Source organism: Ascaphus truei, chromosome 1, assembly GCF_040206685.1.
Source record: "Ascaphus truei isolate aAscTru1 chromosome 1, aAscTru1.hap1, whole genome shotgun sequence".
NCBI classification, from domain to species: domain Eukaryota; kingdom Metazoa; phylum Chordata; class Amphibia; order Anura; family Ascaphidae; genus Ascaphus; species Ascaphus truei.
Window position 1 is genome coordinate 472,210,696 of NC_134483.1, and position 72,089 is coordinate 472,282,784.

Sequence of the window (72,089 nt, forward strand, 5' to 3'; positions counted from 1 at the left end):
ACACAATTCATTTCTAAGTTTTGGCGAGCATTTTCTCAGAGACTTGGCATATCCCTCCTCTTCTCCTCGGGTTATCACCCACAGACCAACGGCCAGATGGAGAGAATGAACCAGACCTTGGAGCAGTATCTTAGATGTTTCGTGTCGGAGTCTCAAGTCAACTGGGTAGATCTATTACTTTGGGCGGAGTTCGCGATTAATTTGCTGAGGAATGAATCCACGCAAGAGTCGCCATTCTTCATTAATTATGGTTTCCACCCTACCAGTCTTCCCCTCTCTTCCATTCCATCTAGTGTACCGGCAGCAGATATCCAAGTCTCTAATTTACAAGACTCCTGGAAGAGGATCCAAAAAGCCTTGCAAGGGGCCGTCCAAAAACAGAAGGCCCAAGCGGATCGGCGACTTCAGGTGGCACCGGAGTATAAACCTGGGGACAGAGTCTCGCTTTCCTCTAAAAATATCAAGCTTAAAACTCCTTCTCAGAAGCTGGCACCCAGATTCTTGGGTCCCTTCAAGGTCCTCAAACGGATCAATCCGGTAGCATATCGGCTTTTGCTACCTCCCACCATGAGGATACCCACAGTGTTCCACGTTTCCCTCCTGAAACCCTTCTTCCAGAATGTACATTTTCCAGACCGTCCTCATAGACCCAACCCAGTCGTGATACAGTGGTAACAAGAATTTGAAGTTCAGTCCATTCTCGATTCATGACTTTCCAGGGGCAAACTTCAATTCCTCGTTCATTGGAAGGGATATGGTCCGGAGGAACGTTCTTGGGTACCTTGTCATCACATTCACGCCCCAGCTCTACTTAAGCAATTTCATCGGAAATTTCCTCATAAACCTTGGGAGGATCATCCAGAGTCCGATCCTCAAGGGGGGAGGGATACTGTAAGGGATCAGGGGACATGCGCCTTACAGCGGGTCCCAGTCACCCCGGCTCCCAGTACTGCCGCTCGTCCCAGGCCCCCTCCCCGCCAGCTCCTTACCCACTCCGGTCGGGTGCCACTCCGCTCCTCTGCGGCACACGCCGCCTCCGCCCACATGCTGCAGGGGCGCACGCGGGAGTGTTACAAGGCGCGCGCGCACCCGTCCTCTTCTACACTCCTCCTGCAAACTTGGCTCCACCTCTCATCAGCTGGAGGCTATTCCCACTAGGGAACACCACACCAGGCATCTAAACCTATCCCTGGGACCGCTCAGTCAAGCCCCCGCTCCGCCTCTTGCTCCTATTGGTTCTCCAACATTTATAGTTCCTGTCTGCCCTCTCCTTCCTCGCTCTGCATAGTTTTCCTGTGGCTCTTGTAGTACGGAGGTCTATGCCTGGCTCTCTTTTGTGTTGCAGCTCTCGCTCCAGTCCCTGCCCTCGTTTGATACCCTTGGATTTGATCTCGGCTCTCGTTAGACTTTGTGTACCTCGCTACTCCCTGGACTCGGCTTTGGACCTCACTATGCTGCTCTCCTGTCCTTGACCTACGGCTTTCGGATCTCTACCTTCGGACCTCTGGCGCCCCGGACACGGCAAGTATCAAGCTAACCCTTTCTCACCAGACCCGGCAACGCATCATACCACACTCCGGGCACGCCCTCACTGTTGTGGGTGCGTGTTATACCCTTACCCACCTCAGTACTGGGGACTGGCCAGGTCTGCGGGCAGTCAAGCGTTACATAGTGGGACAATAAGATAATGGTAATCAAACAAATTATTCTCCAGCACTCAATGAGACTAACTACCTATGAGTTAGCTACCTACCTATGACTACTTAATGAGATTAACTATAAGGATAAAATAATAAAAAAGACATGTTACTCATCAATATGAATCTACATATACTTAAGTAATAATCCCCAAAGAACAGGGAATTACTGGCCAATAATGCCCCACCTGGAAGAGTTGACGGCTCAAGTCAAAGCTGAGGGACTTTAACCCAGCCAGGGTATTATTGGGCAGTAATGCCTTGTTCTGAAGGGATTATTACTATTATAGGCTAAATGTAGTTTTTTTCAAAAATAATAGACACTTTTGTATAGTTTTATACATTTCTTTATTTAAATAACATTGTAAATACAGTACATTAAGAAACCTCTACAGTATATACACTCACACTGCAGCTATCTAGATCTATAGATATAGGCCCACACACACCTGTCCCCTACTCTATAAATATACACAAACTCGCAGTCTCCCTCTGTACACACAAACTCTGCAGCTCTACACACACACACACACGCACACACACACACACTGCAGCTCTACACACATGCACACACAAACTCTGCTGCTATACACACACACACACAACCAAACTCTGCTGCAACACACACAAACTCTGCTGACACACACAAACTCTGCTGCTACACACAAAAACTGTGCAGTTATACACACACAAACTAAAGCTACACACACAAACACAAACTCTGCTGCTACACACACACACAAACAAACTCTTCAGACAAATACATATTCTGCTGCTACACACACACACACACACACACAAACTCTACAGCAACAAACACAAACTCAAACACATACTCTGCAGACAGTCACACAAACTCTCCCTCCTCACTGTGTCCTGTGCAGAGCCCTCTGCACGAAGGGCGGGGGAGGAGTCACTGCCTGGCTACTGTCTCCTGTCCAAATCACCTCCCTTGTCTGAGAGCTACTCTGAAAAGTGAAAGCTGATTGGCTGGAATTAAAAACTTGGCAAGGTGCCAAAAACTCCGGGCCATTACTGAATGAATAATGCTTGGAATTTTAACCAATCAGAGAACAGGGATTTCAATAATGCCCGGAATTTAACAGCTTTAGCCTATAATGTACAGTAATAGGTCATATGTACATTTAGAAAATGTAATCATACAAAAATATATGTATACAAAGATAATAAAAATGTTGACCTACAGTAGACAGAGGTTACCAATATCCCAATTATTGAACATTTTATAGATTTAACACTATAGGTAAAAATTACAGAGTGGGATGGGGAAACATACAGTATAACAAACATTTTAGGGGAGGAAGGGGGGTGGAATGAGGAGAGAGTGTGAGGAGCGAGCAAAGACACCCAATAACATATTTCTATTGATCACACTACAAACCACCGCTTTCTAACAGTGTTTGCATAGTCCTCTACACAGCTACAGAATACAGTACAGAGGCAAAAGCATATCTTATTGCACAGCTTAATGTTAATAAAAATGTGGCTGAAAAGTGTGAATTCTCTCTGAGTTTAGGGGAGCAATGAGTGATGGTCAAGACCTGGAACAGCAGAGTAGGACAGTCTAGGTTTCCAGAAACTATGGAACTTTTCACAGGAGTGTAAGTCATTAATCGTGCATGTCACTTTATCAATCTGGCAGATATGCCAAATTGTATTGCAAATTGTAGCCCTAATCGAAATCTCGATTTGTTTCCATAGGGTAGCTATTCATATTATAGTTGCTGTTGCTATGTTTAATAGCAGTTTATTTTCTGTCTTTGATAAATCTTTATGGGGCCAAACAGCCACGGGTCAAGAAGGATGTTGTCACAGGAGACCGGAACTTTTAACACATTTATACCTTTCTGGTATCATTCACAAGGCAAAACAAAAAAGTGAAAAAAAATTAGGTTTATTCGGGTAAACCCGCGTAAACACAAATTAAATGCAAAATACAGACAGAATACACACTTACTGGGAGGTGAAAACTAGCCTCAAAAAGGTGCAGCAAAGGCTTACCCTATCCGCTCCATGTCCAGGAACACACAGTACTCTTTTCCTAGAGCAAGTAACATTGTTCCTCAGAACTTGTCCTCAGCTAGGCTAGCCTTCCCTGGCACCTCAATGCCTAGTGCTTTGATATTGCGAGCAAAACATCTGGGAAAGCCTGCCGGCTCTTCACTGGACCAAGTCCCAAGATTGCCTGTAAGTCTAGAAGACTGAGAGAGAGAGAGCTCTCTGATTGGGCAGTCACTTACATAGACCTCGGTGTCCTATGTCTAACATGAACAGGGACTAGTGGCCAATCAGAGAGTGGGGACTTTTACCACCAGCAATCAGAACGGGGCTCATATGGCTGCTAATGCTAATGTCATAGGAGGGGGTGTGCCAAGCTGGCTTGAAAAAACGGGTTGGCGAGAAATATGAATTAACCAATGGGAAAGCACCTACAAGCAGCATATTCCCCCAGCAAACCCATTGCCGGCTCCACAAGGTCAGTTAATCACAAAGGGGCCCTAGCGGGGTGCCCCCTGTTCTATGGAACTGGAACTTAGCCTTTCCCTGCTCACCAAATGGTTCTCTCACCTCTGGACATCCTTCCACCTTTGAAATTCAATGTCTATGCAGACATCCTGGCACATGCTGCCAGCATAGACACTAATCCATACTGTATCAATCATTAATACCTACAGTATAAAACATTATTAAACATAATTTAATAAAGTATAACCTTAGGGGAACCTTATATCTGCAAGGGAAATGGTACTGAGCATACCTGAGACATACAAGCAATGGGGGAGCGTGGGATTAGAAAAACATTTGACAATAAAAAACAATAAAATACAATAAAATTAATGTGGTTACAACAATATTGCTGGGGGTTGGTGAAATATTAAATACACTTACACGGCCATGTGCAAGCGGACACGGTAATGTGGTTTCTTTAAGCAATTCCAGTCACTCCCAACAACAGGTAATGGTGGTTTAGAGGGTTTTGAAATAAATATATAAATATATCTGTACTCACACGGCCATGTGTGAGTCCTTGCAGGAAATTGGTAACTTTGGGGTTAAATTAACCCATCTGCATCTCCCCCCAGTGTAGACTCTTCTTTGTTTGCAACCAACGTGGGATTCTAACTCCAGTCTTGGGCATCAGATGGGGACTCTCCCCAGTGGTGGTAGTAGGGGGGGGAGTAGGTAGAGAAAGTGAGGCACGTTGTCAGTGGGGTTTAAAACACATTTATTAGTTTTAAAAGCAATTGGTACAACAAGACTCACATACATACATAGTGGTTGGACCCCTGGCCTCCTCGTGCAGTCCAGGATACAGTTTAAGCAGCCGTTATTGCCAATCACGCGTCCGTGATGCAGGAGGAAAAAAAAAAAAACTTTTTCTCCTTATCTGCAATGGCTGCCTGGTTGATCCGGCTACGGGAGCCACGTTGAGCCAAATTCAGCAGGAACTTTAGAGCTACGCGTTTCGTCGAATCATCGACTTCCTCAGGCTCATACGAGGCTCATATGAGCCTGAGGAAGTCGATGATTCGCCGAAACGCGTAGCTCTAAAGTTCCTGCTGAATTTGGCCCAACGTGGCTCCCGTAGCCGGATCAACCAGGCAGCCATTGCAGATAAGGAGAAAAAGTTTTGTTTTTTTTCCTCCTGCATCACGGACGCGTGATTGGCAATAACGGCTGCTTAAACTGTATCCTGGACTGCACGAGGAGGCCAGGGGTCCAACCACTATGTATGTATGTGAGTCTTTTGTACCAATTGCTTTTAAAACTAATAAATGTGTTTTAAACCCCACTGACAACGTGCCTCACTTTCTCTACCTACTCCCCCCCCTACTACCACCACTGGGGAGAGTCCCCATCTGATGCCCAAGACTGGAGTTAGAATCCCACGTTGGTTGCAAACAAAGAAGAGTCTACACTGGGGGGAGATGCAGATGGGTTAATTTAACCCCAAAGTTACCAATTTCCTGCAAGGACTCACACATGGCCGTGTGAGTACAGATATATTTATATATTTATTTCAAAACCCTCTAAACCACCATTACCTGTTGTTGGGAGTGACTGGAATTGCTTAAAGAAACCACATTACCGTGTCCGCTTGCACATGGCCGTGTAAGTGTATTTAATATTTTCACCAACCCCCAGCAATATTGTTGTAACCACATTAATTTTATTGTATTTTATTGTTTTTTATTGTCAAATGTTTTTCTAATCCCACGCTCCCCCATTGCTTGTATGTCTCTATATCTTTAAAAGGGTTCCGGATTAACCCTTCCCTGGGGTTGCAGCAGAGGGGAACTCCATGCTGGCTCAAAGCATCTGTCATAGAGCCGTGGTCTAACTTACTGCCACATTGTAAGCACACCTCATATATTAAGCTTAAGGTAAGCGCCAGGTTTTTTCCTATTGTCTCACTGAGCATACCTGGGCTCAAAAACCAGGATTCTGGGGGACACCGGAGAGCCCCGGTGTAATTCACCTCGCAGACCCGCAAATTATGCCTGCACATCTGGGAGAATTACTGGACCACTGGTAACTTTGTCCCCCGAACTCCTGCAAACAAAAAGAATACATTTTGACCCAAATATCCCACCTAAAAAATACACTCCCAAAGATTAATGTCTCTAGGACACTGGAATCACAAAAAGCCTCAAAACAGGTCACTTTTTTACTCTGCTTTAAAATTGGGCTGGAAATACAACATGGTCGCAGAGCACAGATTCCCCATAGACTTACATTGGACTTCCTTAGCCCACCCCGTCCTTATGTACAGACGGGTACCTGCAAATTATACACTATTTGAGGGTAACATAACAGTACTACCGGCTACCCCAGTCAGCAACACTTAATTCACTTTTTAATCCTAGTTGCTCCCTAATATCCACCCTTAATCTCCTGCTCCCAAAGTCCTGTCCTGCAGCTATTTCCTAATGGGGATCCTAACTATACCTGGCATAGCTATCTTACATTCCTGCAGGGGACCGTAAAATGTGAACAGAAATATAGGGAAAGCGCACAACTAGACCCAAGAGCTGACACTTCAGCCCTTGACATACAGATTATGGGGCAGCCAGCCGGACGTGACCTTTTATGATGAAGGCCGGCTACCCCCTACCATCACAACTACCCCCTCAAGATGAAGGCTCCAGGACAGTTATCTTTTCCGGTGGCTTGCTGAGCCTGAAATCCTTGAGGCTCCAGGCATGAAACAGAATCTTTGTCCCCCGAACTCCTGCAAACAAAAGGAATACATTTCGTCCCAAATATCACACCTAAAACTTACACTCCCAAAGATTCATGTCTCTAGGACACTGGGAAAATGAAAATCCTCAAAACAGGTTACTTTTTTACTCTGACAGAAAAAAACGAATGAAGGTTCAAGGAGGGCAAACGACCATAAAATAGTAACAAATATATAGTATGATTAGCGGAGCAAAAGCCGGGTTGAGAGGTTTATCAGTGCAACTATAGTATATGCGGAGATAATGAGAGGCAGGAAGAGACATATATAAGGGATTGCTAAATATACAATTGAGAGAATTATCCTGGATTAGCTAGTAAATGCCACACACGGATAAAGCTCGCTAGATGCAACCCTTTAGTCCCCGGTATACCCGGTGTGGACTAAGGTGTGCAAGGGGGGCATGCTCAACCAATCACAGTCAGCTGCTGTGGCTCACAGATAAAGAGGCGCCAGCCTTTATTCTAAAACCTTTGCCAGGAGTACCGCTCTCAATACCGGGTCATGACGCGCTATGTTTTCAAACCGTATTGCAATTGACTCGGGATTCTTTCGGGCGCAGAAAATTGCATTTTAGCGTTGTCTGCAATACAGTCAAGAAACTCAAGTGGGCGATCGTGAGCTATTGTCTTAAAAGTCTAATAGCAATTCAACCTACAGTCGTACAGTTCTGCAAGTCTCTGTGTGTGTGTGTACAGTAATTGTAATTTGAAGATATTTGAAGCAGAGATTAACGTTACGAGTTCATATTGTATACAGTAGTCTTAGGCTCCTTAGCCATACACATAAAAAATATGAGGACACATACTGTACTGTATACAGGATAATAAAGGGAAAAGAAGTACAATATTACAAAAATATAACGTTGCGTCTTCTTTCGAATATAAAATATTTTTTCAACTCATGCGGATTGGAACCTTGCTGAAACGCACACTGTATGCATGTCATCACATTTCTATATGTATTATTTATTCATCAATACTTTTGCTAGGCTTGCTCTTCATTTCATACTGTTTTTATTTTATGCGCATGCGTGTACGTCTAATTGGAACCTTGTTGAAACGCATATGCGTTATCAAATGTATGTGCATGCGTGTATGTCTCATTGGAACCTTGTTGAAACTAATCACTTGTCTGTGTGCATAATGTATTGATATTTTAAAAAAAGAATAAAATACGGCAGCTTGAACTGCAGGTAGTGTAATACAGGTAGTGTAATACAAGTAGTGTAATATGTAAAATCGGGCTCAGGCTGGAAGTTTTGCAGGTATCCTGGCGGGGACAGATAGCAAGGGTTACCAGTAACCAGGTTTTCACTGACGGTAGGACCGCTATTGTAAGCCGCTGCTGGCGCCGGTGCAGGCGCTGTTACATTGCTGGCCTGGGATTGACGAATCTTATTTTGATTAAATCTGACCTTTCTCCTTTTGAAGTCTCCATGATCAAAGATACTGGAAAAATCTGGCATCACACACCAAAATCCTCCTCTAACTCCGTGTGCAGGGGCAATACGAAGAAAACACGGATCGCTACTTAACGTTTTCCTTATTGCACGCATCCACCCATGAGCATCAGGTGAAAATTTATAAAAGTCATACTTTGCGATGAAATATTCATAGATTTCAGCAACTGTGGCCATTTTATCATCTGCTGCATTAATTGAAGAACATATTAAAAATGCATAAGTGCAGTCAGGTCTTTTGCACACGTACTGCTGTGTACTCATTGCATCGGTCGGCAATTGTGTAAAAAAGACACAGATCATTGAGTTTTTATTATGAAACGCCTACATTGATACAGTAACTTCTTCAGTGCCAAGGTCAATTCACAATGGACCACTGTGGTAGACTTGTTTTTTTTTTAAACACCTGGAAGTCGACACATTACTGTAGCACAAGTAGTGTACACATTAGAATTCTTTACAATTCATGAGTATCTGCCACCTGGCGGATACGCGAAGAATTTCCCCCAATTAAATCTGAAACCATTATAATTAAACAGATCAACCGCAGATCAACCGCGGATCAACCGTGGGTGCTGGGCGGTGCGAATGCAGCATGAACACGGGGGATGCAAAATTTATAGTGCGTGGAATACAGGAGATGCAACAACAATGGCTCTGAGAAGTTTTAGAATAAAGGCTGGCGCAGCAGTACCATAAGATATCCCTTTAACATTAATTAAATAAACCTTGAAAATGTAAACTTTCACACTATGGATTCATAGTTTTATTCTTGTATCTTCTTAATTCCAGTTTTGCTGACTGCATTTGTGTAGTATTATACACAATCATGTGTTTTGACACTTTGCATTTGTCTTTCTATCTGTTCCGGATAATGATGTAATTACATAAGACTACTTAAGCACAACTAATACTGGACATTAGACACTCAGCCCTGACAAAGCTCCTGGCAAAATGTGTGTTGAATGATGTCATCAACAGACACCATATTTGTGGAGACCACCACAAATGGATGATCGTTATCTTCCTTCCGGCGTGTCGGCAGCAAAAAAAACACACCAAGAACCAGCATAGCCGGCATATTTATATTCTGCCCATCAATTGATTTTCAGGTTTAAAATGCTGCCAGCTGACACGGATTGTGGCAGGCTTTCTTGCTTTAACTACAAAGTGTCTATTTAACATTGTGCAATGTTTTTCATATTGAGTTAGACTTAAAACTTGGATATCATATACACATGATTTGCTGACCTTACTTTATATGCATGGTCAGATTTCCTATTCTTATACAGGTGCACCGACGAGTATTCTAAAACTTGCCTTAAACTTGCCTTGGAAAATCTGGGGCTATCACCAAGAAGATCCAGGTACAAGCTGGGTACAGGCTGCAAACATTTCAGTGACATTTCTGCAGAGATTTATGGTCCATCGGATTAACACAGCAGGGGTCTCTGGCAATCCCATTCCGTTTGAATAGGACAGTTAATCCGATGGGCTATTAGTCTGTCTGCAGAAATGTCCCTGAAATGTTGCAGCATGTACCCAGCATGTACCTGGGTCTTGTTGGTGATTGCCCCAGATTTGTTTTAGAATACTCGTCGGCACTACGGTATATATGCATGTGTTTTACTTTGATTGTGTTTGCTAGTTCAGGGGTGAGCAAACTTTTTATGCCGAGCTCCCCTTTTCATCCATGAAATTTCTCGGGCCCCCGCTGCCTGATGTAGTCAAAATCACATGACGTCAGTGCACGTGAGCTGGTTCAGCCAATGAGGATGAACCAGCTTTGTAACGCCCCCACCACGCATCTGCAAAACAAGTATTTATGTAAGGATGTGCTCACCACAAACGAGACGGGACCGCGGTGCTGAGGTGGGATAGGAAATAACACCACCCACAGCCACGAGGGCACGTCTTGATTGAAGAGTGGTCTGGGATTCCGGATCGGGGTAGGAGAGGTACGGTAGGTAGAGAGGCCGTTAGCCAAGTCCGGGGTTAGAGAGAGGGACGTTGTCGTTTACCGTAAGCCAGGATCGGGATGCCAGAGGTGCGGAGAGTCGTGTAGCCATATGCCGAGTTCGGGATGCCAGAGGTACAGGAAGACGTAGCGGAAGCCGGTTCAGTTCACGAGGAAGTCTGCGAATTAGAATAAGGAGGCAGAGAGAGGTGAGAACAACTGGTTCTATGCTCAGCCAACGAGTCAGTGACTCTGCAAGGTATATATAAGAGAGAGGATCCAATAGCAGCGCAGCAAGGTGGAGGTGTGTGGAAAGGCCAGGTTACAGCAGGTATAGGTCCAGAAGGAGTCCCAGGGGAGGAGCCATAAAGCCCAGCAGCCTGACTGTATTTGGTGATGGCCATCAAAAGAGGTGTTGTGCCTTTAAGAGGCGGGAGCGCCTCCGTGTGGCCACGCCTCCGTGCATCAGTGCCATCGGCTGCGTGCGCGGACCCACGCCCTGCTCCGAGAGCAGAAGAGAGAGGAAGACGTGCGCGCGCGCGCATAGGAGGAACAGCTGTCGGCGGCTTGCCTCCGGAGTCCATGTGCGCCGCGGGAGACCCAGACGGAGCTGCAGGTAAGTGAGGAGCACGCCGTGCGCGGCGTGACTCCAGAATCCTCACAGTACCCCCCCCCTTCAGGGGCGACCTCCGGGCGACCATGATAAGGCTTGGAGGGATTCTTGTGATGAAAAGCCTGTAGAAGACGAGGTGCGTGAAGATCCCGGTGAGGAATCCATGAACGTTCCTCTGGTCCGAACCCCTTCCAGTGAACCAAGTATTGTACTCCTCCTCTGGAAATTCTAGAATCCAGGACAAACTGCACCTCGTATTCCTGTTGACCTTGAATCATAATCGGACGTGGAGAAGAAGTATCTTTGGAAAAGCGAGGACTCCGAAACACTGGTTTAAGTAAGGACACATGGAAGACCGAAGGTATCTTCATAGAAGGTGGAAGACGTAGCTCGTAAGCCACAGGATTAATCCTCCTAACTATGGTAAAGGGACCGAGGAACTTGGGAGCGAGCTTCATGGTAGGAACCTTCAAACGGATATTCCTGGACGAGAGCCATACCCTGTCTCCTGGGGCGAACTCCGGCACTTGGCGTCGAAGTCGATCAGCCTGGAGTTTCTGTCTCCCTGTAGCCACCCTTAAGTTCTCCTGAATCTTGGACCATAAGACCTTCAGGCGAGCGACGTGCTTGTCCACTGCTGGCACCCCTGAGGAGAGAGAAGAGAAAGGTGACCGAGACGGATGAAATCCAAAATTTATAAAAAATGGAGATTCTTGGGTAGAATCATTGCGAAGAGAGTTCAGAGCAAACTCGGCCCATGGAAGCAGATCCACCCAGTCCTCCTGTGTATCAGTTATAAAACATCGAAGGTATTGTTCCAGGTTTTGGTTGGCCCTCTCCGTCTGCCCATTGGTCTGTGGATGGTACCCAGAAGAGAACTGAAGCGAAATCCCCAACTTCTGGGAAAAGGCACGCCAAAACCTCGACACGAATTGAGACCCACGATCCGAGACAATGGTAGAAGGTACTCCGTGAAGACGAAAAATCTCCTGAATGAAGACATCTGCCAGCCTGGAGGAATTCGGTAGACCCCTCAAAGGAACAAGGTGCGACTGTTTGGAAAAACGATCGATGACCACCAGAATCGTATTTTTTCCTTTGGATTCTGGAAGCTCTACAATAAAGTCCATAGAAATATGGTTCCAGGGACGGTCTGGAATGGGTAAAGGTAGCAGAAGCCCAGCAGGTCTGACCCGAGGTACCTTGTTGCGAGCGCAAATACTACACGCTTTTACAAACTCCTCCACATCTTTAGCCCTCTCTGGCCACCAGAAGGTACGTTGAACCAGGTCGTTGGTCTTCCGTATCCCTGGGTGTCCTGCTGATTTAGAGGAATGACACCACTCGAGAACCTTCTTGCGGTGTTGAGGTGCCGTGTAGAGTCTTCCCTCCGGAACCTTGAGTCCCTCAGGAGTCCGTGACTGTTCGGATTGAATCTTGCCCATGATATCAAACGAATTAGCGGACAGGATACAACTAGAAGGAATAATAGACTCAAGTTGCTCTTCAGACCTGTCCTCCGCCAGGAACTGTCGCGATAGGGCGTCCGCTTTTAGATTCTTGGAGCCAGGAATGAAGGAGATGAGAAAATTAAATCGTGAAAAAAACAAAGCCCAGCGGGCTTGTCGAGCGTTCAAACGCCGTGCCCCTTCTAGGTAGAGGAGATTCTTATGATCCGTCAGAATGGTAATGGGTGTCTCCGTACCCTCTAAGAAATGTCTCCACTCCTCTAAAGCCAACTTGATCGCCAAAAGCTCTCTATTCCCGACATCGTAATTCCGTTCAGCGGACGAAAATCTCTTCGAGAAAAACGCACATGGGTGCAGTCTGGCTAAGGGAGATGTTCTCTGGGACAGAACAGCCCCAGCCCCAATGTCCGATGCATCCACCTCCAAGGTAAATGGGAGTTTAGGATCTGGGTGGGTGAGGATGGGAGCAGACACAAAAGCCCTTTTTAGCAGATCAAACGCCCTAATGGCGGTCTCCGACCAAGATGAAGGATCTGCACCCTTCTTGGTGAGGGCAGTTATGGGAGATACGGTGGACGAAAAATTGCGGATGAAACGTCGATAATAGTTTGCAAAACCTAAAAAGCGTTGCACGGCTCTAAGAGTAGTCGGACGAGGCCAGTCCAGAATAGCCTTAAGTTTTTCTGGATCCATATTGAAACCGGAGTCCGAGATGACGTAACCCAAAAATGCCACTGATTTGAGGTGGAACTGACATTTCTCCAGCTTCGCAAAAAGATGGTTCTCCCGAAGACGTAACAGTACTTGTTGAACATGTTTGATGTGTTCTTGAGTGGATTTAGAAAAAATGAGGATGTCATCCAAGTAAACAATAAGAAATGAGTTCAGAATGTCCCGAAAAATCTCGTTGACAAAATCCTGGAAAACTGCTGGTGCGTTGCACAAACCGAACGGCATAACCAGATATTCGTAGTGGCCGTCATGGGTGTTAAAAGCAGTCTTCCACTCGTCCCCCTCTCGTATCCTTACTAAATTGTAGGCACCTCTTAGATCCAGCTTAGAAAAGATAGTTGCTCCCTGGAGACGGTCGAAGAGTTCCGGAATCAAAGGCAGAGGGTAGCGATTTTTACGAGTGATATTATTCAAACCCCGGTAGTCTATGCATGGACGGAGAGAACCGTCCTTTTTCTTGACAAAGAAGAAGCCTGCTCCGACCGGTGAAGACGATTTCCTGATGAAACCCCTCTCTAAGTTCTCAGCAATGTAAGTGTTCATGGCCCTTGTCTCTGGGAGAGAGAGAGGATAGGATCTTGCCCTGGGAAGAGGTGCGCCCGGAAGTAGGTCAATAGGACAATCAAAAGAACGGTGCGGAGGTAGAACCTCGGAACGTGCCTTGTCGAATACATCACGGAATTCCCAGTACACAGAGGGTAAGGAGTTAATCTTCTCAGATAGGGTAGACAATCCACCAATCCTCTGGAAAATCTGGGTACATGTCTTGGCACAAGAAGGAGCCCACTGGATGGGTTCCTGATCCGTCCAGTCGATGCGAGGATTATGAAGTTGAAGCCAAGGAAGACCCAAAATCAGCTCAGCAGAAGGAGTGTGGATTACATCGAGGGTAATGATCTCCGTATGGACGTTGACGAACTGCAGTAGAAGAGGCACCGTCTGTAGCGTGATAAATGCTGGTTTAAGCAGTCGACCGTCAATGGCCTCCAGTCCTACCGGCGTCCTCCGGTTGATCAAAGGGATATTGTTCAGTCTAGCAAAATGCTCATCAATGAAATTACCTGCAGAACCGGAGTCAATGAACGCTCGTGCCTGAGTGTGAAACCCCTCTCCAGAAAGTGTAATGGGCAAGATTATCCTGGTGGGAAGGATGCTCTGGACAATGGGAGAAAGTGTCAATATTCCCAACGAAACTCTCCGGGATCTCATTGGGAGCTGGCGTTTCCCGGTTTGTGAGGACACTGGGGTACAGCGTGACCGGAATTGCCACAGTACATGCAAAGACCGGCCTTGCGCCGACGCTGTTTCTCAGCAGGAGACAGCCTGTTGCCTCCCAACTGCATGGGTTCTGGAATGTCCCCGGAAGGAGGTAACGGAGCCACGAAGGAGGGAGCAAGAGTTCTTGAAACCCGTTGACGGTAATGAGAACGCTCGTATCTCCGCTCCAGCAGACGCTGATCCACACGAATGGACAGAGCGATCAACTCCTCCAGGTTAGTGGGACGATCTCGCGCGGCAAGCTCATCCTTTAGGGTTTCAGACAGACCTTGCCAGAATGCAGAAGATAGGGCCTCATTATTCCAACCTGTCTCAGCAGCAAGAGTGCGAAATTCCACTGCATACACGGCAACCGAACGATCTCCCTGGGTTATGTGGTGAAGAGCAGAAGCTGCCGTTAACCTCCGTGCGGGAGTATCGAAGACTCTTCGGAATTCCTCGACGAAGAGATCGATGTCCTGTGTGATAGCACCCTGTTGTTCCCAAATGGGGGAGGCCCACGCCAGTGCCTGGTCGGTGAGAAGGGAGTAGATGTAGCCAACCCTGGAGACAGAAGACACAAAGCGAGAGGGAGAGAGACGAAATTGGACGAGACATTGGTTAATGAAACCCCGGCATCCTTGGGGATCCCCCGCATAGTGTCTGGGAGGTGGAATTCGAGGTTCCGGGGCAGACGGAGGTGTCGGAGCAGGACTAGCCGGTACAGGAGCTGCCACGGGTGAAGGTTGCTGAGTGAGGGCTCGAACCTGAAGAGTAAGGGCATGGACGCTTTGCTGCAACGTATCCGTCCGTTTATCTGCTTGGTCTAAATAAGTCTCTAGTCTGGAGAACAGAGCAGTATGGGCGTTTAAAGTGCGCTCCACCTCAGCGGGGTCCATGTTTGTTGGGCTGAGCATAATGTAAGGATGTGCTCACCACAAACGAGACGGGACCGCGGTGCTGAGGTGGGATAGGAAATAACACCACCCACAGCCACGAGGGCACGTCTTGATTGAAGAGTGGTCTGGGATTCCGGATCGGGGTAGGAGAGGTACGGTAGGTAGAGAGGCCGTTAGCCAAGTCCGGGGTTAGAGAGAGGGACGTTGTCGTTTACCGTAAGCCAGGATCGGGATGCCAGAGGTGCGGAGAGTCATGTAGCCGTATGCCGAGTTCGGGATGCCAGAGGTACAGGAAGACGTAGCGGAAGCCGGTTCAGTTCACGAGGAAGTCTGCGAATTAGAATAAGGAGGCAGAGAGAGGTGAGAACAACTGGTTCTATGCTCAGCCAACGAGTCAGTGACTCTGCAAGGTATATATAAGAGAGAGGATCCAATAGCAGCGCAGCAAGGTGGAGGTGTGTGGAAAGGCCAGGTTACAGCAGGTATAGGTCCAGAAGGAGTCCCAGGGGAGGAGCCATAAAGCCCAGCAGCCTGACTGTATTTGGTGATGGCCATCAAAAGAGGTGTTGTGCCTTTAAGAGGCGGGAGCACCTCCGTGTGGCCGCGCCTCCGTGCATCAGTGCCATCGGCTGCGTGCGCGGACCCACGCCCTGCTCCGAGAGCAGAAGAGAGAGGAAGACGTGCGCGCGCGCGCATAGGAGGAACAGCTGTCGGCGGCTTGCCTCCGGAGTCCATGTGCGCCGCGGGAGACCCAGACGGAGCTGCAGGTAAGTGAGGAGCACGCCGTGCGCGGCGTGACTCCAGAATCCTCACAATTTATAACACAAATTACATCACTTAAAAATAAATATTATGATATTTGTCTAATAGCGTCCCCATTTCTGCTGTATTATTAATCTCTCTCTTCCTGCCACATTAGAACCTATCAGGACCTCTCTCCCCTCTTCCAGTCTCACACTCCTCTCCCAGTCTCTCCATCTCCCTGTATTTCTCACTCCCCCTCCAGTCCCTCTCTATCCCTCCCCTCAGTGTCTTCCCCCACTCTCTTTCCCTCCCCCTGTGTATCTCTCTCTTTCTCCCTCCCCCTAGTGTCTCTCTCCCTCCCCCCAGTGTCTCTCACTCTCCTTCCAGCCATTGTCTCTCCCTCCAGCCATTGTCTCTCCCTCCCCCCAGTGTCTCTCTCACACTCACCCACCCCCCCATGTCCCAGTCTCACTCACACACGCTGATGCAGGAAGCAAGAAGGAGATGCTGCTGTGTAGCTGTGTAGCACAGCGCCACCTAATGGCCAAAAGAGAAATTGCAGCCACAGATGGCTTTTTTTCTTTGCTCCTGGCAAAATCGCCGCTGCTTCCTGCGCCCCCCCTAAACAATCTTGCGCCCCCCCCAGTGGGCTGTGCTAGTTTATGGTGTATCTTAGTCAGGTGTATATTTTCTTCTTTCTTGCTTAACAACTTCTACTGTTGACTTTATGCAGGTATATAACCTCTTTAAATTCATCCTGAGGGGGTCCAGGTGACTCCCCCTTATTATTAATGGTCTCCATACATTCCATGTATATATATGGGTATATGATATTATTTGTGCTATCCATTGAGTGTTCTCTTTGTTAACGGTTTTCTCTTTTGAATTGGTTTTATTATTGTGTATTTAGTTGTGTATAAATACAATTCTTTTTGATACTTTGAGCATACCCTTGAGTGCCCTTGTTGTTTGTGGGAGCCTTTCTGCCTAGTCTATTAGGTTTCTTTGTTTGAAAATATAACAACATACAGGGCGCGCGCAGGAGGATCTTACACAGCGCGTGCCTCCGGTAGTAATTTATTCACTCCTCCGGCCTTCAAGCCACACCCCCCATGTACAGCTGCAGGCCTGCTCCTGCTCTCACACTCCACAGCTGATCACAGGCAAGGATCACAGCCTGCACCAGTCACAAGGTGCTCCACGGCACACCCTGCTCTTCCTCCCTCACTGATTGGTCCCTCCACGTATATTACCTCTGTTCTCCCTGGGAATCATTGCTCTGCATAGCTTCTGCTAGTTGGGCTAGTATTCGTGTGTGTTCTTGTTCTTCGTATTCTTCAGGTTTGACCCGGCTTGGCTTTCTACTCCTCCTCTGGCTCTGGACCCCGGCTTACTCCTCACGACGCAGTCTCTCTCCGCCCTTTGATCTCGGCTCGCTCCTGTACCTCCCGGACCTCTAGCACCCTCGACCCCCGGCTACGGCAATCACCACGATTCTTCTACCTCCGGACACGGCAAGTACCTTTGGTTCCCTTACTAAAGACTCCTGGCCTGGCAACTACTACCACACTCTGGACACGCCCCTCTGCTGCGGGTGCGTGGTATTATACTTTCCACCTCAGTCTTGGGACGGGTCTGGTCTGCGGGCAGCACTACCATGACATTATGCAGAGACCAACCGACGCAGACCAGATCGAGACTGATGAACCTACCTTAGACCAAATTCTCTCGGCCCTGTTGGTATAGGACTAAACCATGTCCACCCAGATCTCTGACCTAGCTCAACGGCTAACCAACCTTTCTCTCCAAGGTGCACCACCTGGCGTTTCCTCCCCATCTCAGCCCAGATCTCATGGCGCAGCCACACCCGAGACCAAGATACCCGCACCGAAACCCTACGCTGGGGCGATCCACAGGCCTGCCGCGGATTCCTAAACCAGTGTGAAATCCAATTCGAGATGGCGCCTCTTCAGTTCACCACGGGACATAAGAAAGTGGCGTATGTGTACTCCCTCTTGACTGGTGGCGCCCTGGCGTGGGCTTCTCCGATTTGGGAATTACGGCCAGAGATAACCCAAGACTATGCTCTCTTTCGTCAGGAGTTTCAGCAGGTGTTTGACACTCCCGCACGTCAGGATACGGCCTCTTCTTCCCTTCTTCTTTTGTCACAGGGGCACCGTTCCGTGGCCAGATTTGCTCTGGAATTCCGGACCCTAGCAGCTGAGACCCATTGGAACCAGGAGGCACTCATTGCCGTCTTCTGGAAGGGGTTATCGGATACAGTAAAGGACAAACTCGCCGCTCATCCCAGGCCAGGAGCGTTGGAGGAATTGTTTGCTCAGGCTATTCGGATGGATCAGCGCCTCCAGGAACGACGCTCCGAACGCCAACGTCCTCGTTTTGTGCCGTTGGTCGCCCCCTTTTCTAGGTTTTTTCCGGTTCCAAGATCTCAGTCGTCCGGGTTCCCAGCCCTGGATCCTCTGGAGCCCATGCAACTGGGGACTCAACAAACCCGCCCACCGATACAACAACTTTGAATGGACCACGGTCCTATTGCGGATCCCCTGAACACCTGATTCAGAATTGTCCCCTGCGTCCGGGAAATGACTCCACCCAGTGAGTATAAAGGGTCTCTCCCTGGGTGGCATTTCTCCTTGCCCCCTTTCCAGTGACGAGCTCCCCAAGAAGCTTTTCATTCCGGTCACTCTTTCGGGCCCTTCATTTCGTGCCTCTGCATCCGCCTTTGTTGATTCCAGAGCAGGTGGGGACTTTGTGGATCAGGAATTCACGAAGCTTAATAATATTCCACTCATTAGGAAGAGAGTACCCATCGGACTAGAAGGGATCGACAGTCCACCCTTGAGCCCGGCCTTCATTTCCCTCGACACAATTCCCCTCACCTTATCTTCCACCGATGGCCACACTGAAACCTTTACGTTGGATGTGACTCATTCCCCCGGGATCCAGGTAACCCTTGGCCTACCCTGGCTCCAGCAGCACAATCCTCGTATTGACTGGAGGGCGTGCACTCCTATACAATGGGCTTCAAAACTGAAGGAGTTACTCATCTCTAGCACCATTCCTCTCATGCAACACGCCGGGATTACGGTTCCGTCAACTGCCAAGATCGACCTACCAGAGGCCTACTCCAATTTCCTGGACGTCTTTTGCAAGACTAGAGCTGAAGTTTTGCCCCCCCACAGGTCCTACGACTGTCCTATCGACCTGATTACTGGTGCCACACTTCCTAGATCCAAGTCCTATCCTCTCTCCGTTCCAGAGACCAAGGCCATGGACGAACACATCTGTGAAAACCTCGAGAAGGGCTTCATACGCCATTCATCCTCCCCCGCCGGTGCCGGGTTTTTTTTCATTAAAAAGAAGGACAACTCTCTCCGACTGTGCATCGACTATCGGGGTCTCAACCGGATCACGGTCAAGAACCGGTACCCTCTCCCTCTCATATCCGAACTGTTTGATAGACTCCAGGGGACTAACATCTTCACGAAATTGGACCTCCGGGGGGCGTACAACCTTATTCGTATTCGGGAGGGTGACGAATGGAAGACCGCCATCAATACACGTAGCGGTCACTACGAATACTTAGTGATGCCCTTCTGGCTCTGTAATGCCCCAGCGGTCTTTCAGGACTTTATAAATGAAATTTGTCGATACGTACTCAATTTGTTTGTTATCGTATACCTAGACGATATTCTCATCTTTTCCAGCAATCTCCAGGATCACATTCGACACACCAGGCTCGTCCTTTCCCGTCTCCGTTCCAATCACTTGTACGCCAAGATGGAAAAATGCCTCTTTCATCTGTCCTCTATGCCCTTTCTTGGATATATCATCTCGGACAAGGGTTTCTTTATGGACCCCGAGAAACTCGAAGCCATTCTCAACTGACCACAGCCCAATTCCTTCAAGGCTATTCAACATTTTTTAGGCTTTTCGAATTACTATCGAAGGTTTATTCTGAATTTTTCTACCATAATTGCACCCATCACCGCTCTCACGAAAAAAGGAGTCAACCCCTCAGTTTGGTCTCCTGAGGCAGCCTCAGCCTTCGAAACTTTAAAACGTACATTCGTTTCCGCCCTTATACTTCGACATCCTGACATGAGTCTGCCCTTTATCCTGGAGGTTGATGCATCGGATTGCGGTGCAGGAGCCGTGCTCTCTCAAAAATCTTCCCCGCAAGACCAGTTGCACCCATGCATTTTTTTCACAATTTTTTTTTCCTCTGCTGAGAAGAACTACGATGTGGGCAATAGAGAACTGCTGGCTATTAAGATGGCTCTTCTGGAGTGGAGACACCTTCTGGAGGGGTCTAGAGAGCCAATTTCTATTCTTACTGACCATAAGAACCTTCTTTATATTGAGACTGCACGTCGCCTGGGCTCCCGCCAGGCTCGCTGGTCACTCTTCTTCTCCAGATTTAACTACACCCTATCATACATCCCGGGCATCAAGAACGTAAAGGCGGACGCTTTATCCAGATAGTTCTCCCCGGAGGAGAGACCCGAAGAAGTTCCTGAGACTATGCTGCCCAAGGGACTTATAATTTCTGCGGCCTCATTCAACATTCTGGACAAGATCCTTAGGGCTCAAAGAAACATTCTGGGTGGTTTAGAGGTACCAGAAGGGAGGTTGTATGCTGCTCATGAATTTCGTCCCACAATTTTAGAGTGGGGTCATTCTGCCCGCTCTGCAGGACATCCCGGCTTCCGAAAAACCCTGGATCTTATCCAACGCACCTTTTGGTGGCCTAATATGGCTAGTACCATCCGGGAATTCACCAGCACCTGCCCTACTTGCGCTCAGAGCAAAGCCCTTCAACAAAAACCCTCTGGCTTACTTTTGCGTTTACCCATTCCGGAACGCCCCTGGTCCCATATCTCTATGGACTTTATTGTTGAGTTACCCAGATCTAAAGGGATGAATACCATCTTAGTAGTAATAGATCGCTTTTCTAAACAGGTACACTTTATTCCCCTCAAGGGCCTACCCACCTCACCCATCCTCGCGGATATTTTCTCCAAGGAGATTTTTCGGATTTATGGGATTCCCACTTTTATAGTTTCGGACAGGGGCTCCCAATTTGTATCCAGGTTCTGGCGAGCCTTCTCCAAAAGACTCGGAATTTCACTATCTTATTCCTCAGGATACCATCCTCAAACGAATGGACAAACAGAGAGCGTCAACCAGACGTTAGAGCAATATCTGCGTTGTTTTGTTTCCGTGACCCAAGATAACTGGTCGGAACTGCTGCCTTGGGCAGAGTTTGCTATCAATTCCATGAAGAACGAATCTACCCGAGAATCCCCATTTTTTATAAATTACGGATTCCATCCTGCTCGTCTTCCCATCTCCAATACTCCCTCAGGAGTGCCAGCTGCCGACGAACGGATCTCTTTACTTCAGGACTCTTGGACCAAGGTTCAGTGATCTCTCCAGGAGGCTGCAGGAAGGTTCAAACTCCAGGCTGATCGACGTCGCCAAGCTTCTCCCAGATACAAACCAGGGGATAAGGTCTGGCTTTCGGCAAAAAATATTCGTCTAAAAACTACTACCCCAAAATTGGCACCTAAATTTCTGGGACCTTTTTCCATACTGGAACCAATTAACCCTGTCTCCTTCCATCTACAACTTCCACCAGCAATGAAGATACCCAATGTTTTTCATACCTCGTTATTGAAGCCTTTTGTACAGAGTACTCTCTTTCCAGATTATACTCGTAGACCCGACCCTCTGATTGTTCAAGGACACAAGGAATACGAAATACAGTCTATAGTGGACTCACGTCTCTCCAGGGGGAGGGTCCAGTTTCTCGTACAGTGGAAGGGCTACGATCCGGAGGAACACACCTGGCTTCCTCGGGGTCATATTCAGGCCCCTACACTCTTAAAACGCTTCCACAAGAAGTATCCGTTAAAGCCTTGGATGGATTGTCCAGAGTCCAATCCTCGAGGGGGGGGTACTGTCAGGAAGCAGGGCTCACGCAACACCTCCTTACCTGCCTCGGAGGTCGTTGCATTAAGTGTGAAGTTAGATCCAGAAGGAGTTGAAACAAGGAAGGTGTGAAACAAGATACTGTATAGTTTTGCTGCAAAGCTACTTGAGCGACTTATATACAACTGTCTGACTCACTTTCTCTCCTCCAACTCAATGCTTGACTTTTTAAAATCTGGATTCCATCCTCTACACTCCACCAAGACAGCACTAATAAAAGTGACCAATGACCACATTACTACTGTATAGTAGTAGTCATCACACCCTACCCCAATCGCACATTCCCCAACGATTGTATTGTGCTTTAGGGCACCGAGCCACAGATGTACAGTAGCTTAATGTAAACAAACATAAACTGTGGTTTGGTAAGTAAGTAAATAAAAGCTGGCATTTCTAAATAATTGCATGGTTGGTCAAGTTACAGAACTCACTTTACAATAGCTTAAAAGCTTCAATACTACACCCCTCTCCCCATGTCCCCCCTCCTCCCCACCCCCCACCGGCCCCCAACTCCTTTCTTTAGTTCTTTTTTATTATTTAAATATGTAAAACATGTGGCAATGTATAATTCTACATCAGTAAATATTTTTTTCTTTCTCTGATGTATAATTCTACATTGTTAACTATGCTCATAATTGTTTTGTGCTCCAGTGTATAAATCTGCAAAATAATCCTTATGGCATTACTAACATAATGGCTGCTTCAGTCAGTGTAACTCTGCAGCTACAATGTATCCTTATATTACTAAGAACATTATCTATTGTTACAGTTTGCAACTTAAACTGCTGGGAATATTGCCAAAAATTATTATAAACAGCAAAGTCTTGCAAAAATCTAGCACTGCTTATGTGGTGGCTGAAAACCTGCTATAGAAAGATGCTTTAAAACTAATTAAAAATGGCATTAAGCGTTGAATAATATATATTTTTTAATTCAGTAAGTATTATCTAATAATACAGATTTATTTAAAAAAAAACATATAACATTTCACATCATTTTAAATATCTGCATTTACAGAGACCAACAATTAATGCTCTGCTCTTTAACCACACATCTCTATAGTTTTCACAAAGTAAGAATTATTTTCCCGCTCACTCACTAGGCAAAAGGTTTTAATACATTCTTGCAGTACTCTGAATACATGCATTGTACAGAGCCATTATTAATCTTTCATTCCTCTATGTCTGGATTGGGTGATTAGTAACACATCTGAAAAAATGTTGAGTTCTGGACCATTTCTCTCAGCCTGTTTTTTCTTACCAAAAGTGAAAATTAGCTTTCCCCAAAGTCTTGCCTATTGTTGTTCAGTGTACTGGGCCCATGTGAGATCATTATGCAATGAAACTTGATAATGTTGCAGTACAAGAGAATGGAAAGCATAACATTTTTTTTATGACAATTACAACTGGCACTCTATTATAATTGCCAACAAAATTAATTATTACATCTACTGTACAGTATATTGTCATTTCAACAAAGCAGCATAGTGTTTAATTAATGTGTCTACTTCTCGATTATCTTACAGATTAAACTGTACAAGAGAAAGGCAGGGCATGTTGGTGGAAGTCTTTATTATGAATATCAAATTACATATTTTTGTCACATATTTAACTTTATAAACACAGCAAAACATTTAACAAACAATTTGCCATTTAGTAAATCTAGTTCAGTAAACCACAGAGGGACATCTACTTTACCTAGAAAATTTGATACTGAAGTTATATTTCTGGTTGTTATTGATTTCTGGGAGATAGAGAAAAACTCTCATGTATTTTTGTATTATTTACCAGTGGCAAAATCCGTAAGGGGCCAATTCCTATTTGGTCCAATTTAATAGTGTGGACCTTCAACCATACTGTAGGTTTCTAGTCGAACGCCAGACCTTATCCCCAATGAGAAACTTTGGTGATGATCTGTGGTGTTTGTCTGCTGCCTTCTTGTATCATACCTGGTCCTCACAAAGTATCTCTTTAAGATTCTCCAGGATTTCTTGTAGGACCACAAGTTTCTCTGTAATGCTGAAATGGGGAAAGAAGTCAAAAAGCAAGTAATAAAAGTTGGGTGAAATACAAAATTCGAGAAAAGGGGTCTGTGCTGAGTCGAGGAATAATATAAATTGTTGTAAGAGAACTCTGCTAGAGATAAAAAGTCATCCCAGTCATCCTGGAGATGGCAAACAAAGCAGCGTAAATATTGCTCCAGGGTCTGTTTGGTCCTTTCAGTCTGCCAATGGATTGGGGGTGATAACTGGAGGATAAATGTAAAATAATTCCCAAAGAGGAACAGAAAGTAATCCAGAATCATTAGGTGAATTTATGTCGTCCAGGGCCCTGTGAAGACAGAACACCTCACTTAAGATCAACTTAGCCATCTGATCTGGTGGAGGGAGGTTCTGTGCAGTAATGAAGTGAGCCATCTTCGCACGCCTATCCACTACAACAAGAATTGTGTGATTCCCACTAGATCTAGATCTATAATAAAATCCATTGATATGGACCCCCAAGGATGAGTAAGGATTGGAAGAGCCTGACACAAACCCACAGGGGATGCTTGAGGAATTGTGATCCTAGCACAGGTTTCAAAGGAAAGAATATAGGGGGCTATGCACTGAGCTCCGTTAAGTCACTTTTAGACCGCAAAGTGCTCTTCGATCGTGATTTTTTGGAAACCCAATGCACTAAGCAACGCAAACAGGCACTTTGCGATTTAAAAATGACTTTTTTAAAGGAATTTTTTCTAAGTCCAACTTTGTTCGTTCGCAACCCTATTGCGTGAAATTTTGCCCTTAAGCGGGATGAACTAAGCAACGCAACCTTAGCAAACGCGAAAGATGCGTTGATCAGAACACGTCAGGTCAGAGTAGACACAAAGAAATCTGGACTTAGAAAAAATTCTTGCTTTTTATTTTTGCATGCGCAAAACCCATACAGCAGGCCGGCGGGTGTCCCCGGCTGACCCCGCGGGGGTCCCTGAGGGAGCCCGGGGGTCACGTGGGTGTCCCCGGCTGACCCCGCGGGGGTCCCTGAGGGAGCCCGGGGGTCACGTGGGTGTCCCCGGCTGACCCCGTGGGTGTCCGGGGGTCCCCGGCTCACCAAGCGGGGGTCCCCGCGGGAGTGCGGGGGTCCCTGCAGGAGTCCAGGGGTCCCCAGGGCCGTCCCAGGGTCCCCGCGGGAGTCCCGGGATACCCGCGGGAGTCCCGGGTACCCGCGGGCCTGCAGTACCAATGTTGCACCTCCAAAAATGATAAACAAGAATTATAACTAAATACACCCCCCTAACACATACTATACAGTAATGGCCAAAATTACTATTATCCACATATGGATAATAATGCATTTGGCCATTTTAAATACATATAACATTCAATAAATACAGTCAAAACATATTACACTTACCTTTTACAGGCACCCACGATGAAGGCCGTCTTCATCCTCATCTTCATTCTGCCCATGCCCCTCCGGTGCCACAAAACATGAACAACAATCACAATAGCCAATGTAATGTCCCCTAACCACTTAATCACCATAGCGGTTATTAACCGTTACAGTCATTAAGGGGTTAACCCACCCTCACTCACCACTCAGGAGGCCTACATACCCTCCCACTCTAACCCCCCATCCCGTGAGGCCTAACCACCCTCACCCAGTACCCACAAGGGAGGCCTACCCACATACCCTTGGGGCCAATACCCCCTCACCCCACCCCCAGTACCCACAATAAAAACAATACACAGCCCTACATTAAACATCATTCTATTTACTAAATACATTACCCACCCCCTGTGCCCCCCCATAAATACATGATTTATCCGTTTACATACAGGGTTCATACCCCAGCCCCACGCGAGTCCCCGGCGGGCTGGCGGGTCACCTGACAGACCTACAGGGTACCAGCAACTTGTTTCACACAGGTTCTGGAGGCCTGTTGGTGGGTCCCGCCAAGCGCCATAGCCCCCAGGTGGTCTCCTTGGGTCACTGTGGGCCACAATTGGGTCCCCACGGTAGGCCCACGGATGTCTGGGAGCCCTGGGTCAGACCCACAGGTGTCTGCGGGGCCTCGGGTGGTTCTCACAGGGGTCTGGGGAACTCACAAGTGCTCACTATGGGTACGCAGTGCCCTCACGGATGTGGGACCACCGGTTCTTCCCCGCACACTACGGGTCCGCGGTGCCCCCACAGATGTAAGACCACCGCTTCCTCCCCGCAGGTGTCACCCGTGGAACCACCAGCCTGATACCCGTGAGATACCCGAGGATACCACAGGTGGTCTCCAGAGGTCTCACGTAGAACCAAGAAACTAACCCTGAATGTAAAATAAAGAAACCGGACCTATACATACATCCACCCCTCCCCCCCCCAACATCTACAGTACAATAATGTGCCAAATAACTATTATCCAGATATGGATAATAGATTATTTGCCCATTATTAAACACATAAAACATGCATAAATCAAAACATGCATTTTTAATCTTAAAATCACCACAGTGAATGTTAAAATAAATCCAGCAGCCATTGCAAATATAAAAAAAAAACTGCAGCTACACAAATGTCTATGAAGTGTCACACAATTGCATTGAGTGTGTACATGATGCAATTAATCTGTGCATCATATAACACTATGCAAAATATATGTAACAATAAAATACAATATTAACAATGTCCCCTAACCAGCAATGCCATCATGAAAATCAATTATAAACTAAGCAACATCAATACAATTAGCATCAATCAATTAATCCATTTCCTCAAACAATTACAATACAATACAAATCAATTATACAATTCCCTATTCAATTCCTAAAGCCAAACCATTGCCAAAACAATTCTAATTTAAAGTAACCACCATCATTCTAATGTAAGTACCATAAAGACACCATTACAATTAACCTTAAACTACATACAAATTACATTATTCACAACAATGACAAAATAAAGCTGATAAATAAACTAGCCATACATGAAAAGAACATAAACATTAGCAAACCAATCAATTATTATTCCTGTATGTCTATCCATATAGATAGATATACATAAAATACAGGGGCAATAATACAGCATAAAATACAAAGCATTTCCATACAAAAGTCACATAGAATACACCCATTCAGTGTCCGTGAATGTATGTGTAATGGGTATTCCCCCACCCAAGAGCATATGGTATATGTGTGCGGTGAACCTAATGTTACCAGGTGTGGTGCTTTACCTGTTGGGCTCACAGGGGGCCTAAGCCTCCGCCACGGGGAGCCTGGGGCACTTATAATAATAATAGGAGTAACCTCGTACTCGGTGCAGCGCCTCCACCTGCGATGGCTCCCACCAGAGGGGGAGTGATCCTCGCAGGACAATATATATATATAGATCACACAACAGCATGTAAAACAACCAATAACTTTACTTGTGAGCATAGAAACGTACTTGGGCATATAATATCAACCGGTGTCCCTCCCTAGAGGAGACGCTAACTACTGCGTCTCGCAGGACGCTATCTCCCTTTCACCGGGTGATCCCACCCCGTGTCCAGTAACCCCACACAATTGTCCTCCACCCGCAACTGAGATAAATATGTGTGACTGCGCAGCCACTATGTCTTATAATAATAATATAGGATCGTTGGTGCTCTTGATGTTGGTTACCTGCCGAGCACTCCAGTGCCCGGGCCTGCCAAGGAGCTTCACAAAGGAACACAGGAACTACCGCCCGGGGCGATCCCACCCAGATGGCTGCTGCAGCCGCAGCGGAGGTTTGAGCCCAAACCTCTGAATGGAAACGCAGCGTCCGCTGTGTCCCTAACTTTCTCTGGATAATAAAAGAGGCAGGGTCCCTAACCTAGGGCCTGTCCCTACAACACTCCGCTACTGACGACTCAGGGCTATCTGGGGCCTAGGGGACTGCTGGGCTTGTGCAGGGAGTCACTGACTCCTGCACCCTACCTCCTTCCCCTAGCTGCTCCGGTCACCAACTGCCAAATGTGCTGCAAGCCTGCGAAATGTATCAATTCTCCCTTGCAGGGAGATGCTGTGGCCCTATTGGCTCCCTGGAGTCATGTGGGGTGCTCCTTGGCTCATGGGATATGTAGTCCCTAGAGCCCTATTCCTATTGGCCAGTGTTCGCGCGGTCTATCTGCACATGCGCAATGTCCCTGGCTGGCCGCCGCATGCGGGGACTCACTGCGCATGCGCAAAGTTGCGCAACATGGTGGCGCCCTGCTCGGGAGCCACCGAGGACCTCCGGAGCACCAGAGAGCTCCCTGCTCGGCCCCCACTCTCCAGAAGTGCCGGCGGGTCTATCGAGTGACCCCCGGCAGCGGAGGTAAGAGGAGGGGGGGGGTCGCTACACAAAAGGGAACCTGGCTACATATGTATATACATGTATACATTAACGGGCATTAAATGGGACTGAAAAAATAAAAGACATGAATGAAAAATCAAAAAAACCTGTAAAAGTAAAAATAATAAACTTTTTTTTTGTTTACTCACCATTAGATGCCCACTCACCGAAATCCAAGGGACCCGGAAGCACAGGAACCAATCCACAGGTAAACCATAAAATAAAAAACCATAACAAATCCACGTCTGTGTCTTTTTCTTCTATTTGTTGTCCTTCCCGTCTGTCTTGGTGTCGTCTTTTCTTCTTTGGGGTCTTTTGGGGTCTTCTCCGGCTTCTTCCGTCTTCTTACGCCACGCCCTTCTTCTCTTCTTAGGAGGGGAGATGTTCCCTCCTCGGTGACTAGCTTCAAAATGAGGCGACATAGGCTTTTATAGGCCTATGACGTCACATTTTGGTCAAATGTTTCCCACGGCCCTCATTGGGCCATGAAAAACATGTGATTTGGCGAGCCAAAAAAAAATGATGACGTAATTTAAAGGCATTGAAAGCACAGCCAATCAGAATGGCTTTGCTTCAATTGCCTTTAAGATGACGTCATTAAAAGAAACATGGCCGGTCTCACATGGTACGGTAGCCAATCAGAGCATGGGAAATACATCCCATCTCTGATTGGCTCTAGTAGACCATGTGACAGAGGCTTGGGGGAGAACGGATGTGATGTCTTTGAAAGCCTCTCACATGGTACTAGAGCCAATCAGAGTTGTAAGGGCCGAATCCCTGGCGAATAATGAATGGCGAGTAACCGGTGGCGAGACGGCTGCCTGGCGAGAAGCTGCCGAGAAGCCGTCTCCTGCCGAGATATGTCTGCAGCAGAGAGAGATCCGCTGCTCTCTCTGCGCAAAGTTCGGCATATTAAAAATTATTTTATAAACCATTTTTATTCATAGTGTACATGTGCAGGTGTGTCCGGAGCTGAACCGCATTGGTTTAAGGTCCGGGGACCCCCTGCTTCCCGAGATACAGGCCCCTTTATGAGGTGCCGGTATCCCTCTGCATCATGTGACCGCGGAATGTAAACAAAGCAGAGGGATACCGGCACCCCATAAAGGGGCCTGTATCTCGGGAAGCAGGGGGTTCCCGGACCTAAAACCAAAGCGGTTCAGCTCCGGAGACCCTCTGCACATCTACACTATATGAATAAAACACACATATCAATACACAATCATTCCTTACCTTTGCGGCTATCTGCTATGGTAAAAAAGCAGCATGAATATATTTTTAATAATACTGTACAGTGAGCAGGGGGTCCCCTCAGCTGAACCGCATTGCTTTGTGGACAAGGGACCCCCTGCTTCCCGAGTTACAGGCCCCAGTATGTGTGATCGGGTGGGCAGTGTCGCCGCCATATTTATAGCGTCCCATACGCTACGTGCCCGCAATAAAGATGGTGTCGACACTGTAACCGATGCCCCAAACCCCAAAACCGGGGCCTGTAACTCAGGAAGCAGGGGGTCTCAGAGGCATAAATCAATGCGGTTCAGCTCAGGGGACCCCCTGCTCCCGCACAATATTATTAAAATACATTAATGCTGCTTCATTACCATAGCGGATAGCCGCTAAGGCAATGAAGGGGTTAAGGCATAATAGCATGTTTATTGGGGACAATTGCCCCCAATAAACATTGCAATACACAACATACAATGCAGTAATGGGCAAAATTACTATTATCCACAAATGGATAATAGTGCAGATGTCCATTTAAAATACATAAAGAACAAGAAATACATTAAATACATATTGCACTCACCCTTGTCCGGCTGCCACGATGAAGGCCATCCTCATTTTCATCTTGCTAATGCCCCATCCGCTTCTGAAAAACAGAAACAAGAATAAAAACACCCAATGTAATGTCCCCTAACCCCTTAATCACCATAGCGGTTATTAACCACTACAGTCATTAAGGGGTTAACCCACCCTCACCCACCACTCGGGACGGCTACATACCCTCCCACACTAACCCCCCACCATGTGAGGCCTAACCACCCTCCCCCACTACCCACAAGGGAGGCCTACCCACATACCCTTTGGTGCCAATACCCCCTCCGCCCACCCCCAGTACCCACAATAAAAACAATACACAGCCCAATATTAAACATCATTCTATTTATTAAATATATTACCCACCCCCTGTGCCCCCCCCCCATAAATACATGATTTATCCTTTTACATACAGGGTTCATACCCCAGCCCCATGCGAGTCCCCGGCGGGCTGGCGGGTCACCTGACAGACCTACAGGGTACCAGCAACATGTTTCACACAGGTTCTGGAGGCCTGTTTGTGGGTCCCGCCAAGCGTCATGGCCCCCAGGTGGTCTCCTTGGGTCATCGTGGGCCACAATTGGGTCCCCACTGTAGGCCCGCGGATGTCTGGGAGCCCCGGGTCAGACCCATAGGTATCTGCGGGGCCTCGGGTGGTTCTCACAGGGGTCTGGGGAACTCACGAGTGCTCACTAGGTGTCCGCGGTGCCCCCACGGATGTGGGACCACCGGTTCATCCCCGCACCCACGGGTCTAGGGTGCGTATACAACGAGTTTAACATGCCAAAAACATGGCTAGTTCAAAAACTGGCGAATGTTTTTTTTTGCTGCTTACTGCATAGACCCCATAGTGTCTCCAACCACTTTAGATTAAAACACGATAAGGACCCAAAGGGGCTCACATGTAAAGGCATAGATTGCCCTAAACCCAACTGGAGAGGGGATGATAGGGTTAATCTTATATCCAGACGTGAAATGTACTGGATTTACACCCTCAAAACCATGACCCCGAAGGGATTATACATTGAATTTGATTTAGCAGCTTTTCTTAGGGATAACTAGGTGGTTTAGTCATTAGTCATTTATTACATCATATGATTTTTTTGATTAATAGTGTATGGAGGTTCAAGAATTATCATAATTTTTACTGAGGTTATTTTTAGTTCTTTAGTTTTTTAGGTTCGGGTTAATATTATTCACTTGTTATGTCATATTATTTATGTTATTATTTAAATTATTTATTGTTTGATGGCATATGTCAATACTGTGATTTATATTATCTCTACACAAGGGTTTATGTATTTATAATAACATTGTTCCTTTTGTATGCCGTGGATTGGATGCAGCCGATCGTACATTGATGGGAGCACCGGTAATTGTATCACTCTTTATTATAGTGTGGTGTGCAGCATTTACCCTTTGTTATATAACTTTATAAAAACATTGGCCATTATGTTTATAACAGGTATTTTTAGCTCTGTGGACCTGAGAGTAAGCTTTATGAATCATCTTATATCGATTAGATTAGTGCCTTAAAACCAAATGTGCTTTGTATGATCCCCCAAATAGGGGAATATTATACATTGTGAGGGTCTAACGGTTGTGTACACTTAGGGAGGGAGCGGGCAGTATTTACCTGCTAGTGCATTGGCTGTTAGACCAACACAAGGGAGCAGAGGAGGAGATACACGGCACTGAGGGCAGACCCAAATTAGCATATAACGGCGTCATCAATATGACGCGGTTTGTGGGGACGCCCATAAGGTGATTGATGTATGAGCCAATCAATGGAAATCTCAGGCTACATATAGGGAGGGTTCACGTCTAAGCTCCATGCCCCTGACGAAGTAACGCGATAGTTACGAAACGCGTAGGGTGGAGCTTATTGGTGATGTCATTCCGTGCATGTAGGAAGACAGCAGCAGCCTGGCAGTGATTACATCGGAGGGGGGATCTCATTAGAGTCGCGGCCGTGAGAAGGAGGGAGGAAGGGATATCTACCCCAACTACCAGTGCATGCAGCTTAATACTTACAAGCAGCGGACGGCACGTTGTAGATGGTTTTTCCATCACATTTTTAATGTGAGTGTGATACCTTATGGTGTCTTGTGTTATATTTTTTTAAATAAATTTCTTGTAGCAGTATTTGCACCATATTTGTCTTCTATATTCTCTGGGCACACTTGAGTGTCATACTAGATATCTGAAGACAAGACGGTGAGCGAAGTGATCCAGTGTATGCTGTGCCTGGAATCAACACTAAAGATAGCAATCAGTGTCTATTTTCTACAGCCTTGCTGTAAGTAGCTATTGGCTGGGGAAAGGTGTACTCGTTACCCTGAAGATACTGCGCAATGGTTTTTTTGTTTTTGTGCTTTTGCCTTGCAGAGCATTGAGACAAAAGGATAGGAATAAGAGAATACTCCACACAAAGAAGAGAACGGTGGAAATAGGACTGTCCTAGACTCCATTCTCCTACTCTCTCCATTTCTTTGGAAGGACTGGTATTCTCCATGATATTTGCGCCAGGACTATTTTTTCTTTTCATATTGTCGTTACAAGTCATAGGATAGACTTGTTAATTTGTCCTAAGGCTGCCATCCCACTATTCTAATTTTAACAGTTGCAATTGGGATTATATCACATATGATTTGTATTTCGTGTTTATTACATTTATCACATTGTAGTTTAGGTTGAGCGCACAGTGTAGTATATTTTCTATGCAGAATAAAGACCATCGCTTTTTGGTGTCTTCTATATTTGGGGTCTGAGGCCTTACTTGCCATGCTGGCCTTATTTGCTTGTTGGCAGGTACCTTTCCCATTTTAGTTAGGTATATTGTTCAAGCTTTCATAGTATGATTGAACCTATGAGCACAAGTGCCACTATGCATCTTCTTAAACACAATAAGAATTGGTGGGAAGGTACTGTATAACATATACTGCATATATGTATATACATTGATATCGACTGTAGTTACAAGTTCTTATGGTGGATACTATACTTCTTTTCCTAACCATATTTCAATGGTTGTCTAGATTTTTGTATCCCTATCACCATATTGAATTTGGAGACTGCTAAAAATATTTAAGACCATATTTACTAAACAGCTTTATTACATAAGACACCATCTAACAATGTAAGACACATATTCACTTGAAGGTGTCTTCGAGTGCCAGAAGGTGCCTTGTGGAACAGCACAATGCACTCAGTAAAAACTGTACATGCCTTATCACGGAGCAGATTTCTTAAGTGTATTTAGTTTTTTGTAAGGACATGAATGATCGATGCAGCAGCCGCTCCACGCGTGGGAGGAGGTTCTTCTATTTTTGTTTGTTCTGAGTGTTTCCATTTTTTAATGTAACTTCAATAAAGCACTGCTTTTAACTTTTACCTGGTGAGTCCCAGTAATTTGGAGCGGCTGCTGCATCGATCATTCATCTCCTTCCTGATACCTCGGATCGAGCCCGCACCGGGGATTGACGTCACTTACCTTCGACACAGTGACACGGGGAGAGAGTGTGAGAGCAACGGAGGACGGCTTCATCGTGAGTACTTGCAACTCCAGGCTGATTCCTATTGCACTGCACCACATACAACGGACATTGCGTTTGTCTCAGTTTGGTTAACAGTGATCTCTCCAACACCCTCTCCCTACTTACGCTCCTTTATTCTCCATTATGCTTACCACTGGCATATGCCATCAGGTACATTGCCTTTGAGCTTTCCAGACGGTTTTTTCTATCTTCTGTATTTAGTTTTTTGTTAATATTTCTGAGTCTGTAGAAATTTCAAATCTAACCATAATTAAATATTTGCACATTTGTCTCTTGACATCTGCCATCCTTACACATCAGAACCAATGTCAAACTATAAATATACAGCAAAAAGCCAGGATGGTCAAAAGTAGTATTAACTTTAGTTAGACAGTGGATACAATGTGTGATTTCTTTTCAAGCCTGCAGAAGCAATTTGAAATATATTGATTGGATTTGTAGTTACTATAAATTGCAGAAAGAGTATACTGTACAACCGTTGTCAAACATAATTACTATTAGAAATCTATTTCCACCTGTATTATCGACATTTGATCACTCATGCTTGATGAAGCTATTAGTTTGTCAAATGAGTAATCCATCTCTTTTTTTTTCAATTATTGGTTACACTTCCTGACAAATTCAGTACCTGTAACAACAACATATTTAAGATGCATAACAAAAACACAATTGAAATTCCAGCTGCTGGTTTAGAATTGCAAAAAGTAATTTCTTAATATTCTAACATCACAAATGAATTTTCGGACAAAAACATAGTTCTAAAAAATTACAATTGAAATAATTGCATAATAATATATTATTGTAACGGTTATGCTCACCACAAACCAGGACCGGATCGCGGGGCTGAGGTGGGGATAGATAAAAACCGACCTCAGACCACGAAGCTGGATCCAGGCTGGGTTCAAAGCAGGCAGCACAGGAGCGTAGGTCGAGGTCACAGGCTGGGGTAAAGGCAGGCGGCACAGGAGCATAGTTGAGGTCTCAGGCTGGGGTCGGCATCAGGAAAACTTCAGCGCAGGTGCTTCAGCGAAGGTGCTTTGGCGTAGGAAAGGCCTCTGGGAGAGAAACAGGATGTAAAGAAGGCATCTGGAAACAGGAAATGCAGACAGGCCACAGAAACACTGAGGACTTCAGTATAGACACTTCAGCGTGATGAAGGCGAAGTCTGCCAGGAACAGGAAGCTTTATCACAAGGGCTTCAGCACGAGAAGGCCAGGTAGAGGTGCTTGTGGCAAGCACAGTTACGTGAAAGAAGATCTATGCTCAGCCACTTCCTGGGGGGGAAGGGCTGACCCTAAATAGCATGGGCAGTCAATGGGGGCAGAGCTGCATAGCAGGCAGCATGAAGCAAACTGCAGTGGGAGTCCAAGAGCAGGTGATTCTGATTGCCCAGTACAGGGAGGGCTTTGTCTGAAAGCTCTATATAAGGGTGAGTTCCAGGCAAAGCCAGGACCGGAACCCTTACAATTTTTATACGGACACGTTGTCCTTTTTTATTGTTCATTATTATTCACAAGACATCAATAAACAAGCAGCATTATCATATTTTTCATGATTCTCTTGAATATAGATCAGCATCTGATGGAATAGAGTGTCTCCTGGAGATCTAAGCCATACAGCAAGCAGAACATTCCACAAGATCTAGTTTATGCCATCCTTACCAAAATCGAAGCCAGAAGCTTATTCATGCTATTTTTTTTACCAAGGCTGAAGTTCATCAACAACTACACTTTGATCTTGAGTTGACAACCACTCTGTTATATATTAGATCTCTCGTCGTTTTTTTTATTTTTTTTAGGTGGTCAAATGTTGATCATATTTGTTTCATTTTGCTATTCCGTTTCTCTACTAAGAAAAAAAGTGTTAAGGTATAAACTGGCTTAATATTGTTCTCAACAATTAACCTTTTGCTCCTTACGTTAAATTCTCTTGCAATTGTGCTTGCAAGATTTGTGCAAATGCTTTTAACATTGATTCATGGACAATATTCATCAGTGTTTTCTTTTATGTCCTTGCACATTTACTTTCAATGCTTGGCAAAAAAAAATGCATTGTCCTTTTTTTATGATATCGTTTTAGGAAAAAAGCTGTCAAATATCACCTGAATTCTGAAGTTATTGTAAGTTAAAAGTCTCCAGTGTTTGCCACAAGAACACTTACAACATGAATATTACATGTATACCTGTTTTATTATGTACTTACTGTATGCTTGCTTTTACATTTTTTTCCACAGTTAGATAACATAATCAAGTGCACTGTTTGTATTGTAATATTTGATTATAAAATACAATAATGTGCATTATAAATTCTATCATCAAATGTGGCAATGCAAAATTAACCTACAGTAGCAGGTGTAACAGAAACACATTAAGAGATACTGCTGGAGTATTTTCTGATGTAAACTAACAAGAAAACAGAAACAGAACAATTGAATTTATGATGTTATCACAGTGTGCTTCAAATAATTAGCCAGAATATTGATCGAAATGCTTCTTGTTCTCAAATAGACATTTACTACAGTTTATTGTATTCACTTTTGTTATCAATAAAAACAGAGGTCATTCTGCAAGCTTACAATATGTCAGTTATACCTCATTTCAACACAGTGAAGCAAATTACTTAAAGCACAAAGGTGTTTTATCAAATCAAACCTACACTACCTCCCTCTTTTTATTCAACAATTTTGCAATATACATTCTGCTTTAATAATGAACAACTCTAGACAACACCACTTCTTATTTTAGAGAGGGGCAAGAAAATATAAGCAGGGAAAGAACATCTGGTACCTGGGACAGTTATCCCAGCTCTAGTCCCCTATCAGTGGGCTTGCCAGCAGCACCTATGGGAGGTGTGTATCTCAGGAAGCAGGGTGTTGCTGGAGCTGAAATGAATGGGGTTCAGCTTCAGAAACCCCCTGCTTAAAAAAACACATATGCGTGTCATCACATTTATGCGCATGCGTGTATGTCTAATTGGAACCTTGTTGAAACGCATATGCGTTTCATCACATTAATGCACATGTGTGTATGTCTAATTATCTAACTGGCTAAGCTAATGTACAGTAGTTGCATATCCCACTCCCCCCCCCCCCCACAAAGCCTAACAAACAAAAGTGAATTCAACTGCTTATCGACACCTCCCCCAGAGCCATTCGTTATGTTTCAGGCTTTGATGAACTGTGTAGTCTTGAGGCCGGTTTCACACGCATTCACACGTGTGATAAGTCCTTCATGGGGATTTGGCGAGAATGACTTCACATTCAATGTGAATTTCAAGTCTGAAAACAATAAAAACCAATAGAAACAATTACAATCAATTCAAAACAAGCATGTGCCAAAAAAATGCATTGACTGTCACTGTATTTATCTGTACCCTAAAGGGGCGGCACAGATTAATACAATATCAGTCAATGGGCAATTACAAACATAAAATTAAATAAATACAATGAAAAAATCTGAAAGACATTTACATACATTCAATATTTTACTTATATTTAGAAGTCTACACCCTCCGAATCCCGTTATAAGTAAAATATTGAATATATGTAAATGTATTTCTTTCAGGTTTTTCATTGTATTTATTTATTCTTATGTTTGTGATTGCACGTTGACTGATAATGTATTAATCTGTGCCCCTTTATAAATATAGTGACAGCCAATGCATTTTTTGGCAAATGCTTGTTTTGAATTGATTGGAATTTTTTCTATTTGTACTTATTGTTTGGATTTAATTGTTTGGCATTTGGGTGGCTTGTTTTTAGTACATTTTAGGATTGGTTATGGTTTTTAATTAATTATTTGTCTTATTGGCTACTGGTTTAAATGCATTAATTGTTTTGTTGGCTAGTGTTTAAAATTAATTGTTTTGTTGGTTAGTGCTTTTATTTATTAAATTGATTGATTGGCTAGTGCTTGTATTTATTTAATTGGTTGGCTGTGCTTTTATTTATTTAATTGGTTGGCTAGTGCTTTTATTTATTTAATTAGGGTGTTTGGGTGCTTTGTGTATATCTTTTATTATTGTGTATTTTTGGCTTTCATGCTTTTTATTAGGGTGACCATTGACTGCTATAGTGGCTTATCATGCCCATATTATAGGGGTATGATGTAACACTATGCCAATCAATGGGTAAAGGGTGGGTATAGTGGTCCCGGGGTGGGTTAACCCCTTAATTACTATAGTGGTTATTAACTGCTAAGGTGATTAAGCGGTTAGGGGCCATTAGAATGTATTATTCTTGCATTCTTTCTGACAACAGAGGACATTGAGGACTCCCTCCATGATGGCTGGGGTAAGTACAAAGTTTTATTTACTTTATTTATGCTGGCTGGCTAATATTTTATTTTATAATAGGCAAATGAGCTAATAACATTATCTGGATAATAGTTATTTTACCCATTACTGTACTGTATGTGTTAGGGGGGATGGGTGGGAGTGTATTTATTTCAATGTATTGCACTTTTTTGCCACAGGAATGGTACTGCGGGGACCGCCAGAGGGAAACCACACACCTGCGAGGATCACCTGAGGAGTCCCGGACACCCGCAGGGACCACCTGGGAACCGCAGACACCCACGGGGTCCACCCACAGGGACAACCCGAGGGCCCCCAGAAACCTGCAGGGACCACCCGGGTGCCCCTGGACACCCGCAGGGACCACCTGAGGACTCCCAGACACCGACGGGGACCAACCAGGCCACCAAACACCCACAGGGATCACTCAAGGGCCCCCAGTCACCTGTAGAGACCACCTGAGGATCCCCAGACACCCGTGGGGACCACCTGAGGACACCCGGACACCCGCGGCCTCTTGTATCAATCATGTGGGGGTAGAGGAGGTGGGTATTAGTTTTGTTGTGTTTTTAATGTTTATTGCTGGTAGCAGCTTTTTTAATAGAATTTTTAATACTGTAAATGAGCAGGGGTCTAAGGAGCAGAACCGTGTTAATTTGAGGTCCAGGGACCCCCTGCTTCCAGAGATACAGGGCCCTTTATGGGGTGCCGGTATCTCCTATGCATTTAAATGTCCCGTGTCACATAACCGTGGGAATAAAATCCATTGGAGATACCGGCACCCCATAACGGGGCCTGTATCTCGGGAAGCAGGGGGTCCCCGGACCTGAAATCAACGCGGTTCTGCTCTGGAGACCCCCTGCTCATCTACACTAGTATTACAAAACATTAATTTTGGGCAAGATTTGCACAGGGAGAGGCATCTCTCTGTGATGCTCTCTCTGCAGCTGAAAGAAATCGCCGGGTAAGGCTTTTTGAGAGAGGCGATCATCACATCGCCAGCTACTCGCCCATTTTGGGCATTTTGCTATCACAGGTAATCAAGGCTTTCGGAATAGCAATGCTCAAGAAACAGGCGAATTAATTAGCCAAGCAACTTTTTTTTAAATGAACGCTATATTGCATAGGTCCCTAAATGTCTTGAGGAGCCTTTGCAGAGCACACATGATTTGAACACCATTTTACATTGAACTTTACTGTACCTTGGAAAGCAGTGGGTACTTGCTGGGGCAATTGTAACCTTCACCCACCCCCTCAACCACCAAGACACCAGGTAGTAGTTGTTAACCACTTCACTAGCTTAGTGGTTTGCCGCTAAGGTAATGAAGCTCTGTTTTTATTTTAATTTTATTAACTATGTTTGGAAGCAGAGGATCTCCCCTGAGCTGAACCGCATTAATTTCATGTTTGGGGTCCCCTTGCTTCCCAAGGTACAGTCCCTGGTATGGAGTGCTGGTATCTCGTGCAAGTTTAATTTTCCCACATCACGTGACCGGGACATTTAAACTTGCAGGAGATACCGGCACCCCATACCAGGGCCTGTACCTCACGAAGCAGGAGGTCTCTGGACCTGAAATGAATGTGGTTCAGCTCTGGAGACCCCCCCCTCTTTAATAATATGTTAATAAAATTAAAATAAAAACAGCATGATCGCCTGTAAGAGCTATGCAGGGATATCACACGGTAAGATCTTTGAAAAAGAAACTACAAAGTCGATCGGTAAGGCATTTTTGTTCCAGACGGCATCTACCAATCAAAAAATCTTACTGAATATCATTTTTACAAAAAGGTCATACCATGAGGTAACATGTCAAACCGATCGATGTGGAAGTGATCTTATCGAAGCTCCCAGAATAGGCCCCTGAGTCACTAAAACTTCAGTGTGCTGCTTTAATCCTTTTTTCTTCTATCCATGGGCAGTGTTGCTACACTTACATAGCTACATAGTTAAATAGTAGATGACGTTGGAATAAGACACATCCATCAAGTTCAACGTATGTTAAATTTAGAAAACAAAACATAAAATAACAGCCCTGTGTATGTGATACAAGACCAGTATTAAATCCTAACCAAAGATAGGGATAAGAGAATCCCACTAAAGGTTAAATATGCCAGATACAAACAACACATAAAACAAACAGACAAATAAAATATATGACAAGAAAATTGGGACTGGATAAGGGAATGGAAACAAAGGGATAAAAGGGAAAGAAAGGGGAAGCCAAAATAATAAAACCTTAAAAAATAAAAACACTGGAACTTCCAAACAGCTATCCGCAGAAGTAAGCACCTTCCTCGATACTTCTAAAAAAAAAAAAAGGGAGAGCACAGACTCCATAGTGTAAATAGTAAAAGGTTTTATTAACATGAGCTAAAATCAGGTCACTCACAGCAATTTAGTAGCAAATGCGCATTGGACATATGAACCAGTCTCCTGTTGTTCGACTGTATGTTAAATTTAGATGACAGATACTGTACTTATCCTATATTTGTATTTATAGTATATTGATCCAAATGAAGGCAAACAAACTACCCTGGTGAAACATTATCCACAATTTTGCGTGAGGAGAAACATAAATTCCTTCTTAACACTGTGGGAGGCATGCACTTTTATTAATTTTTCTTTCAACCTGTTTTGTAGTTGTTTGCTCTTTGTGGTATCCATGACAATTTGTATGGAGTAGCACTTCTTAATAAATGTGGCCCATTATTTTTCATCATACTATTCACTTCAAAGATGAGGTGTAGGGGAGTCTAGTTAGGGGAAGTAGAGAGGAAGGAGATGATACTTGGGGAGGCCATTTTCTGCATTTTTGTTAGCGATGGTGCATATTAATAGCTACAGTAGCATGCTAACAATACAATAACTGCATAGGGGTATTGTGTTAATAGGGCTCAAAACAAATCAAAGCTCTACTGTTTGACTTAGCGATATATTTAATTAAAAGTAAAACATTTGCATTTGTGGATTCTTTCCACACATCTGGAAACACACAAAAGATTTACAATTACACGTTTTTTTAATTTTAAGCAGCCCCACTTATACAGTATATATATATATATTTTTTAAACTGTAGCTGCTTTGTTTTATTTCAAAATACTGTCCCGGTACAGCTTATTCTCACACTTCCCGCACGGCAGGATGCGTGCGGGCAGCGTGGAGACGCGGCCTGTCCGCGCGTCACTGTGACGTCACTGTCACGTGCGCGCCCGGCTTCCCGGGCTTCCCCGACACCCCTGAAGTTTGAAGTGAGGTAAGCAGGGGTGCGGGGAAGCAGAGGGGCACAGCAAGAGCAGCCAGGGGGTCGGGAAGCGGGAGCACGGAGCGTGCACGAGCGGAGGGGGTGCACGGAGGAGATGCGGCGGCGCGCGTTCTAGACCCGGCGCCAGCCGGAGTAAGCCCCGGTCAACCGGCAGCTTTTGTTAGAATAGGCTGTGCCACCACTATATGCCAATTCCTTAGTGCGTTTCCTTAAAAAGTGTCAAGTGTTTTTTCTCTTTTGAAATAACAGTGTACTTACCACATTAGCGCTGCCTCGCTAAGAGAGAAGGACTGTATACATACATGGCTTTAGGAGAGTTTACTGTGCATTAATTTGATGCAGCATTGCTATCACATTATGTTTCTTTCTAGAGATGTGCCTACCGCACTAAGTTGCACACTGTACTGTACTTCTCTCCACTATTCAATTAGAGGTGGCCATCTCAATATCTAGCTATCTGCAGCATTGTTAAAGAGATTTTTCTTGTCTTGGTTACTTGTATCAAATGTATTGATTCTTTAATTCATGTTGTAGCCATGGCAGATTTTTTTTTTTTGCACTATACTTTTCACATACCTCTAGCTGCAATCCTTTACTTAATGTGACCCAATTCTTGTAAGGTGGTTCTTCCCCTACTTTTTGAAAAAAAAATTAAAATTGTTTTGCATTTTTCATATACTAGTGTGGTAAGAATTGATAGAGAGATACAGTAGTGGGATATTTTTATCCTTTTATTTTTAATTGATGCTCACAAACAAAGCATATAATTTAAAACTTTGCTGAAAGAAATTGTTTTGGTGCTACACCTGTTTAAGCATGCTGCGGAATGGAATATAAAGATCTCATGATAAAATGGCACGGTCTATGGGTACAATGTCAAGAATGGTGCAGAATAGAATTACCTAAGGATGTGAGTATTGCCTGCAGCCATTGAAGATTAAACTATATCTCCTTTGAAACTTTTTTAGTCAGAGTCAGAGATGACATATTACCTAAGCAGCAAATACTACAAGGAATAAGAGCAATTACATACAGATGTAGCCAACCTTACAGTTTGTGTGTCCGAGACCACGCCGATCACAGCCCAAAAGGATTTACAGGATCGCAGCCCAAAAGGAGGTCCAATTGGAGAAAATTAACCGGTCCAGGGCCATCATGGCAGCCCCTCCCCTAGCCATCTTGGCTCCTCTTCATTTGGCCCGGGGCCAGGCGAACTTTAAGGTTGGCTACATCTGTCTATACATGACTCCTCTGCTATACACATGGATTATTAGTACCAGATGGATAACAAGAAAATATAATATAGACCTCGGCATTAGAAATGGGCAAAACTGTCAAAATCCATTTAGTGGAATTTCACCAGTTTTCCATTAAAAATCCGTTACATGGTGTAAAATCCATCGATGGACGGATTGTGCCCGTTTCAATCCGTATGGATTAATCAAAAACTGCCATTGGATTAACCGGTGGATTTTACCAATCCAATCCGCGAATTCCGCAATCTGCTGGGGAATTTTAAGAATCCAATCCACAGATTCAGCAATCCGTGGATTGAATTCTTAAAACCCACCAGTGGATTGTGGAATCCACAGATTGGATTGTCAATGATTAAAAAAAAAAAGCCCAAAAAGCTGAATCGCCCTTTTTTGATTGATCTGCAAAAATCTGCAGACCAAAGGAACCAGTCGATCTGCGGTGGATCCAAATTTGCCATAAAAATGTTCCTTCTCTACTTCACATACTTTTGCAACTGTAGCAAGCCTCATGGTTTTAAATAAGTGTTTAGAAATATTTGTTTGTCTTGTATTTATGGTATTTGATTTTTGTATGTAATTATACGATGTTTTTTAAATCAATGTATGAATAACAAAGTTATATATTTTTATAAGTAAGCATGTTTCTCATTAATTAATTGTTTTCATATATAATGGTATTGACACATTGATTTCAGTTTTTTAGTTTTTCCCGTGCAGTCTTAGGCTACGGCACAGTCCTCCCTGCTGCATGCGCACCTGGCGGCATGGTGGCGCGTGCAGAGACTACAGCCACGATCGGCGGCCTGTAGGGGAGCGCGGAGGGCAGGGCCATGATGGGGCATATATGCCATGCCATTGGCTGCGCGCCGCCACGTTACCACGCCGCTGCACGGGAAGACCACATTCTTGTCTTCCCTGCTAGCGTACGCCTCACAGTGCTTTGACGCGCCCACACACACAGCCACTGGGGCCTGCCACATAGAGGGATGTGCTGTGGTGTGTGGCGCGCATGCTGTAGCACACGCCACCGTGACCACCGGGGACTCAGCCTTATGTTTTATTTTAATATAGCTCTCTAAATTAACCGATCTGAACATTAGCATTAGATCAAAGTTGATTAAACTTATTTCAAACAAAATGTATCTGCTATTTTAGTAAGTTCTAAAGGCGTATTTACAGAACACATGAACCATTCTATCTACCTATGTCAGAATATCATCCCCAGTCAATGTACTGTATTCTAACATTGTGTACCTCCATAAAATGGCATGACATTATTAGCTGTAAACACCAGATAGCCCAGCAGGAATCCATCAAAACTACAATGACAGACCTGAAAGTGAACAACAGCTGCTCTAACACATTATCTCTACTGAGGCCAATGAACAGGAAATCACACATATTAAATATGTTTTGCTGATCATGTCATCCATCACAATAGATTATATAAACCCATGAAAAGCATGATATAAGATACAGATATAAAGCATGCTGTGGTAAGTCATTTGTATTGATAATATAACAAAAAAACAAGAGCCCCAATGCTACATCCAACATGACACATTATTTAGTACAGTACTATGTATTTTATCTGTATTATTTCTTCATAAATATGGGTCATTTAGTTCAATACTTTGGCCAACATATTTTAATCCTAAACCACGTAATTGTAGACCCATTTAATTAGCTCCTACACTACAAATATTATACTGTCTCATGCATTTCTTCAACTCATAGGAAGAATGGGAATAAGATACTGCAGCCAAAGGCATGGGGTGTGTGACATATATGCACTGCCTAAAGGGTTAAAATGTAAGAAGCACTACGTGTTCTGTATGAGCTACAGTGCAGTTAATAACCAGAAGTGCCCTAATAATTAATTATAGTGAAAAAAACAGTGCAAATGTATACTTCCCATGCATGTCACAGCAAAAAGTGCACCCAGCCCTCCACTGGAGGGAAGAGATCTCTTCATAAGCTATTCATTCACATGTGTGTTCCAAGACCATATCAAGACTTCAGGTGCAGGTAGGACCTCAGTGGCAGGAACATGCAGGGGCAGACAAGGTGTAGTCTGGTTCACAGGCAAGAGTCCAGGGCAGGCAGCAAGAATCATAGTTGGGGTTACAAGCAGGGGTCCAAGGCAGGAGGCAAGAATCATTGTCGGGGTCCCAGGCAGGGGTCCCAGGCAGGCGGCAACAATCGTAATCGGGGTCACAGGCAAGGGTAAGCAGAGAATCCACAGGGACAGAGGTTACGGCAGGGGCAGGGCAAGGAACAGACAGGGACAAGCCTAGTTGCAGGAACGGGCCTCTATTGAAAAGGTACATGTCAAATACAGGGACAGATTCAGACAGAGGTAAGGGAACACAAAGCAAAGGCAAAGAGGAACAGCAAACAGGAAACTATAAAGTCAGGCAGGGATCGAAGACAGGAGAACCCAAAAGGAGACAGAGGAAACCCAGAGTAGACAGAAACAGTAGCACATCTGGTGGACAGATAAAGGAACTGTGGTTGGGAGCAGGATTTCCAGGAAGACCCTGACAAACCCACTGATTAAGTGGGATTGGTGAGTTTAAACTAATAAGGAGTTGTCACAAGACCTCCAAAAAAAATCAAATTTACATATAGACTACCGTGATATGGTTATAGGCTTAAATATTTGGGAAACAGTTTTGAACTAAATGACCCATATCTATGAAGAAAGAATACAGATAACATACATAGTAATGTACTAAATAATTTTTCATGTTGACTGCATCATTTTTATTCTGAGGAATTTTTTGACAGCTTTCACATCCAGTACTGTACCGAAGCCTCCCAACAACTTGGCCACTAGGAACATTTTGTAATAGATTCATTGTTTCATTAGTAGCTGTGGAACTGTTTTTGTGCTGCATTTTCTATTAGCTCTTGTATGGTGGAGAATAGAGCTTTGGCTTTTACCAGATCTTTAGGTATTCTTGATAGGACAAATAGATTCTAATTTGGTATTTCAGTGTATATCCATCACTGAAAGTTAATGTCAGTCAATGGTAATGTCAATACCCGGATACATATTCTACAGTGGATAATTGCCCCCACTGACACATTATGGTGAGATACTGTATTCTGTGATATTCTGAATTATTACTGCCATTTAATCCTATGGAAAATCTGAGGTACTCTGCATTATAATATAATATTCCGCATTATGTGCAGCTGCAAAAACCTTGCTACGTCTGGATCAGTGGTTATTCGGGCCTAAAGATCTTGAAACAACCCCAGTTTGCCGCCAACTAGGGTAGCCTTTTGGACTTCAGAATTTCTGTTTCTCAATGGGATGCCAGCTAGTGTGCTCCTCTAGCCTCTCCTCTAGAAGATTGTATCTGATCGTATCATAGTTTACCGTAAGACCAGCCTTGTCTGTAGGATTCCCCATAAAGAAATGCTTGGCGAGGATTCCAATTGAATAAGAGTTTTTAATTCTCCTATCTTGGAGTAGAAAATTACTCTTTCCTCTTGAAATTCTATAAATACTTGAATCAAGAGCTTATCTTGATAACATACATTGGCTTAGTTTCTAAGGCAGATGTCATTGCAGAAGAGTCTTGGTGAGTTAACTCTATTCTCACCATTCAATTGATCCCTACATCACTCCTGGATGTGTCAATCTATTTTTACGCAGAGCTTTATAAATGGATCTATGGGAGAAGGAGTGGCTCAGTGAGTAAAGACACTGACTGAGTTTGAAGCAGGGGAACCTGGTTCAATTCCCGGTGTCGGCTCCTTGTGACCTTGGCAAGTTACTTTATCTCCCTGTGTCTCAGGCACCAAAAACAATAGCCTGTAAGCTCCACGGGGCAGGGACTTGTGACTGCAAAATGCCTCTGTAAAGCGCTACGTGAAACTATCAATGCTATATAAGAACATGCTATTATTATTATCTACCTCTGTTGGAGGAAGTAATCTTGCCAACTCATCTTTGACTCCCATCACTGAGCCTTCTTCAGAAGTTGAATTGCTGAGCTCGTTCTTTCCAATCAGTATCAGACACCCACTTCCTAAATTAAGTGACATACTCTGCCAAATTATGCTTGCCTTGCCGCAGCGAGATGAGAGTTTATTCTGCAGTCTACGTTCGATTTGAGTCATCGAATAGGGTAGTTATCACTTGAAAAAAAAGCCTTCAAGACTTTCCATTAGAGGGCCAGACTGATCAAGTAGTGTGGAGACAAAAGAAGGTTTATGACATGACCCACTCTCATGCTATCAGTAGGATAAGTTTGCAGGCATACTGTAGATGAAAAATCAGTCTGCCTGATTGGGGTGTCGGAGTTGAGTTAGTGGGGCTCAGGACATTCAATTTCTGTCCAGGTACCGGTGTGGAGTACCGATTTTGGCAATATTATGGAGAAAGAAGCGACAAGTTTTAGCCCTGCCATGCTTCGTGCATCTTGGTGCATCTTTATCTGCGATAGGATTTCAGGGAATTGTCATGTGTCATGTCATGTGATATTTTATAACGTGATCCCGGTTATAACGTGGTCTCATTCTGGGGACCCCGAGGACCACGTTATAACGGGGTTTAGCTGTAGTTAGTAATACTGTACATCACTGCAGTGAAAACTATAGTTGGTGCTCCATTCTCAAAAAGGCAGTCCAATGAATTAGCTTAACTCCTCTCTCAGAGGATATCAGCAGGAAGCTAGCTGATCATTCCCAGTGGGAGGGGTGCAATCAGATACTGGCAAGCAGAATAGTAAATTAAAAACCTTCACAGACCTTTTATCTGACACACCAGGTGATGTATAACCGCAGTCAGGGTCCTTGCAGGCCAATCATTGGTGGTAATCCTTGGCAAATTACTCTGCTGACCCATACAGTGCATCTAAACCCACAACACAAGCATGATTCCATTGATTGATATGTAGCAGTGTCTATGAGTCAATAAAATAGCAGTTCCTCTTGCAAGACTATTATAGAAGTGCATTCAATGAGTACAATAGTATCTCATTGGTTTGATTGAAGAGCAACAGTCTTCTGGAAAAGTAGTAGCCAATGGCCTGACGTTAATTCTGTGATACATGGAAATTGTAGCAATACTCACTGCTTTTCTTGTCTTTTGCAGAGTGCTTGAACCGCAAGGCATGCTCCAGTCCAGATGATAGCATAGGAAAGAACAGGAAGCAAGTGGTGGCACACAGCCAGAAGGAACTCCACCAGGCAAGGTAATCGCGGTAAAAAAAAACTTCTATTTTATTTGAACATGCAGGTAAAAAAACACTGTAGCGCGTTTTACGCAGGAGGCGCTTTATCAAAGAGACATTGGTGGTAATGTCCATATTATCATTGTCCGAGTGTGCCAGGTCAAAAAAGACTATTGTTACAGGGTCAATCACATATATGAAACTCAAACCTAATAGGTTAGAGTTAAAATATGAAAATAAATCTAAAATTCTACCAACCATAGGGACCAGGGTTTCCCCCAGTTCTGCCAATCTTTTTATGGGTTACTGGGAGGGGAATTCGGTTTGGACTGGTAACCCACTGTTGTATGGCCGTTTCAAAAATGACATTTTAATTATTTGGGATTACCAGGTTGGTAGCATTTTAGATTTATTTTCATATTTTAACTCTAACCCTATGACAATAGTCTTATTGGAATTGGCACTCTCCGTCAATGATAATATGGACATTACCACCAATGTTCATATTAAATTTGTTGCTACCAACACATACAGTATTTACATGCACATTGTAATCATCAACAAATGGTATATATATATATATATATATATATATATAAGTGCTGTGTGCTGTGTGCTGGGTGATAATGGTGAAAGGTGGGGTTGCAGACCTGCCTAAGACATGCAGATGAGCATACAGTTGTATTTACATTTGTGTATATATATATATATATATATATATATATATATATATATATATATATATATATATATATATATATATATATATATATATATGAGACACAAAAATAACCTGCACAGACCTAAAGTAAGAAGTGCTAAAGCCAGTTAAATGCAGTGTAAATGGTAAGCACTACTGGCGGTGCTGGGGATGAATATGATATGAAAACCAACACAGAGAAAAGAATCCCCAAAGTAGCACTCTAGCATACAAAAAATATCAAAATGTATTAATCACATACAGATATAAATTATTAAAAAGGAGCAGTGGTATCCTCAAAGCTGAAATAATACTGAACCTCTAAGATAAGTGGAATGAAGCAACAATGAGCTATACATACAAATACCACAAATCATAAGGAGGGACAGAAACTGAACGAGGGATGTGGAGATATGTGCTGGAAAGCAGTGCTACACTGCATGAACACTGTCGGGCTTATGCAGAGAGGATAGAGAATGGAAATAGCGCCATCTTTTGGCAAAAATACGCAGACGAAAAGCTTGTCCTGGCGACAACATGGCGGGCCAATACAAATTCGCCAGACGTGTGGCGAGAAGCGTGATTTCGCCAATGCTGAAACACGCACGATTCCAGTAGCTCCGATGCGCATGTACGCGCCAATCAGAGCTACTAAATGGCGCATTCAGGGGAAATTTTGCCCGCCAACAAAAGTTGGCTGTATTGTGGGAAAATACAGCGCGCCACTAAATGGCGAGTTTCACGCCAAGTGAAACTCGCCTAATTAGCAATTTCATGCACACCGCGCTACCGAGTACCCTGCATAGGAAAAAATGAATTTCCAATCCTGTGGCGGATTTAATCCTTTCCTGTAAGTACCTCTCTGCATAAGCCCCTGTGAGGCTTATGCAGAGAGGAACGTTATATAATGTGAAAACGGCAAGAAAATAGCCACAGAATTGGAGTAACTTATGGTCGTATGCTGAAAGCGGCGTTACCTCATTTTACAGATGGGATCAAAATTGCCAAGTTTTTCTGGCGATCTGGAACTCGCTATATTATAGGGCAGAATGGCGCATTCCAGCGCATCGATGCTACTTGCATACCACCCTATCTTAACATGGCGAATTTACCGATCTCGCCACGTGTTTGGCAAATTTTAAAGTAAAGAAACCTGCTGTGGCGGATTTTGTGAATCTCGCCATGTTCTCTGCAGGACAAGCTTCTCTGGTGCGTATTTTCGCCAAAAGATGGCGCTATTTCCATTCTCTATCCTCTCTGCATAAGCCCCTGTATGTGATTAATACATTTTGATATTTTTTGTATGCTAGAGTGCTACTTTGGGGATTCTTTTCTCTGTGTTGGTTTTCATATACATATATATATATAATGGATCCATAGTTAACGTTTGATCGACACTTCCATTATACTGTAAACACCCCTTTTTCAGTTGCTCATAAGTCTCTCAAGAATTTCCTGTTACAGGGGAGACAAAATTAGGTGTGTTAAAAGTATGTCATCTATAGTTTAACATGGAAAGTTTTAGGCCCCTGTAACTCAAAGAGGAACTAATGTATTTGTGTGAAATGTGGCGAGGAGTTAGTGGCTATGAGGCAGAAGTGTCTTTTAGTGGTTGGGTTTTTAAAAGGATAAGGCATTTTGGAGAAATGCAAGGTTAAAAGATATAAAAAGAAATGTCTCGAGCCGTACAATCAACTCCAGGAGTGGGGGAATCTGAAGCCTCGACACACATATCTCTCTTCACCCAGCAGGTTCAGATTACAGATCCCCCCCAGACCTGATGTCCGATGGATCTGTCTGCACTGCACCCCACACACACTTCTACTCTCACCATACACAAACAAATTCCACCCAACACAAATTCCACACACCAACACACTGTATAAGCACTATTCCACCCCCTACACACACTATTCCACCCCCCCACACAATTGCACACTACACTTCTACCATCCCCGCTCGCACACACAATACCATGCCCCCACACACACACCATTCCAACAACACCCCAGACATACACCCTGCACACACACACACACACACACACACACACACACACACACACACACACACACACACACACACACACACACACACACACACACACACACTAACACAAACACACACACACACACACACACACACACACACACACACACACATACATTATTCCTACCCCACCCCCCCATCATTCAACCCAGTCACACAACACACACACTCCCAACCCCCTCCCCTCCACATTTTACACACCCACCAAACCCCCCACAATATACACACATGCTCATTTACCTTGGGGTTGGAAGGCCTGCCTTGGCCTTAAGGGCAATTGCTGGAAATAGATACTGTATGAAGGAGAGTTACTGAGGTAACATTTATATACAGGGCAGTTAGTGAAGTAAAATATATATGAGGGTCAGTTAGTGAGATAAAATGGATTTGAGATGCAGTTACTCAGGTAGAATAGATATGAGGGACAGTTAGTGAGGTAAGATAGATATGAAGGGCAGTTACTAAGGTAACATAGACAACGCAGACCTGCTTAGAACTCCTGTAGTCATGGCAACGGAATGTACCATACAAGTGTTCTCCCAGTAAGAAAACAGGGGGTGTAAAAAAAACTTCATATTTTTCTGTTGCTGTTATGAATTACAGAGGGTCTCCTCTCCGTCAGGAGCCAATTGTCTGAAATATATATATATATATATATATATATATATATATATATATATATATATATCACAACAAAAGAAGAAATATATTAGTGCCAACCTATCACTATATAAAATCTCTATAGAGTAAAAATATAAATAAAAGTGAAATGGAAAATGTTATTACAAATAAAAGTAAAAAACCTATGCTGAGCACAGTGGATGTAGTAAAAAATTTAAATAATGAACCAATAAAATACATAATAAAATATCAAAAAAGAAAATGTCCAGATAAATATATGTACAAGATATACAAATCCCAAAATGTTCCAATTGCTATCCAAAAGAGTCTCTGCAGCCCGAATGAAGGGAACACCACTTCCTTAGGATATCTACAAAAACACAGAAAAAACAGGCGCACTCATAGCGTAAAATTGTATAACAATAAATTTATGGAGTAAGGGATAAAAATGCACACTCACAAACAAAGCTGAAAAAAAATGCGTTTTTGAGTACAACTCAGCCCGTTCAGACACAGGAAATGAATGCTAGTACATACTAAGCTCCTTCTGAGAGACTTCAAGATCCATACTAAGGCTGGGGTCATGGTACTGCAAACCGTGCGTGCTGAGCGAACAGATTGCCTTAAGGCAGTGTTCGCGTCCAGGTGTCATGTGGGCGCGTGCACGCGGATGCGGGAGGGGGCGCACATTGCGCAAGAAATCAGTTGAAACTGATTTCTTGGTGCGATAGGCCGGTCACTTGAGCGGTTCGCCCAATGATGGTGAACCAGCTCCGTGGCGCCATAGGCACGCCCCAGAGCACGTCCCCCACGGCCCGGCATGGCCAGTTGTCCATGCCCAGGGAAAGCACCCGCTTTCCCACAGCCTCCGTGCAGGTGAAGGCACCATGGCCCAGGCCTTAGAGTGCAGACATATTTTTGAGAGACTTCCAGCTCTGCTGCGAGACTGTGAAATTCCTTTTAAGAGATTTCCAGTTCTGTGCTGTGAATGCTGATCTCCTGATATGAGGCATCCAGCTCAATGCAGAGCGTGAACCTCATTCTGGAAGATGTCCAAGTCTGTCCTGAGACCGCTGACCTCCTGGCCAGAGACCTCAAGCTCTGTATTGAGAGCCTGAACCTCTTTCCGAAAGACCTCCCACTTTGTACCAAAACTGTGAAACTCTTTCTGGGAGACTACCAGTTCCGCATAGAGACTGAGAATCTCTTCCAGAGAGACTTCGAGCTCCATACTGAGGTTGCAAAACTCCTTTTGAGAGCATTCCAGCTCTCTACTGAGACAGAGGGTCTGCCTTTGAGCCTCCTCTTTCTTCATATCCATGGCGGGAAGTTCAGTGTTCGCCGTCTCCAGAACTGTCAACAGATGGCACTGTAGTAAGGCAATGTATCAAGTCTGCTTGCCCAGAACTTCTTTAAACAATTGTTCATAGGTCTGTTGACAGTGAATCTTCAGGGTTGGTCAAGGGATCGTTACTCACTTGGCCCTGTGGCACTGTTTCTATATGCTGGAGTGTGGTGCAGTATATGTGCTTTCTAGCTTGCAAGCAGTTAACCTCCTCTGGAGAGCTAGCTGAAGGTGCACCTAGTTAAGACAAACCTCCTGAATGAACAGTGGGTTTGAAAGGTAGGCAGCAAACTGCCTGCAGGGAGACTTTCCCCAACCAGGAGGACACTGGTTGGTCTGATCCCCAAGCCTGCAGGGAGCAGGGTCTTGGGATCATCTTGGAATCACACTCAGGAAACAGAATCACCACAGGCATGAACAAGCCGCAGGACGTGGCACGGCTCCACGAAACTGGCGTTCCAGACCTGATGAGGAAGTGGAGCTCTAATGTGTCCAGAGGGATTGCCTGGAGAAACCGGAGATGCCGGACCAGCACACTCAGATCAGGACTTTAATATTGTTTGCTGATATTGTGTTGTCTGATTTGGTTCTGGTAACTGGCTTAGCTGGCCAGCCAGGTAGCTAGGGCCTGCGCGGTCTTGTAAGTCTCCCAAGGGGAGTAGGATTTTATTTTATGAGTTGGTTTGCCTTAAAGGGACAGTGTGCCTATTTTCTTTGTTGTGGAAAATAAACCACTGGAGTTAAAGCCTAACCCACTTTCTAAGACTGTTACTGACCCTACCGGGAGGCCATTCTGTCTCCGTCTGGCTTTGCTTCCCTGGTATGGTTTGTTGAGGGGTTTTCTCTATCAGGACCTGAGAGATACTTTTTTGGGGGTACACAACCTCTGCCTTGGGTCCTCTGGGGATTCTGTCACTCCCGGGTCAAGTCCTCAATTTACGGCATCTGCTGACATTTCTGACCCTTCAATGGTAAGTGAAGAACCTTTAATTTTCCATGTTTTTGCTTTGGATGACTCTGTTCCATCAGATATACTGGGGTCTGCTTCTTTGTTTGAAACTTCAGCAGCTTCACTCCATCAACCATGCTTTTCTTGCAGTTGCATTAGCTGGCAGACATATTTGGCTTACAGCTGTTCCCACTTGTCAAGGGGAACTCCTGGAGTGGGTAGGACATCGGTGGCTGGAAAAGCAGGGGGAGGCAAGGATTTTTGGGTTCACAGGCTGGGTCAGAGGCAGGCGGCAAGTAGTGTGGTCGGGGTCACAAACAGAGTTTCAGCAACAGGAAGGCAGGAGCAGGACAGGGGAGCAGGAACTGAGACTAAGGAGCAGGGACTTAGAAAAGGGACTGAGAACAGGGAGCAGGGAACAAACAGGGACAATTTAAAACCAGAGACAGAACATAAAACACAGACAGAGCTCAGTTTTAGAACATCCAGTGAAACTCATACACGGTGCTTGCAGTATGGTTGTGACAACTCTAATACAGAGTGCTTTTCCTGGTAATGTACAGGTTAATAAAAGCTTCAATCAGACTTAGAACTTTGCAACTAATATTGACAGATTTACTATAAATCATTCTTCCTGATATTACACAGGTTATTAAGAATTTATATTAGCGTTAGGGACCCCTGAAATGTGGTCTGCCGTTTCGTTGGCTCAGGGGCTTACAACAATTTTGGCCAAAAATGTCAAACTAAAAGACCATTTTACTTAATAGATATTTATACATATATATTTAGGCACTTTACCGTGTATGAGTTTCACTGGATGTTCTAAAACTGAGCTCTGTCTGTGTTTTATGTTCTGTTTCTGGTTTTAAATATATATTGCCATGCTCAGTAGCACTCCTCTGTGACACTCATATGCTTATATATATGTTGTGGTTATTTTGGGGGTTCAATAGGAGCTTGTTAGGTGTCCAGTATGTTTAACAAACAGGGACAAGCCAGATTACCAGCAAGGGCCTTTAATAATGTACAGGACTCCAACATGGAACAGGAACAGAAGCAGAGGCAGAAGCATAAGGAGTCCGACAACAAAACAAAGGCAAGGGAGGAACAGGAAACAGGAACTATAAGGACAGAGGACAGGAGCAACAAGAGGAGACAGACAGAAAGACAAGGAACCCAGAGCAGACAGAAACCAGCAGCACACCCGGTGGACAGAGAAAGGAACTACGGCTAGGAGCAGGATGTCTAGGAGACCCTGACACTGCTCTTGCTGCCACTAATCATATTCAGTCATAGCGACCTGTCCTTTCAGTGCGTACAGTGTTCAGGCAGCTCCACCATCGTAGGGGTGTTTTGTGGGTGTGTCACGTTTCTGGGTCCATATAAGAGACATCCTCTTATTCATCAGTATCCTTATAGGACCGGAAAGGACCCTCTTCCAGGTGGCTGGGTTCATTACAGGAATACCACATTGTGCCCTCCATTTTGGCGGTATCAGGTGTATTCTTTCCCCTGACCTCAGTAGGCGCTATTGTAGAAATTTTCTTCATATACAGTATGCTAGAACCCCAGCTGGTAGTCCTATGTGTGAGCAGACATCACTTGCAGAGTTTGTAGCTCTCACAGTCGTCTGTAGAATTTTTATTTTTCTACTGCAGCCTACTCAGCTTCCAGTATGTTGGATTATATTAATGATAAGAAAAAGTTAAGACCATGGACAACCCTTTGTATTGTATACTGAAATTAAAATAATATTAATTTGGATGCCTACAGTATGTCGAAACTGTCTGTGCTTTGCAATGTGGATGCCTATGCACAAACTGTAAACTCTACAGTATTTGAAACAATGGAGATAGTTGCACACCAAGATAGAAAAAGTAGTTTAAAAATACTTATCAGTGCTCCTTAATCATGGAAAGACCCACTGCATTGCTTGGTGTCAGAACAAAATCAGAGAGACAAAGGACACAATGGATTTCCTCAAAAAGATCATTTATTTAGAGACTTTTGGAGACTTCATAAAATTATCTTTTTTGAGGAAATCCGTTGGGCACTTTTCTCTCTAATTTTCGACTCTATAGCATTGCGATAACTGCTGGTAGCATTGAGAATTATGCAAAGTTGTCAACATTTTCAAATTTTCACCCACGCTTTAAAAACTTGAAATTCTGGTGAGAAAATGCACTTGAAAATCGTTATTAAAAAATACCATAAATATAGCACGGTTACACAGAAATATACCACTAGTTTACTGGAATACGGGTAGTGTTAAAGATACTGACATAGCTCAAGGGTTGGGTCTGACTGAGTCTAGTGATGATGATGATGAAAGATTACTGAGTGACTGACTTTAAATAGTGACCACTTTTTGAAGGCCAGATGGAGTGCGGGTCCAGAATATTTCCCATTCCCCCTCTTTATGGGCAGGAGTGCAATACATTCAGTGGAAAATCACCTGAACTAATCCTGAGATTGTGCAAGTAGTGCAGTGTACTGCCATCCCCACCTGAAAAACCCATTAGATTCATCAGTAATGTTAACGGAAATGGATACTTTCTTCAGCTGTTATATATGCTTACATTTGCATACATTGGCAAAAATCACAAACTTGTTCAGCAAAATTGCAAAAAGTAAGTGGGCCAAACCCTTTGGTTTGCGAACTTAACTGGAAGGCATTTGTACCGGTACTAAGAGCCCTTGCAGAAGGCGAATGTGAAGAAAATCGTGATATTGGGGTACTACTAAATGTAAGATCAACTGTCTTTACTGAATACAGCGCAGTTCAAAAGGAAGATTCTGCTGATGATTCCTGTGAGAATGAGCTTTAAATTGGTCCATGGTGAAGCTGACAGTAAGGATATTGAAGCCCCTGATACAAAAAGCAGAGCAGTGTCACTTGTTGCTGACCGGAACCATTAGTCAACTACATTATTAATATTATTATTTTGTTTAATATATTTTAACTACATCTGTAGAGAACTGTAGATAACAAATTATATCTTACATATCATTTTCTGTGATCTCTAAATGGAATATTATATTCTACAGTAAGGTGTGCATTTTTCCTGTAGAGCACCACAAAGTCTGTTTAACTTCAATTAAATACGTCATGAAAGATATTTCAATTATAGTGTTAAACTAGTGTACTAAGATAATAGCCCTGTATTGATCCTTTAAAAGCACTAAGTGCAATTCTAGGAGACACATTAAGAATAAAAGCATAACCACAGAGAAGCTATCTGATATATTTTTAAGAAATAAAAACTATGGTAAAAGCATGAAGCAAATTGTACATTCAGCAAAATAAGTACAGTGTATAGAGTTCATCACATAGTATATTAACTGAAAACAATGTCAAAGTCCAGTGCCATACTCAGAACCAAACTTAGAGGGCCAATCAGAGCTGCAGACAGATTTTCCGGGCCCAGGACTAGAATTACGACCCTTTGTGTCAGTGGTCTTGCCCTATTTCACACCTCACGAGCCCCCTTTCATTGACCTCCTCTTCCCATGTATTTTTCTCCCCTCCATCTCACTCCCTCTCTTCCTCACTCACCCCCTCTTTCTTCTTACTCTCCCCCCCACCATCAATTACCCCAATCTAACTGAATCGCCTTCTCCCCAGACTCACATAATCGCCCACCCACAAAATACATACTAAAAAAAAAACACCCCAATACAAAAAACTCCCCACCCCCAAATACATACCAACCCCCCCAAATACATACCAAACCACAACCCCAAAATACATACCAAGCCACCCCCCCCAAATACATACCAAACCACACCCCAATACATACCAAACCATCACCGCAATACATACCAAACTACAACCCCAATACATACTGAACCACCCCCAAAAATACATACAAAACCCACCCCAACCACCCAAATACATACAAAACCTTCCCACCCCCAAAATACATATAATGTAAAAAAAAACACTCCCTCAAATACATATTTATATTAAAAAAAACACCCACAAATACATATAAAAAAAAACAATCCCCACAAATATATATAAAAAAAATCCCACCCAAATAGATATAAATAAAACACCCACAAATACATACAGTACATAAAAAAGAAAACACCCCCACCACATACAAATATATATATACATATATATATATATATATATATATATATATATATATATATATATATATATATATATATATATATATATATATATATATATATATACTGCACCGACACACTTTATTCGAGCAAATACCCGGTATGTACCTGGCAGATACCTGGAATGCGCCGCTCCTCACCTCTGACAAGCCCCGTTGCATTTGCCTTCCCAGCCTGGGTTCATGCCTGGCTGATGGGCGGCTGATTTGTTAAATGATAATGATTAGGATTTAATAGGCTGCAATGCTTCGCGTGTCTACCAGATGGCATAAATTCATGAATTGTAATGCAGTATATATATATATACTGTGCAGTATTGCAGCCAGCGGGAATAAAATGCTTCAATCCCTGTCTGGAAAATAACTCAATGCACTCGGGCAGAAAACAGTCACAAACCTCAATACACCCGGGTATACCCGAATTCGTGGGACTAGCCAAGCTCGAATAAAGTGTGTCGCCAGTGTATATATATATATATATATATATGTAGCCAGGTCCCCTCTGGCTCCCCGGACCTTCGGTTCCCACTCCCTTACCTCCGATAGAGTGAGGGCAGCTGCGGGGGCATGCGCATTGCCGGGGGCTCCCGGTGCCATATTTTCAGTGTTCGCGCATGCGCGGAGGCTTGCGCATGCGCAGAAGTGATGCGGCGGCCATGTTAGGGTTGGCGGGCAGAGTCGCGCGTGTACAGGGCATCGCACATGCGCAAACGCATCGGCAGTGGCCATTACATGTAGAGCCTGAGCAGAGGAGTGTCAGGGGAGTAGCGGCGGCCATTATAGCATCGCGCAGGCGTGGCAGACATTGCGCACGCGGCCCCAATGCTAAAGAGGTCCCTAAGGGACTACAATTCCCAGCAGCCCCAGGGACTGGAGCACATGTGATGCCACAGCAACCAAAATGGCTTGCAGCTTCTCCTGCTGGAAAGATACATTGTTGTGCACAGACCATGCGAGTCAGTAGGAGCTGGGACACAGAGAGGGGAGGGTGTGTTTGTGCAGGGAGGAAAGTAGCCCCCTGCACTAGTCCCAAAGTCTCCCCTTAGGCCCCAGCTAGGCCCTAATCACCCTCAGCTTGTGTCTGCTACAGGGACGCCCCCTAGGATAGGGTCAGGGTCCAGTAGAGCCAGCTTCAGTGAGGGTCAAAGCCAGGAAGCGTGGAATTCCTGGCCTCTGCTGTGTTGATGAGTCATCCTCTGCAGTGTCAGAGGCAGAGAAATTTCAAGGTGGATCACTCCAAGCGGGAGCCACCCCACGCAGAGGCGGATCGCAACGTAGGATCATCCTGATGGAGCAAGGGATCTCAAGTCCAATGCATCTGCGCGTCCGGGTGTGGACATACCCGGCAGGTATCTACATCATACACCAAGTGCACCAACCACATCTCAACTTAGTGGGCAGCGCTGTTCCACACTTGAGTGGGAGGGAGACTCTGGGGACACTTGGGACTTTGATATATAGTGTGGGTTACGGGCCCGTGAGGCCAGTGTTACAGGGTGACACTAAGGTTGCTGTTGATGTCATATTGTTGATGTATGCTGTATTGTGTTTATCTGCCCAAATAGTAAACCTGTTTTATATATACCTATGGTGTATGTGGTTAATATATGTGGGGCCTGTGTTAGGGGTCATTCTACCCTTAGAATCCTACACAGGTGGAGGCGCTGTCTATGTAAGATCGTTCCAGAGGATTCACCCCAGGCTCTCACTGGCGGAGGTTCAGGCCTCCTGTAAACCTGACAGGTAAAAGCACACACCTGGTAATACATATAGATTCCCCTTACATGCACTCAATCTGCGATTGGGGGAGAAACAGGGCTACATATACACACACACAGCATGTCTATGAAAATTTTGTTCACGAAAAACTGGAACACGGCAAGAGCATTGCATAGGCCGAAGGGCATCACCAAGTACTCATAGTGGCCATCGCGTGTCTTGGAAGTGGTTTTCCACTCATCACCCTGCTTTATCCTCATAAGGTTATAGGCCCCTCCCAAATCAAGCTTGGTAAAAACTGTTCCCCCACGTAGACGATCAAAGAGTTCAGTGATCAGAGGAAGAGGATACCGGTTCTTGACAGTAATTTTATTCAAACCCCGGTAATCAATAGAAGGTCTCAATGACCCGTCCTTCTTTGCCACAAAGGAAAAACCTGCACCAGCAGGAGAACAGGATTTGTGAATGAATCCTCGCTTCAGGTTCTCATCAATGTATGTCCTCATTGGCTTGGTATCCGGTTCAGAAAGGAGATATGTACGTCCACAAGGAGGAGTCATCCCAGGAAGGAGATCGATCGCACAATGAAACGATTGATGCACAGGTAATTCTTCAGCCTGTCCCTTGTCGAAGACCCACCACAGGTCAGAGAAACAGGCCTGGAGACCGGGTAAGTCCTCCAGTGAGATCCGCTGAGTGAAGGCCTTATCCACAAATATACTAGCGGCTCCGGATTCAACGAAGGCCTTGCTTATCATGGAATGGTTTTGCCAGGATAAGCAGATGGGGACCATCAAGCGACAAGAAGATGGGGAGGAGGTGCAGATACCCACAGATAACTCCCCTAATTGCTCTGGGCATGGTATTTCCTGACTTCTTAGGGCAAGTTCGTAGCATGTGACCCTTCTCACCGCAGTAGAGGCACAACCCCAAGGATCGCCGGTGCTGCTTCTCCCATTCTGTCAAACGCAAATTGCCCAATTGCATGGGTTCCATAGGTTCTCCTGGCGTTTCATTGGAAGGAGCCTGAATACGTGGAATCAGTGGAAGAGACAGGAATCCGTGTGAACGATCCTGCTCCTGATGTCTCTCCCTCATCCTTAGTCCCAGGGACATGCAAAGGGCGACCAGTCCTTCCAAATCTGCGGGTATGTCCCTGTACATCAATTCATCCATCAGCCTCTCCTCAATCCCCTGACGGAAAGCAGCCTTCAAAGTCCCCTCGTTCCAATTGGTCTCCACTGTCAGGGTCCTAAACTTGATAGCATATTATCCCATAGTGTGAGAGCCTTGTTTTAACTGTAGTAATGCAAATTCAGCGGAAGCTGCACGGCCGGGGTATCAAAGATTGTCCAGAATGTTTGCATGAAAGCGACGGAATAGTCCAACAAGGGGGAACCATTTTCATAAAGAGGTGACACCCAAGCTAATGCTTTATCCGTGAGGAGCGAGAAAATATATGCCACTCGAGCGGTGGGTAGAGAAGAATGACGGTTGTGTGTCGAACTGCACCTGGCACTGGTTCAAGAATCTTCTGCAAGTTGAGGGAAGCCCTCCAGATACTGGTGCAGTTTCACGAGCTAAAGGCGTGGGCATAGATGGTGTCACACTAAGGGTACTGAGGTGGCACAGGGTCTGCAGCGTAGCGGAAATTGAGTCTAGTTTCTGATCCAGCATAGCTAGACAGGTGCATAGGTTCCTAGAAGTTGGCCCTGATGGGAAATGGTGTTCGCTACCTCTTCGGGGTCTATTGCGTGGCTCTTGCAACGTGTAACGTTGCTGACTGCAGAATAGGATACGGTCCAGCAGGGCAGAGGTAGGGAGTAATACACTAACCTTGTGTTACGCCGGTGCTGCCCGCAGACCAGACACGTCCCTTATACTGAGGTGGGGACGTATATGTGCACGCAGTAATAACATAATCCACCGACTTGGCGAGCTTGCTGTATTGGTGTCCGGGAACGCTGGACTCCAAGTTGCATTGGCTCCGGAGCCTCCAAAGCAGGTAGTGGGGTGACGGCAGGTCCTGTGGTTGGAGAGAATCTCGGAAAAGGAGCACGGAAGGGTGTAAATCGGGGAAGCTGGCGTTGGAGGCGACGTACCTGAAGGCGCTGATCCCCTCGATTGGCCTGGGAGATGAGTTCCTCCAGAAGCCCTGGCCTGGGTTGTGAGGCGAGCTCTTCCTTGACGGAATCCGTTAAGCCTCGCCAGAAGACTGAGACTAAAGCCTCCTGGCCCCACCGTGTCTCAGCTGCTATGGTCCTGAACTCCAAGGCGTACTGGGCCAGGGAACGATGTCCCTGGGAAAGTTCAAGCAAAGAGTCAGAGGCAGTTTCTTGGCATGCGGGGGTATCGAAGACCTGTCGAAAGTCTCGTCTAAAGGCTGCATAATCACAGGTGATATCGGGACGGAGTTCCCAAATTGGGGAGGCCCATGCCAGTGCTTTCCCTGTAAGCAGGCTGTACACATATGCCACTTTCTTGCGACCAGTGGAGTACTGCTGTGGAGCCATCTCAAACTGGATCTCGCACTGATTGAGAAAACCGCGACAGGCGTGTGGATCCCCTGCATACGGTTTAGGTGCCGGGATCTTCGGGCCGGAATTCGCGGCAGTACCCGGTTCTGGCGACAGTGGCGGTGCGGTCCCAGGTGGTGCCTGAAAAGAAACGTCCTGTACCTGTTGAGTGGGGAGAGCCATTTGGTCAGTTAGGGCCTGGACTTGTTGATACATGGCCGTCATCATGAAGGCCATGTCAGTCTGGTCTGCGTCTTGTGGGCTCGACATAATGTTACGCCGGTGCTGCCAGCAGACCAGACTCGTCCCTTATACTGAGGTGGGGACGTATATGTGCACGCACCCGCAGCAGAAGGAGCATGTCCGGAGTGTGGTGTTTTTGGCGTTGCCAGGCCAGGTGTGAACAGGTGTAGCAATACTTGCCGGTACCGGTACTGAAGAAGCGAAGTGTTTGCCGTTAGCCAAAAGTCGGGGAGAGAGAGATCCGGAAGGTCGAGGTCCAAGCTGAGGTCGAGGGATGGAAGAAGCTGCAGGGTCAAGAGGGAGCCGGGATCCAGAGCCAGGTAAGTTCGTCCGCCAAGCCGGGTCGTAACCTGAATGCACAAAGACAAAGGGAGAGCCAGAATAGACGTCTGTAGCAGAGACTATGTCGAGCGATGTGAGAGAGGCAGAACAGGCATTAAGTACTGTGGCTGACCAATGGTTAACGGAGGCAGGCCTGGAGGAGCCCTAGGAGCAGTCCAGGATTGGTTTCCATAATAGGCTGCCAGGTGATAAGGTTTAGGGTTAACTAGTAACCAGCGTGTGGGAGGGAGGTGTGGCTTCACTGCAAGAGCAGTGAATAAATTAGCTGGTGCTGGAATGTGTTCCGTAACAGCAGGGGATGCGCGCGCAGAAGCAACGGCAGGCAGCCGAGCACCAGCCCTGCGCGGGGCAGCAGCAGCCCGACGGGGAGGACGGGGAAGTCCCCTCAGCAGGGAGGCCAGGCGAGGAGGGAGCCGCACAGCCGCGGGAGTGGACAGAGGTGAGGGGAGGTCACGCTGCGACAGACGTGACTACCGAGTCCTCACAGTACCCCCCTTTTAGGGTCGGCCTCAGGACGATCCTTCCATGGCTTGGATGGAAACTTTTTCCGGAAACGTTTAAGAAGTCCTGGTGCGTGGATGTCACTAAGAGGTACCCAAGACCTCTCCTCGGGTCCGAAACCCTTCCAATGAACCAAGAAATGGACTTTCCCTCTGGAGAGACGGGAATCTAGTATGGTCTGGACCTCGTACTCTTCGTTGCCCTGTATGATCACAGGATCTGGTTTAAGAGTGTGGTCCGGGAACAGAGGGCTAGAGATGAACAGTTTGAGAAGTGATATATGGAAATCATTAGGAATTCGCATGCTTGGGGGTAGTTGAAGACGGAAAGCCACCGGGTTGACCTGCTCCATGATAGGAAATGGCCCCAGAAACCTAGGAGCCAATTTGGGGGAAGGGGTTTTGAGGCAGATATTTCTAGTAGACAACCAAACCTTGTCCCCTGGTTTGTAGTTGGGTGCAGGTCGGCGACGGCGGTCAGCCTGGACTTTAGAAGACAGGGAGGCCCTTTGAAGTGCAGATTGAATTCTGGCCCAAGAGTCCTGTAGGAGGGAGATGTGTTCATCCACAGCTGGAACTCCAGAGGAAATCTTAGGTAATAGGAAATAGGTAGGCAAGCCGGGTGATAGCCGTAATTAATAAAGAAAGGTGTCTTCCCAGTGGATTCATTCTTGGTGGAATTAAAGGCATACTCAGCCCAGGAAAGCAATTCCGTCCAGTCATCCTGGGAGTCAGAGACGAAGCACCTTAAATACTTCTTGAGAGATTGATTGACCCTCTCGGTCTGTCCATTAGTCTGAGGGTGATAACCCGAAGAGAAGGAGGAAGCAATGCCCAGTCTTCTTGTGAAGGATCTCCAGAATTTCTAAACAAATTGATAACCACGATCCCATACGATGGACGTGGGTATGCCATGGATCCGGAAAATTTCTTTGGAGAAAATATCGGCTAGGGCGGGTGAGGAGGGATCCTTTGAGAGGAATAAAGTGTGCCATCTTGGAAAACCGATCCACGACTACTAGAATAGTCTTCATGCCATTCGACCTAGGCAATTCGACAATAAAATCCATGGATATGTGGGACCAGGGGCGTTCCGGGATGGATAAGGACAAAAGAAGACCATGGGGTCTCTGGCGAGGAATATTGTTGCGTGCACATACCGGACAGGCCCTGGTAAACTCAAGAATAGATTTGGCCATATTGGGCCACCAAAAGGTACGACGGATGAGATCCAAAGTCTTCTTGTAGCCTTGGTGTCCTGCCGAACGGGAAGCATGTCCCCATTCCAGAATCTCCGGAATAAACTTGGCCTCCACGTATAAGGTATCCTTTGGGATCTCAAGATCGCTAGGAAGGTGGCTTTGAGACTTGATGATCCTCTCAAGATTTTTGAATGTAGCGACCGCGAGGATTTTTTGTTTGGGAGGTATAGACTCTGAAGTTTTCTCTGGTCTCTCATCAGAAGAATATTGTCTAGAGAGAGCATCCGCCTTGACGTTTTTAGTGCCGGGAATGTAAGACAAAATAAAATTAAACCTGGAGAAAAATAACGATCAGCGGGCTTGGCGGGGGCCTAAGCGACGGGCATTCTCGATGTATAAAAGATTTTTGTGGTCCGTGAGAATAGAGAACGGCTCTTTTGACCCCTCCAACAGATGTCTCCATTCCTGAAGTGCCAACTTGACGGCCAAAAGTTCTCTATTATTGCCCACATCATAGTTCCTCTCAGCTGGGGAAAACTTCTTCGAGAAAAAACCGCAAGGGTGAAGTTTATCCTGGGGAGAAAACTTTTTGGATAGGACAGCGCTGGCCCCACAGTCTGAAGCATCTACCTCTAGGGTGAAAGAAAAATTGGTGTCCGGGTGTCGGAGAATGGGAGCTGAGACAAAAGCTTGTTTTAGTGTTTCAAAAGCTATGACTGCCTCAGGAGACCAAGACGAAGGATCAGCTCATTTTTGGGTCAGTGCTGTGATCAGGGAGATGATTGTGGAGAAGTTACGAATAAACTTCCAGTAATAATTGGAAAAGTCTAGGAACCGCTGAATAGACTTGAGGGAGTTAGGTTGCGGCCAATCAATTACGGCTTTACGTTTCTCAGGATCCATGGCCAATCCCGTGTTGGAAATAATATATCCCAGAAAACAGGTGGTAGACTGGTGAAAGAGACATTTCTCCATCTTGGCAAACAAACGGTTCTCTCGGAGACGGGAGAGTACAAACTTGGTATGGATGATATGGTCCTGTAGATTCTTGGAAAAGATAAGGATGTCATCCAAATAAACAATTACAAACTGATTAAGAACATCCCGAAAGACGTCGTTGATAAAGTCCTGAAAAACCGCCGGAGCGTTGCATAATCCGAAAGGCATCACGAAATACTCGTAGTGGCCGCTACGGGTGTTGAAGGCAGTCTTCCATTCGTTGCCCTCCCGGATGCGAATGAGATTATACGCCCCGCGAAGGTCAAGCTTGGAGAACACGTTAGCACCTTGAAGTCTGTCGAATAATACAGAAATGAGAGGAAGTGGGTAACGGTTCTTCACCGTGATGCGGTTCAGTCCCCGGTAATCAATACACGGTCTGAGAGAACCGTCCTTTTTCTTGATGAAGAAGAATCCAGCTCCTGCGGGTGAATTGGAGTGCCGAATAAAGCCCCGTTTAAGGTTCTCATGGATATATTCGTTCATGGCTTCCGTCTCAGGAAGAGAGAGGGGGTAGGATTTGGATTTGGGCAATGTGTATCCAGGTACCAAGTCTATAGGACAATCGTAAGATCTGTGAGGAGGTAGTAGTTCAGATTGGGTTTTGCAGAAGACATCCAGGAAAGCAGCATACGGAGCGGGCAATCCTCCCCTAGGGTTTGATGCATTGGCCAGCAGTCGAGGCGGAAGTACGGCTGGTGGAAACGGCTCCTCTCACCTCGACCTCCAAGCAATAGGATCTTGGGATGTCCAGTTGATGAGAGGATTGTGCTTCTGTAACCAGGGTAAGCCGAGAGTGACCGGAGTTCCAGGGGCGTGGATTACATCAAAGGCCAAGGTCTCCTTGTGTGAATGAGAGGAAAGGTTGATGGGGCAAGTCTCCAAGGAAATATATGCCGTGGTGAGCAGACGCTCGTCAATCCCGACCAAGGCAATGGGAGACTTCTTCCTAACGAGTGGAATCTGGTTCTTTTCAGAGAAGGCTTGGTCCATGAAATTTCCTCCCGCGCCGGAATCGATAAATGCCGCAGTGGAGGTACGGAAGGTAGGACCCGAGAGAGAGACAGGAATGGTCAATTTCTTGGGAAGTTCCTTCCTGGAAAGGGGACAAGGAGATTTAGCACCCAGGGAGAGCCCCTGCGTACTCACTGGGTTTGGTCGTTTCCCAGACGTAGTGGACATTCACGGATCAGATGCTCGGAGGATCCACAGTAATAACATAATCCACCGACTTGGCGAGCTTGCTGTATTGGTGTCCGGGAATGCTGAACTCCAAGTTGCATCGGCTCCGGAGCCTCCAAAGCAGGTAGTGGGGTGACGGCAGGTCCTGTGGTTGGAGAGAATCTCGGAAAAGGAGCACGGAAGGGTGTAAATTGGGGAAGCTGGCGTTGGAGGTGACGTACCTGAAGGCGCTGATCCCCTCGATTGGCCTAGGAGATGAGTTCCTGCAGAAGCCCTGGCCTGGGTTGTGAGGCGAGCTTGTCCTTGACGGAATCCGTTAAGCCTCACCAGAAGACTGAGACTAAAGTCTCCTGGCCCCATCGTGTCTCAGCTGCTACAGTAGAGGCAACGTTTATTCTAACATTTGCCGTAAACTAGCCGGGTTACATTCTGGGTATGTGCTGGGTATGTGCTGGGTATGTTCTGGGCTAGTTTGAGGCACGTTTAAGGTATTTCTGCATTGACTAACGACCCATAGGATTAACACAGCAGGGATCCCTGGCAGTCCCATTCAGTTTGAATGGGACTGCCAGGGACCCCCGCTGTTAATCTGATAAGCCATTAATCAATGCAGAAATGCTGGGGCTAGTTTAAGGAAAGTTTAAGGCATGTATTCAGAATGTACCTGGGTGTTTCCTGGGTTTTTTGGGGAATTGCCACTGGATTTTGTTAGAATAAGAGTTGCCTCTACTGTATGGTCCTGAACTCCAAGGCGTACTGGGCCACGGACCGATGTCCCTGGGAAAGTTCAAGCAAAGAGTCAGAGGCAGTTTCTTGGCGTGCGGGGGTATCGAAGACCTGTGGAAAGTCTCGTCTAAAGGCTGCATAATCACGGGTGATATCGGGACGGAGTTCCCAAATTGGGGAGGCCCATGCCAGTGCTTTCCCTGTAAGCAGGCTGTACACATATGCCACTTTCTTGCGACCATTGGAGTACTGCTGTGGAGCCATCTCAAACTGGATCTCGCACTGATTGAGAAAACCGCGACAGGCGTGTGGATCCCCTGCATACGGTTTAGGTGCCGGGATCTTCGGGCCGGAAGTCGCGGCAGTACCCGGTTCTGGCAACAGTGGCGGTGCGGTCCCAGGTGGTGCCTGAAAAGAAACGCCCTGTACCTGTTGAGTGAGGAGAGCCATTTGGTCAGTTAGGGCCTGGACTTGTTGATACATGGTCGTCATCATGAAGGCCATGTCAGTCTGGTCTGCGTCTTGTGGGCTCGACATAATGTTACGCCGGTGCTGCCCGCAGACCAGACTCGTCCCTTATACTGAGGTGGGGACGTATATGTGCACGCACCCGCAGCAGAAGGAGCGTGTCCGGAGTGTGGTGTTTTTGGCGTTGCCAGGCCAGGTGTGAACAGGTGTAGCAATACTTGCCGGTACCGGTACTGAAGAAGCGAAGTGTTTGCCGTTAGCCAAAAGTCGGGGAGAGAGAGATCCGGAAGGTCGAGGTCCAAGCTGAGGTCGAGGGATGGAAGAAGCTGCAGGGTCAAGAGGGAACCTGGATCCAGAGCCAGGTAAGTTCGTCTGCCAAGCCGGGTCGTAACCTGAATGCACAAAGACAAAGGGAGAGCCAGAATAGACGTCTGTAGCAGAGACTATGTCGAGCGATGTGAGAGAGGCAGAACAGGCATTAAGTACTGTGGCTGACCAATGGTTAACGGAGGCAGGCCTGGAGGAGCCCTAGGAGCAGTCCAGGATTGGTTTCCATAATAGGCTGCCAGGTGATAAGGTTTAGGGTTAACTAGTAACCAGCGTGTGGGAGGGAGGTGTGGCTTCACTGTAAGAGCAGTGAATAAATTAGCTGGTGCTGGAATGTGTTCCGTAACAGCAGGGGATGCGCGCCCAGAAGCAATGGCAGGCAGCCAAGCACCAGCCCTGCGCGGGGCAGCAGCAGCCCGACGGGGAGGACGGGGAAGTCCCCTCAGCAGGGAGGCCGGGCGAGGAGGGAGCCGCACAGCCGCGGGAGTGGACAGAGGTGAGGGAAGGTCACGCTGCAACCGACGTGACCCCTGAGTCCTCACACCTTGGCCTGGGATCAGAGGCCTGAGATGCAGGTATAGTCAGGTACGGCTCCAGGTTCGAGGCAGGTGGCAGGCGGCAGGCAAAGAGTAGTCAGGTCCGGTTCCAAGGTCGAGATGGGCAGCAGGCAAAACAAAGGCATGGCAGAGCTCAGACAGTACAAGAAACAAGTACTTTGCACGAGCAAGGTCCAAGGCCAACTGCCTTTTATTTAAAGGCCAGATAGAGGCTTACTTCCTGTCAGGGGAGTAAGGGCAGGATTTGCCAGGAAGAAAGATGTCCATGGTAGATCCGTACAAGATGACATTACTTCATGTCAGCAGTCATCAAGGATGTTTCAGGCAGATCCCTTATAGGTGAGAAGCTCGAGGCTCTCAAGGCTGAGCTGGACGCTACGTTGGACTCTATTGTTTCTCTGCAGGAGGTTTCTCATATGAAGAAGGCCCTTGAGAAGGAGTCTATGGAAAAGATGGCGGTAGAGTTAAAATAGAGTGAGGCTCTGCGGCACAGAAATGCACATGTGTCTCCACTACAGGAAAAGGTATTTGACTGGCACAGGCGTCTGTAACCCATAGAAACTAATGCCCATGAAGACAAGGGTACAGTGAGAGCTGGGGACACCACTCAACTGCAAAACGAGATGGCAAAGTTTGAACCTTCTGAGCAAGTTGTGCGCCTCTAAGCGTAACTGCAATGCCGTTGCACTACCACAGTCTACTTTTGACAAGGCATGAAATGGAAGGACTAAGTTGTGATGGAGTAGCACAGTAAGAATCCAGTCGTACTACTGTGCCCATGGGGTTCAAAGTGGATTCCTTACCATGAGGACAGCCGCTATAAAGATGCAGTCTCGGATGAGAATGAGGCGGAAGGGTGTCCGTAAACTGAGAAAGACTTCACGGATTATTATTTTTGTCTTGAGTATGCCCCGCTAATCACGGGAGACTAGGAGCTGCAGGGGAGATTCGGAAGCTGAGGGAGAGCATTTGGAGGGACAGCAAGCACAAATCACCCTTTCCATGAGTGACAGAATGGAATGGAAAAGGTTTTCCAGAATAAAAACAAGTAATGGAGGTCATTGCAGCTACATATACCCCAGATGCTGACGGGGCAAAGGAACCAATATTAATCATGATGGCTAACACGGAATTATCTAGCACCACAAAACTTGTGGTGGATGACGGTCTCTAATCTCAAATGCTGAAGGTACACTGATGGAGAAAGGTCCAGAAGCCATCCCCGCTAAAGCAGAGTTACTGTCTTCACAAGAGAAGGCCAAACAGTCACTGGCAAGTGAGCGCAATGAGCTAACCAACAAGGTCAATGTCACAGAAGGGAATAGAGTCCTAGTAGAGAGCTAACAGACAGCAGGTTGCTCAGGAACCTTTGCAAGAAGGGACACAACAAAAGCGTAGCTTCAACACTAAACTCAAACCTGCACAAGACAAAGAGATAGCAAAATACCATTCCTCAGGCCCAGAAGGCCTAATAATTGCCCCGAAGGAAAAAGTCTTCAACTGGAAGGCAAGGAAAAAGAAGAGATAAATATCGGACGTTTCAGACAAAGAGGCTGGTGCATGGGAATAGTGCACGGGCCGCTTCACGCGACAATGGTAAGCTGGGGAGGGGGATATGTGATGCAATCACTGTCTCTAGGTGTTGGAATAGGGCAGCTATGGGACTTTCCAGCATACATAAAATTAATTTCCCCTAGAGTAGCTAGTTCAGCTGCTGATAATAAGGCTGGACTCCTATATGAACAAGGAAGTGTTTAAAGGCAAACGCAAGGAGCTGTAGTAAAGAGAGATACCCGGGCGCTACCTCAAAAAATAATATATGTAGAAATAAAATAGGAATTTATGACCTTATTAAGTTTATAAGGTTCCCCTCTGCTTCGTAGTCTCTTCCTATGACTCAGACCCCGATAGGATCTATCCAGGATCCTTAGTGGTGCGAAAAAACAAGAAAGAAGGGGGAGCACAGGTTGAGGGATAATAGGGGTAACAAAATTTAAAGTAGTTGAGTTCGAGTGTGTAAGTCCTCGAACTAATTAACGTGGGAGTAGTAGAGTGTATAATAACATAAACACTTACACGGCCTTGTGCAAATGCTGTCGCATCAAGGTTTCTTTTGTTCTTAACTTCTTTATTCTTCTGGTATGGTATTCCTTCTCTCCTGGTCCAAGTTGTGGCTTCTTCGATTTGCTTGCAGCTCTTGATTATGGTATCCCCCTCAGAGTAAATGAACAAATGAACAAACAGATGTTAAGGGATAATGCAGATATTAATAATAATGCCTGACTCCGATGATTAAGAGGGTATACATAAAAATCAGAAAGAACTACAATCACTCACATGGGCGAGTATGAGTGTAGTCTTTGGGGAGGTATCTTTCTCCTCTTCACATAAATGCAATCACTCACATGGGCGAGTATGAGTGTAGTCTTTGGGGAGGTATCTTTCTCCTCTTCACATAAATGTCTTAAGACATTAATAGATGGTGGGAATGGGTGGTTAGAAATAATGAACAATAGAATACAAAAAAGGATATAAAACTTATACTCACACGGCCACGTGTGAGCGCACACAGGAATTGGTATCTTTGTGATCCTCCTTTTAACTTCAATACTAGCTCCAGAGTGTATAGGAAGTTCCTTCCGTGTGATGATGTAAACAAATGATAAAACTCTTAGGTGGAGTTAACAACCATACTCTTTATTAAAACATAAGACAGTTAAAAAAGCACTTAGGTCAAAAAAGACTTAAGCACCAAGTAAAAAGGGTGACAGCCAGTCCTTAGGATAGTAGGGCAGGGCGCGTGGTGTGCAGCTAACTATGTCCGCGTCCGGGTATAGTGCTGTGCCTCCATTGTCCCACTCCTGACGGTGGCCATGTTAGATCAAAAAGCTTAGGGGTTTTGAGCAACGCGTTTCGCCCTTTCTTGGGCTTCCTCAGGCTCCGTAGATCTAAATTTAACCCTGTACATAAACCCCATGTAGAGAAATACAATGTTTCCAGGCTTATTCTGGGACTAAAAGATGCTGCAACATGGTGTGGGCATCACAATATACTGTATATAAAAAACAAAAAAGCATAGCCACAATTATTATTAGCCACTATTATTTCTGATAATTAGTCTAGTGAAAGCATAGGGCAACTGCACTGCCAGCCCATTAAAGTAAGTAAAATATCTTAGTTCTATTCTCTACTGAAAAAAAAAAATCAGATCAAGAATGGTGTCATAGGTCGTGGCCACCTATGAAACATATCATGCATCAACCCAGCTTCACCATCATTATATTCAATGTGGATTACCTCCAGGATCACAAGTAATTTTGTCTGTCTTCATAAACCATATTCCATATTGTGGTATATATTCTTGAAAAAAAACTCTGTAATCTATAATTTAAGACGTCAGAATCCCCACCTATTATGTGTACACAGACCCCACATTAATTACAGCCTCGTGATAATGACAATAATTATGTTAGTTATGCAATTGATTGCTGCAGAACATTGTTACAAGAAGGTGTTAAGAGCTCACAACCCATGAGCTGGAAACCTTTTTTTATATGTCGGTTTCTTATTCTGTATACTGTAATGGTACAAACATGCATACCTATGCAAAATATTACTGCAGGCATGAAGTTGAAGAAAAAGAATAATTGCATATAAAAAATAAACATACTTTCCAGTTGAAAACGATG

At 45.2% G+C, this 72,089-nt stretch overlaps 1 long non-coding RNA gene across 1 annotated transcript; it reads right to left on the reverse strand.

Annotated features, from left to right (window-relative positions):
- Window positions 1–23,665: 23,665 nt before the first annotated feature.
- LOC142472008 (uncharacterized) lies at window positions 23,666–51,031 on the reverse strand. Its single transcript, XR_012789565.1, has 4 exons — window positions 50,803–51,031; window positions 47,714–47,857; window positions 34,631–34,867; window positions 23,666–24,126 (listed from the first exon to the last, which is right to left on the reverse strand). It is a non-coding gene; the product is annotated as an uncharacterized LOC142472008 (long non-coding RNA).
- Between the last annotated feature and the right edge of the window lie 21,058 nt (window positions 51,032–72,089).